The sequence below is a fragment of the Silene latifolia genome, chromosome 8 (assembly GCF_048544455.1).
Source record: "Silene latifolia isolate original U9 population chromosome 8, ASM4854445v1, whole genome shotgun sequence".
NCBI classification, from domain to species: Eukaryota; Viridiplantae; Streptophyta; class Magnoliopsida; order Caryophyllales; family Caryophyllaceae; genus Silene; species Silene latifolia.
In genome coordinates this window covers 60,457,416-60,529,504 of record NC_133533.1, presented here as the reverse complement: position 1 = coordinate 60,529,504, position 72,089 = coordinate 60,457,416, and the positions used below count along the sequence as shown (strand labels likewise).

At 37.1% G+C, this 72,089-nt stretch overlaps 3 protein-coding genes and 1 long non-coding RNA gene across 4 annotated transcripts; 3 read left to right on the top strand and 1 right to left on the bottom strand.

Moving 5' to 3' along the window:
• Positions 1–15,523: 15,523 nt before the first annotated feature.
• On the bottom strand, positions 15,524–17,340 carry LOC141594377 (uncharacterized). Its single transcript, XR_012522159.1, has 3 exons — positions 17,136–17,340; positions 16,585–16,689; positions 15,524–16,336 (listed from the first exon to the last, which is right to left on the bottom strand). It is a non-coding gene; the product is annotated as an uncharacterized LOC141594377 (long non-coding RNA).
• A 21,704-nt stretch (positions 17,341–39,044) lies between these two features.
• Positions 39,045–40,215, top strand: LOC141595259 (uncharacterized). The gene is made up of 2 exons (XM_074415223.1): positions 39,045–39,728; positions 39,847–40,215. The coding sequence occupies exons 1-2, from the start codon at positions 39,045–39,047 to the stop codon at positions 40,213–40,215; spliced, it is 1,053 nt and encodes a 350-aa protein (XP_074271324.1).
• A 33-nt stretch (positions 40,216–40,248) lies between these two features.
• On the top strand, positions 40,249–41,073 carry LOC141595258 (uncharacterized). Its single transcript, XM_074415222.1, has one exon. The coding sequence runs from the start codon at positions 40,249–40,251 to the stop codon at positions 41,071–41,073; it is 825 nt and encodes a 274-aa protein (XP_074271323.1).
• Positions 41,074–45,227: 4,154 nt separating this feature from the next.
• LOC141595256 (uncharacterized) lies at positions 45,228–46,064 on the top strand. The gene has a single exon (XM_074415221.1). The coding sequence runs from the start codon at positions 45,228–45,230 to the stop codon at positions 46,062–46,064; it is 837 nt and encodes a 278-aa protein (XP_074271322.1).
• Positions 46,065–72,089: the final 26,025 nt, after the last annotated feature.

Here is a 72,089-nt window from a genome sequence, read left to right as displayed (position 1 = left end):
GTAATCGAGCATTGACTATTCATGTGTGATAATCGCATTTGTCGTTCGAGTTTTATTTTAAAACTCTTTTATTATACTTTGTTACATCCAAACGGGTTGTAGAGACAATTGAACCCCGTTAAAGTGAACACGGATTAGCATAGTATTCGCCCATAGTCACTTGTATGAGGTGACGTCTCGAAGTGACTAGAGTGTGATGCGATTGATGGCAAGTTCAAGTGGCATACAGTCATGTGAGATGACTAGTCGATCATATAGGCAGATGTTAGGAACACCTTGTCGGGCCTTATGACCGCTTATAGAGTTCTGGCAAATTTATATAGCCTGGTCGTGGCGAGAGCTGCTATAGTATTCTAATGAGTCGATTCTTTTGACTAAAGACTATTCACCTAAGATGGCACAGTTTCAGATTAACTTTGATTTGTGTTACTACGACCTTCGTAAATGGGGTCAAATGGGCATATTTTGGGTTATGATGGCTGTGGCTAGTCGAAGGGAATGAGTGCGATAGGCATTGTCCATCCCCTTGTCAGGGTTAAAACAATATCTCAGGGCCAATCGAGGAGTAATGAACTGGAAATGCGTGGCCACGCTCGGAAGGAATCCAGAGTGGATAAATCCGGTCAAAACAGTTATTCTCCAGATCGAGGAAACCACTCTCGATATGATCACTAGCAAGTACGACCTGAAAGACACCTTGCATTGAGTGGGAGATAGTAATAGGACAAGAGAATTGGTGACGCACACTTGTCGAGGACAAGTGGGAGATTGTTGAGAAATGTGTCCTCAACAATAGTACGATCACATGATTTAAATATCATTATTAAATCTCATTTTAAGAATACATGTGAGATGTAATATTTTACAGTCAACTGGTCCACACATATCGGTAATGATTGGCTGACTAGAGTTTGACATTACTGTCGTGCGACGGTGGTGATCAGTTGATCCCCTTAGGTCATACCTATAGGGAAATACTCTTAATTGATTATTTAATTGATCGTATACCGATACGAGTTAATTAAATTACTTAAAATTGACGGATGATTTTGTGAGTATAATTTACGTATCTTATTGTAAATATGATTAAATGAGATACGGTCTAAGTAATCGAATTATTTTATTACTTAGATGAAATTATTGTTTAAAGAAACAATTGAAACGGAATGAATAAATTATTATAAATACAGAATGTTGTAGTTTATAATTTGGAAACATTTTTGGTACAAGTAATTACGAATTACTAGTCGATTTTGTAAATGACATATTTTATGAGTATGTTGATTTTTAATATGTTAAAAATACATTACATTGTGACATGTCATGTAACATGTTACATGTGACAAATTTGACAAATTACAAAATAAAATGGGTTCTCCATTTTATGCTTAAAAACCGAAAATGAGGAGGTAGTGTAAGATATATATTGTGTTTTTATCTTGAGTGGAAAACACAATCATGATATCTAAGTACTAGCCTTGCAAGCCTAAGCTTTTGAGAAGAGCAAAAATAAAAGGCATTGGGCATACTACCCAATGCTCTCTTTTTCGGCCTCCCACAAGAAAGAGAGGAGAGCTCTTCTCTTTAATTTTAATTATTCATTCTTCCCATTTTTTTCTAGTGTAATAAAATCCTCCAAAACTCTCTACAATTTATGATAATTCTAGAGAAATAAAATCTCACAAAAACATCACCTCTTGACCGAAATTTTCAAGAGCCAAAATACAATTTATTTTGTGTCATTTTTATGGTGAAACTAATATTATTACTAGATCTAAATAGTATTGGTTTATTAAGATGTATTCCTTGGGTATATGCTTTTGGGAGGGATTCTACCTTTGAGTCCTTGTTCTTCCATTTGGAGAGCTCAAGAACAAGTGAGTAGGTGAACTCACTTGTGCCCATAAATCCGAAAATCACATGGTGAGATATAGATTTTTCCATCTCTTTAATTAATGTTTGCATGTATAAGACCTTTATTAATTTTATGACAAATTAATTTATAAACATATATGAATATGTTAGTGTATATAGATCTACATTTCCTTCATTATTTACTTATCTTACATAAATAAGTATTAGTTTGATCATATAACAATTATATAATATAAATTAATAATTAATATACACTTAACTCTTAAGTGATAATTATGTCATTATAAGAAAATATAATGAGTCCTATAATGTCCAATTTAATTAATTTACAACCCTTGTAAAATATAATCAACAAATAACCTCTACCTCTAAAAATACAAAAACCTCGATTAATTTAATGATATAACACTTAATCATTAAATTAAATCTTATTTAATCACATTACAATAAGATATAAAATTTCATGAGTCAATCATCGCATAAATGAATAATAAACTTGCGTTGACTCGAGTTCTAAACTCGACCTCAACAAACTCACACAACTATATATATATATATATATATATATATATATATACATATATATATATATATATATCAAATATACATATATAAATAAAAGGGACTGATCAACCCGTATCAAATACATTTGATCAGAAATTATTTAGGTTCCATGCTATAGGTGTGACCTCAAGGAATCAACTGATCATCACCGTCGAACGACAGTAACGTCAAACTCTAGTCAGCCAATCGTTACCGATAAATGTTGATCAGTTGAATATATAATGTATCATCCCTTATGTATTCTTATCATGATATTTAATAACGTGATCGCACTATTGTTGAGGACACATACTCCAACAATCTCCCACTTGTCCCAGTCAAGTGTACGTCACCAATTCTCTTGTCCTATTACTATCTCCCACTCAATGCAAGGGGTCTCGCAGGTCGTACTTGCATGTGATCATATCTACAGTGGTTTCCTCGATCTGGAGAGTAACTATTTGACCGGAATTATCTGCCGTAGATACCTTCCGAGCGTGGCCACGCATTTCCAGTTCACTAATCCTCGAGTGGCCCTGAGATTTAGATAACCCTGATATGGGGTGGACAATTCCTATCGCACTATTCTCTTCGAATAGCCACAGCTCATCATGACCCAAAAGATGCCCATTTGCACGCCATATTCTGAAGTCGTGAAGCGAAAATCAATGTCAATCAGAAACTGTGCCACCTTCGGCGAACAATCTCCAGTTAAAGAATCGACTCAAAAAGAATACTATAGTAGCTCTCGCGACGACCAGGCTGTAAAAAAATTACCAGAACTATATAAGCGGTCATTGCCCGACAGAGTGTCCTATACAGTCTACCTATGTGATTGACTATTCATCTCTTATGACCATATGGCCCTTGAACTTGCCATCAATCGACTCACACTCTAGTCACTAGGAGACGTCACCTCATATAAGTGACTAGGGGCTAATACTATATTAATCCAGTTCACTTTAATTGGATTCAAAGTTGTTCTTACAACCTATTTGGATATAACAAAGTAATAAAAGAGTTTAAAATAAAACTTAAATGATAAATGCGATTATCACATATAAATAATCAATACAATATTGCTGCTTCATATCTCATAATCTTAGGAATATAAAATCCTTGTTACTTCATAGTGGTTTGATCAAACCTGTAATAAAAGCTTGGTTAGAGGATATACAATATAATCCACTCATCCCGACTTCATAAATTGCAATTTGCTTCCTTCAATGCAATCTTTTAATAACATGAATCTTCTAAGTACATTTTTAGACTTAAATCTAGGCTTGGGCTCCTTTGCTTGAAAGATACTCCCACTTTTATCAAATAACATGTGATGTGATCCATGGTTTAAAGGATTTATTTTAGCTCCTTTACAATCTATCTTATGATTGACTTTTCAAGGTTGTTCTCGCTATTCACACTTCTGACAATTGACAAGAAGATCAGCCTAAGAAACTTGAGCTTTTGTAACCCTATATACAAAACTCCATGTTCTTATCAATCATAAGAACGAATCCTTATTCCTTCTCAAGAATTCAAGGATGTATCTAGCGGCTATCCATGGACTCTCACATGGATTGACTTGTCTTGCTTAAAGCATATAATTTATCAGTGCTTACGCATATCTTAGGACATTAGGTCGATCCAATGGCGGAAACATTTGGAATCGATTTCATTCGTTCAACAATTTCAGGTTCAGTGGGCAACTGTTAATTGTTCAAAGTAATCCCACAACCCATTGGAATAGAATCCCTCTTGGATTTATCCATACTGAAATGACGAAGGATCTTGTCAACATAAGACGAAGAGTCTTATCAACACAAGACTTTTGACATAATGCCAATATCCCTTTTAGGACTATCTCCATAGATCCGGACATCAACTATGCGATGTGCCTCACATAAATCTTTCATATGGAAATGATTTCCCAACGTTACGGAGGTAAACATCGGTACATCATTCCCAATGAGTAATATGTGAAGACAGTTTTGTTCCCACTCAACTTCATGTATAAACATGGTTTTTCGACAAATCGAGTGAAACCATTCTCTATTATCACATGAACTAAAAATAAGCTCCCACTAAACTTCATGTATAATTATGGTTCTTTTAAAAAATTCAAATGCAACCATTTTCAATTATCACATGAACGGGAAGGATGATTTTTACAATCTCTTAATGCTCAGCTTAAAACCACATATGGATCCCTTAAGCTTACTTAGGATGTTAGAATTCACATACTTCAACCTAAGATCAGTGTCACGCATTCATCCTCTTCCAAATATCTATTCAGAAGACCGGTTTAATATCACTTGCCATGTTTTAAATGCGGTAATTACTAACATGATTTGATTCGATTAACATCACCATGTTCATCAATGTATTCTATACTTGAAGGCTTTACTTCAAAGAGACCAATATCTTAAATTAATCATGCTTAGCTTTGCGTATCGAATCTAACACGGATTATAAAGCCAAGACTTCTTTGCAACAAATTCCTATTTGGTTCACTAGCACCAATTCACTCAATGGATAATAGTTCATTACTTTCGAAAAGCAACTCTATTTATAACATGTGTATGACATTTAGAACATTTTCTTATGTCGTTATACTACAAAACAAGTTTGTAGCGAATTTTCTCCCACTCTATCTTTTTAGAAATACGCCTATTTTCCAAAAAGATGGCTTTAAGAGGTACAAACAATTTTGTTCTTTTTAATGCAAAAGAGCATTAGGCACATGTTATCCTTGAGGTATCTATTAAGATATGTTGCCATTTTAGAGACTAATCCCTTCCATATCTTGTATGGAGTCTCGTTTGTGATTCATATTGCGCGTTTTCACTTTAAACAATTACTAACATGGAGTAACATCCCAAATATGAGTTGAACAACTCATTTTAACTTTCAATCGATCTATCTTACATTTCATATGAAATGTCATGTTGCCATGAATATTTTAATTGGGAATCAAATTCACAACTTAGGTCTTTACCATATTGAACAAATCATCATCTTTCAATATTATCGATTGAGTTGAGTTGATTTATGTTATAGATATTAATAGAGAAAGAGGAAAGATGTCTTAGAACTTAAAATGCCATAAACCGAAATGACTTGGGTTGAAAGCCAAGTTATTTAAAACCAAATACAATACTTGTTCGGAGATGCAAAATAAAGAAATTTCCATGTCTAACATGGAAACAAAATAAAGTTCTTAGACAATGTCTAAACATAAGACTATAATGAAGATATATTCAAAATGAAACGCCAAGCCAAGTCCATAGGTCTCCATCTATATGGCGGCTACTCTAGCTCCCTTTGGAGATCCTACTCATGCTTGCTTAGCTTTTCCTTTCTTCTCATGCCTTAAATTCAATAAGAAGGGTGAGAAACACAACTAGTATCTTAATATAAAGTTGAGTTGGAAAATTAATATCAATATCATAAACTTTTGGAAGAAATATTACCTACTGGAGTCACACGTCGAGCTTTGATGTCTTCCAAATATTTGGGGCAATTGCGCTTCCAATGGCCTATGCCATTACAATAATGGCATTTGTCATAGGGTTTGACTCCCCTTTTGGGTTTGGAAGAGCTATTTTCAATAGCTTTCTCCTTACCTTTGTAGGAAGTGGGCTTCTTACCCTTGTTAGAACTTTTATTAAACTTTCCCTTACTCTTTGCATTGATGTTGAGCACATCCGTGCTAGTGCTTGCATCAAGCCCCATGTCCCTTTCGGCTTGCACAAGCATTTTGTGCAACTCATGGAGATCGGTTTTTAAGTATTGCATGTTGTAGTTTACTCTAAACTGAACATAGCCCTTGATTCAACTTAAGGAGTGAAGCACTCGGTCAATCACGAGTTGCTCGGGGATCTCAACCCCTTGAAACTTGAGGGTCTCAACATACTGAATCATTTTGAGCACATGAGGACTCACTTTTTGTCCTTCTTTGATATTGAGGTCAAAGAATTGGGAAGCCGCTTCATATTGAATAATCCTAGGAGCTCGTGAAAACATGGCACTCCATTGAAGATCGGGTTCCATGGAGAAAATCAAGACATTCTTGACCGTGGCAGATTTTTTTTGGTAGGTCTCAAAGGCCTCCCTAACCGCGGGTGTTGACCTAGTAATAAGAGTAGCGGGAGAAGCCTCGGTAAGGTATTTGAGCTTGTCATCACCTTCCGCGGCTAAGTGAAGTTGCGTATCCCAATCGGTGAAATTCGAACCATTCTTTTCGAGTTTGCAACAATCCATAAAGGACCGAAGCCTTGAAACGGTAGTGAGAGGTGGTGCGGACGAGCTAGTGAATGCCATTGTGATATTTCAATTCACTACAAAGTTTTAAGACTAAAACCAACAAATGAAGAGTAATATTCATGAATTCAATTTTGCTTCTCAAAGCAAAGACTCATTGAAATGAGTGGGAGCATTCTCTTAAACCGTTAAGATGGGATGAGGTTCAAAGAAGTAAAAATAGAATGGAATTGATACAAGGTAATGTTAAAAGTAAAGTTGTTGAGAATAGCGATACTAAACCTATCAATCCCGACCAATAAAGTTTCCACTGTCTTAAATGTTGGACACTAGAAAGGAAACTACCCCAAATTATTGAAGAATCAACAAGTTAGTTGTGGGACATCTAATGGGACCTTCTTCTTTAAATGTTTATTTGATTAAACATAATTTTTGCTAGTACTATTTCGTTAATATTAGAAACCAGTGGAGGTTTTCATCATTGTATTCGACACATAAGATGATTAGAATATGACGACTAGCAACAATAATGTCGAGAGATAGAGTAATTGTGTACTCAATCTAGTTTTTGGATTTAAAGTTGTACTTAATTGTGACTATTAAGTGCATAAACTCTAAATAAGAATATAAACTTGTTAAGATACAAAAGAGGTTTCACTTTTGTGACCCTATACACCATAATTTGATGTATGGCTAGCCCATTATCAAGGTGATTATATTCTAAACCAAACTAGAATGACACATCATGTAGATGATGTAAGACTCAAATTGGTAACCCAAGATTAAACCTTAAATTCTGGAATGTATGAACGCAAAGGGTTATCGAGTACTCTTGAAACCATTAGATTGTTAATGGTATATACGTATCTTGTATTCAAAGCAAGATGTCTCGTGCCTCTTGGTTGAGAAGGAGATCGAGGTTGTAAATCATTGATCCAAAATAGGTTGATCATTTTCTTTTACCAACGATTTAAGTTGACGCTAATGTGTTCACTTAATAAGGTAAATAGGGAAATCTTTGAAGAAGTTCAAAGAGTTCAAAGAATCATAATTTAATCATGATGTGATTATCAAAGTAAAGACTTTGATATAAGCCAAATGAAATGTGATATAATATCACAAGTGAATCTCTCTTGACACACATTATGGGATAATGTGTGGTTGGATAAGAAATCAAACGCTATTCGATATGGTTTGAACTTCAATCAAGTCACTTTGACTTACTTGATCCTTTTGGGGATTTTATCATTTTGTCTAAATTATTTTTCCACTAAAACTAAACGATTCATATGAGATATGTACCATGTTTGTAAGCTTACACAAGAAACAAATGCTCTTTTTCCCTTTTAATTATCACGTGTACGACGGGTTTGCGGCTCGTGAAGCTGTCTTTCTAAAATACAAGTTTATTTTAGGAGACAGAGTGGGAGAAATGATTCAAGAGCCACAAAGAATGCCACAAAGAATGTTACGTCGCAAGAAACTGGTCTTTCTTGGCTACATGAGACGTTTTGTGTAAGATTTTGTTCTTTAAAACCTAGGAGGTTAAACTCGTCACTTGTTGAAAATGATGAATTCATGCTACTTCTAAGAAAGTAAAGAGCTTATAACTTACAAAATAAATCGTTTGATTCAAGTTGATTACTTCTAGAAAGTAATGAACATATGACTTACATGAGAATGTTTAAGCCACAACTCAATACAAGGCTTAGAGCCATGAAAATCCGAAATAAAAGGCTTGATTAGTTGCAAAGGGTTTTGCACTAATAAAGAGAGATTTCAAAGTTTTATTGGTTGCATAGGGTTTTGCACTAGTTGAAATGCTTAAGTCTATTTGGATCTTCTTAGGGATTGTGTTTCATTATGATGATATACATATAGCGAGTAAATCAAAAACTCACTTCTTCAATTAGAAGGAATGTATTCAATACATGTCCTGAGTTTTGTAGATTCTTGCAATCCTAAGATAATGTGAAACTTAAGAGAGGTTCTTAAGTAGGACATCAGTGAGTTGGAATCAACATTTTGATCATGTGATAAAACATTTCTCGATAAGTCGAGAAGTTGTGTTTATACATGAAGTTTAGTGGGAGTTACGAAAATTTTAATTAGTCTTATATGTGGATGACATATTGATTATTGAGAATGATTTAAGACTTTTGGAGTATTATAATACAGCTTTAATATCCGAATTTATGAAGATAAATCCACATGATATTAGCGTCAATAAGAAGTCTTATGTTGATAAGATTCATGACTAGTTCAATTAAATTGAACATATTTGATTGATTACATTTGCTTCCGCTGCCGGATCAATTAAATGAGTAATGATGTATAACACTTCATATACTTTGAGTATGATGAATTGTTTCAAAATCGAATTCAAGTAATAATTACCAAGTAGCCATATAGATTACCCTTAAGTGCTTGCAGAAGCATTAAGGATGTAATGCAAAGTGTTTTTGATGCAATTTTGTGTAAGAGTGTTACACAAGTGACAATTGACAATTGAGATTGCGCATGGTTTCTGACAAAGCCATAATCAAAACACATTAGGATGGTTAAGATACCATTGTGGCTATGTTAATTAAGAAGTAGATTTTCTAGAATCGTTCTAGACAATAAAGAACAATAAGAATATTTACAACGGAAATTGAGTACACTTGCAATCATGGGATGTGCAAGAAGGATGAGTCCCGCACACTGTGAAAACAGTGGGAGCTATTCTAAGGCTAGAGGGCCTATGTCTTGATTGAATCTCGACACGTACTCAGAAAGTTTTGTAATGCAAATGTATACATTACAAAGGAAAATTAGTATGTAGTAAGGTTGAGTAAGGTACAAGAAGTTGATAAAACCTACTAACCAAAGCCTTCTCATAGGCTAAACATGATGAATCATGTCATTTTAATTGAATTGAAATGAACAACTACATACAAGATCAAATTAGATTATAGAACATGAAATAGTAATCAGGCATTGACTATTCATATGTGATAATCGCATTTGTCGTTCGAGTTTTTACTTTAAAAACTCCTTTGATAATTTGTTACATCCAAACGGATTGTGGAGACAACATTGAACCCCGTTAAAGTGAACACAGATTAGCATTGTATTCGCCCATAGTCACTTATATGAGGTGACGTCTCGAAGTGACTAGAGTGTGATGCGATTGATGGCAAGTTCAAGTGCCATAGACTCATGTGAGATGACTAGTCGATCACATAGGCAGACTGTTAGGAACACTTTGTCGGGCAGTGACCGCTTATAGAGTTCTGGCAAATTTATATAGCCTGGTCGTGGCGAGAGCTACTATAGTATTCTAATGAGTCGATTCTTTTGACTAAAGAATGTTCGCCTAAGATGGCACAGTTTCAGATTAACTTTGATTTGTGTTACTACGACCTTCGTAAATGGGGTCAAATGGGCATATTTTGGGTTATGATGGTTGTGGCTAGTCGAAGGGAATAAGTGCGATAGGAATTGTCCATCCCTTTGTCAGGGTTAAAACAATATCTCAGGGCCACTCGAGGAGTAATGAACTGGAAATGCATGGCCACACTCGGAAGGTATCTATGATAGATAAATCCGGTCAATCAGTTATTCTCCAGATCGAGGAAACCACTCTCGATATGATCACTTGCAAGTACGACCCGAAAGACACCATGCATTGAGTGGGAGATAGTAATAGGACAAGAGAATTGGTGACGCACACTTGTCGAGGACAAGTGGGAGATTGTTGGAGTAAGTGTCCTCCGACAATAATGCGATCACAATTGTTGATCATATTGATCACATATTTAAATCTCACTAGTTGGTTGCACCGCGCGCGCAAGCGCGCGGTCCCCCAAGACATTATGACTGTTGATGGTTCATGCGCATGCTAGCGTATTTCTTTTACATGTTAATTGTCGCTAAACTTAAACTATTGTTGTTGTACTTTATTGATGGCTAAGTATTTGACATGTTAAATATCCTCATCTCCCTCTTTTCTCTCCAACGCCATCACATCCTAGATCACTTCCTCCTCGTTAACCTCGTGGTCCTCCTTCTTCTCTTTCCAATTCCTCCTCCTTTATACCTACTATGTTCATTTATCCTCCTCTTATATATCCTCCATTTTCCCTCCTCCTCATGTTTCTCTCGTATTACTCCTCCACATCTTCCAATTTCTCCTCCCCCTTCCTGCCTCTTTCTCTTTCCTCTTATCGTTCGCATCCTTCGGTTTCCTTCTCTCTACCCTCTATTCTTTCCGCCTTACTCTCTTTATGGACATCCATCTCTTTCCCTTTCCACTCATCCGCGCATTATCCCCCTTCCTCTTCTCCTCCTACTATTTGTCCTCATACCCTTACCCCCTTCTTCCTTTTCTACCTTATTCCTCTCCATCTCCCCCTCATCCGCCTTTTACCCTCTCTCCTTTCTCTTTAACATTGCCGCCTCATCCTTCTCCACCTTTTTATCAGCCTCCTTATCCCTTTTCCTATTTATCCTCCCCCTTCTATTATTGTGGCTCCCTGCCTTCTCTTGTGTCTCCTCCGTCAATTTCCCTATACTTATTCCAAGAAAATGACATTTTGATTAAGATTGTCTCTATTAACTAATACATTAGTGAAAATGAAACTTGATAGGTTTAATACATTTTAATTTTTTTAGTTTTTCTATTGATTTTAATTCTTCATTTTAATCATTTCTCTTTCTATTACTACTCCCAATCCTCCTTCTCTTTCTCCTTACACTAGGGCTGAGCGAAAAATCCGATTATCTGAACCGATCCGAGATCCGATTCGTATCTGATCCGAAAAAACGGATATTTGATCCGAAAATACATTTGGATCGGATATCCAAACCGAAAATTTCGGATACGGATCAGATATCGGATAGTAGTTCAAAAAATTTCGGATATCCGTATCCGATCCGAAACTTGGTTTTTATTTTTTCCCCCCCTTTTTTCCCTTAAAAAGTAAAATCCTATATTTTAGTTGGGCCTTGAGAAGCAGTAAATTCGTTGTACACATTGGACCTTAATACTAAAAAGCCCATCTTATAAATTGACAACCTAATGCTTTACCCTATTATATCCTTTCATTTTATCATCCTTGCCGTCAACAATCAACATTCTTTTTCTTTGAGTATTCAACTCCTCAAAATCCCATTATCTCCTTTATCATCTTCTCCACACAAATTCCTTTAACCAAGACAACACATTTGCTATTAAGTCACCCTAATTAATGGCTATTACAACTTCACAAGTCCTGAAACTTTTTGGTAACAAGTTAATCTAAGCCATTTTATCCAAATATTAAATTTGAACATCGAGTTCGAATAATTTTAACAAGGTCATGAACTTATGATGTAAATCGAGTTGTTGTCGATTGTGTTGCATGTCATTGAAGGTGTTTGCGGTAACCTCTACTCGGAAATTTTCATGAATATCTTGTAAAACAAACTAGTTGTAATTGTTTGATGATTGTTCTTGATCTTTTGGTTACTGGAAATCATAAAGACAGAAGTAACAAGAAGATTATGTGAGACTTAGACAAGAGGAAGTATATTTCTGTTGCATATGATACAGATCTGGAAATTAACATGTATTAGTTCATCCTACTGATGAACTATTTTTTCAATTGTTGATATATACAATTTAGGGGTTGTTTCATTTATTTTAATGTAGTTTTGAACTGAGTGAAAAAGAAAATAATAATAAAAAAACATAATTAGAAATCCAATTTTTAGACTTTTCGGAAATCGGATACTAAAATCGGATACCGGATATTTGGATACCTGATCCGATATTTCCGGATAGTAAAAATCGGATATCCGATCATTTCGGATCAGATAATGGATAATGAAAATTTGGATTTTCGGATCGGATATCCGAACCGAAAGTCGGTTTCGGATCGGATATCTGATCCATACTCTCCCCTACCTTACACTACTCGCCCTTCCCTTCTTACCCCTTTCTACTCCTCCTCTTTCCCCAACGTTTTTTAGCCCTCAAGCACCTCATCTCCTCCTCACTTTTCTAGTCATACTATTCGGCATTTTCGCCTTACCCTTCATATTTCTCCTCCACCTCTTTCCCCGCGTTCATCTCCCTCGCAATCCCTCCCATCCTTCTATTTTTCTCTCCCTTTTTTTTCGACGTCATCGCATACTCGCATCTTAAAAGCTCCCTCTTTTCATCCTTGTGGTCCTTATCCGTAACTTTTTCCTTCCTTCTCCCATATACCTTCCATATCCCACCACCCTCTTATATATCCTCTTTTTCCCCTCTTCACCCACTTGTTCTCATATTGTTATCTCTCTCATTTTTCCTCGTGCATATATTCCTGTTTCTCCTCATTTCCTCTTTTTCTGTCCTTTTATTGTTCACATCCTTCTATTTTCCTCTCCCTACCTCCTATTTTCCCCCTTATTCTCTTTCTCGACCTGCATTCTTTTCCCCATCCGTATTCTCCTTCTTTCTCTTCTCCTTCTACTATTTGTCCTGCCCTTCCCATTTCTCTTTCCTCCATTCTCCACCCTATTCCCCTATATTTTCTCTTTAACGTTGTCACCTCCTAATCCTCATCCTTCTCCTTCTTCTCATCCTCCCTAACTAATGAAAACGAAATTCGATACGTTTGATAAATTTTATTTCTTAAGTGGAGTTATGTTATAATTTTTTAAATTTCTCATTATAATCACTTGTCTTTATATTACTACTACTCCACCTCCCTTTTCTCCTCTTGTTACTCGCCATTTTCCTCTTAACTCCTCCTACCCTTATTCCTCTTTCCCCTACCTCCTTCATCTCACACTCTCTCTTGTCCTCTTCTTTCTCTCTCCAATTTCTCTCTGACGTCCTCGCAATCTTAACCACCTCCTTCTCTCCCCTCTCCCTCCTTCACTTTCTCTCATAATACTCCTCCACTTTGTACTCGAACTACTCATGCTTATCTTTCCCTTCCACATCACTTTCTCTCTCCCTTTCCTCTTATAATTCACATCCGATAATTTGCTAAAAATAATGTATATCCATATAGGCTTCATTATAAGGGTTATGATACTTAAATCCTCTAATAGCATCAATTTTATATATTGTGTAACGTACACATCATCATCCAACGTTTGAAAGTATGAATATTGGATCATTTTTGGTTACAAATGGCATCATAAGGTCCTGATTAAAGGAAACAAACACAAAACATTTCATTCAGTAATTTAGCATAAAGCAAAAAATTGACTTTTCTCACCGGAATCATTAATTTGTTTGTTGTTTTTTTTTTAAAAAAAAATATAAGGTTGTGAAAAGCCAAAAACTTAAAGAAAAGGTAGTTTTACACAACACCCTAAATAAAAGGTAGTTTCTTACAAAAAAAAAGAAAACCTTGTTATAAGGCCAAATTTTTTTATTGTTATATGTGCTCACAAATCACATTCTTGGGCATATTCTTTGGCATATTTGTCTTAAACTTCCATAATACAAAATTTAATAAATACAGATATTATCAAAACACTAAACGACTTACAAAGATTACAAGTAGCCAAAACAGTAGGCACTTTTTTCAGAAACAATGTAATCAATTTGATATATTTCAAAAATAATATGAGACTCCAATCCATAGGAAGAGTTGAGGTCTAGGACATGAGGGCTTCTTCTAGAGGTGGCAGAGGTATTATTTCGAGCAATGCTCAATTTTCCCGTCTTCAAAAATCCGGAGCGCCACCTTTGGGAGAGCTTGGGATATTGGGTCAATTTCGGGTCATTGAAATCAATATAGTATGGCCAAAGGTATATTTGGTCCCTAACATCAACTCGTACATGTCTAAGAATGACCATACGAATTACTCTTGCGTATTTGACCTGTTCTTGCAAACAATTTTAGAACATGGTTTCAATCAAACTAATTTAAAATGCTTGCAGAAAAGTACTACTCGATAAAAGCAGCAGTTGAAAAAAAAAACATATTTTCATATAACGATCTAACATGGTATAATATAGATCAAAGTGTAGGAATTTCACCCTACTACATTAAGAACAGCTCCAATGTGACCTTGCAAATATTTCACACGCGATTGGTCGTTTAGTAATGTTGTAGTCTGTACAGTGATCACTAAATTGGTTCCATTCATAACAGTAGTTATTCAGTAATTGTCATTCAAACAGTATTACCCATTGTCTTAATGGCTCCTGCCAATTGCGGATAAGGGGTCGGATGCATGTATGCAACCTTACCCGTGCGTTAGCAACACAAAGAGGTTGTTTTCGACTGACCCAATATGAAAAGTAATCATTCAGTACTCAGTAGTTGCCAGTCAGTATTAGTCCTCACCTCACTAAATGGACCTTTGCCTTCTAAATCTGTGACAAGTTCAAATGTAAGCAGTCTAACACAAATCAATTATGAGTAATAAGTGCTCATGTCCGTCTCTTTATCATAAAATATCGAAAACAGTGTCTTAGTGCTATAACACGCAGAGGTAAGACTGCTTATATCAGACTACTGTATGGTCCGTATCCTGTCTCAGGCCGGTGTCATTAATGCATCATGGTAATGTTGTTGTCATTATCTCCGTAATAGTTAAAATAAGATTGGAAAAAAGCCTTATTAATGAAACAGAATGGAAAATAAGAGTTTAAAAGGTTGTAATAGTTAAAGTTAGTTTGATTAATATTTAAAATGAAGTGTAGATAAGAAAGCATGCGAAATGTTTAAAGCTTGAAAAGCATGCGAAATGCTTTAAACATTTCGCATGCTTTAAAGCTACCTAATTTTTTCCATTAATTTTTTCTACTTTTACAGTTAAACTAAATACAAGTTCAAATTTATTATTCTACTTATTCTATTAGACTCTTTCTTTCACTCAACTGTGCTACTTCAATACTTCACTTTGGTTGTGTGTTGATGACCTACTGAAACGACAAGACATTCGGGCACCTTCATTTTAATCCTCAAAAACAACACTTTTCACAACAGTCATGTCCAACACTAAACACTGTTGTGCCCGACATTTTCAGCTGAGTGGAATAAAAAAGTTACTCAATCATTCCTATTGTTAACATAACAAGCTACCCCTCATTACAACTCAAAATTGGTATTGTTATACAAAAGTTAGGGCAAGTTATCAATTTGGAACTTTAAAACTACAGCCAAAACCTTATATTATAGCCCCATCCTACCACAAATTAAGCAGAAGAGGCCAACTCTATGTTCAATACAACTAATATATTAGGGCTTAAACCTTATATTATTGCCCCATCCTACCATAAATAAAGTAAAAGACTCAAAATTTATGTTCAATACAACTAATATAGTAGGGACATTATCTCCTTCTACTTCAAATTACTGACTGGAGAGCATTACAGAGCTTCTTCAGTGCCCTTAACGAGATTCAAACGTTTCAACATCCTACGAAACTGTCAAATGAAGAAGAAATCTGCCATATTTCACTTCACAGTCGGAGTTCGCCATTATAATACACGACCAGATTACACTCCACAAACCAGTGCAAAGAAAATAAAGATCAATAAGTCTATCCATCTTAAAAGATATACTCTCACTATCTACCAACTACAGTTCAAATAATAATCAAAGAACCTAAAATAAAATACTTACTCTATGAATTGTAGACTGATAAGGTTCTGAACAAATATTAGTTATCTTAACCAACCCTGCAAATTAATTACTAATAACAATCAGATTACACAATCCTAGACTGAACTAAATCAAGAAACCCTAACTGAACAATTGCTCAAAATTACACAAAACTTTCCAAATTGGAGAATTTTATATTCAAAAGTGCTGATAAAAAAGCTCCATAATAATTAATCTACAATATTGGGAACTGAAAAGACAGCAAGCAAACAAACTCAACAAAATTTATACGATAATATTGAATAAAAAAACAACCAAAAAATACCAGCAATTGTAGCATTATCTCATCCTTGAAGAAAATTTCCAATTGTTACAGCAATTGCAACCCACCCTGCTCCACTCTCAATGCTTAATCACCTACTCAATCAAACTGTTAGAAACATCAATATCACATTAACAAAGAAAAACAGTATTAAATTTACGATAGATAAACAAATGATTGGGACGGAGGGACTCGTAAAAATCGAGATTGATTAATCAGAATTAGATAACAACTCGAGAACTAAAATCACATGTTCAACAAACACTCAAAAATACAGAAATATAGTGAAAATTTACATGATTTAGCAGAAATTTAATCAAAATTAAACACAACCCAGATGAGATAATTGAAATATAAGAAAACCCAGATGAGAAAGATGCAATCTTTCATCAAAATATAACAACTCATCTAAGATAAGCTAATCAAATGTAAAATCTACAAATAATATTATTAAATAATTCTAACTTCTAGAAATTAATGATGAGAAAAAGCGTACATCTAAGGGAGGTTGAGTAACCATATTCATTGATGACTGATGTGAGAAAGGAGTATACCTGAAGAAAATTTGAGGCATAGGTGATTGATAAAATAAAATGGATCGAAATAAATAAATTAATAAACAAAGGGGATCGATAAAGATGGATGAATTGATAGAGTTAAAGAGGATTATTGATAAAGGTGAAATGAGTGATGTAGAGGAAAAAAGGGAGAATGAGTGGGTGAGAAGGAGACGGAGAAAGCCAATTGTGAATGAAACAGGCTGAAGATTTTGATCAGTTTTGGTAATTAAGGCCTACACAAATCCTCAAGCCCAAAGTAACTGAATAAGCAAGGAATGATATGTAAACCGACTAAGAAAAGTCCAAATCACCCGCACAAAACAGCCAAACCCAATTTTGTGACACTATTCATTATAGAAGTTACTATTCATTTGTGAATAGTAACTTAGTGCTCACACTTTTTAGGTAAGGTGTAAGATACCAAGAATACGAAAGGGATGATACATTACATATATAGTCAACTGGTCCACACATATCGGTAATGATTGGCTGGCTAGAGTTTGACATTATTGTCGTGCGACGGTGGTGATCAGTTGATCCCTTGAGGTCACACCTAAAGGACGATTCCCTTAATTGAAAAGGTTAATTAATTGTATGCCGATACAGATTAATTAATTCCTTAAAATTGAACAAATTATTATCATAAGAAAGAAAATGACATCTTATTATAATGTGATTAAATGAGATTTTATTTAGTAATTTAAGAAGTTATATTACTAAAAGTAATCGGTGTTTGCGAAACACGCGAGATGAGAATGATAAGTTAGTTATAATTACAAGATGTTGTGAATTATACTAACTAGTAATTAAATGACCATTTTATGAGAAAGTAATTTTATATTACTAGTCAATTTGTTAAATATGATTTATTTAATTTGTAAATGATATTTAATTTGTTAAATATGCATTTTAAATTAAAACATGACATAAGACATGTCACATGTCACATGACATACAATTGTACAATTGACAAAAATAAAATGGACTCCATATCACACTATAGAAACCGAAATATTGGAGATAGTATGGGTGAGTGGGTGTTTTGTTTAATGGATAAATAAAACACTATGATTACCTACAATGTAGGGTAGTCTTACACCTACTTTACTTAATAAGAACAAAAGTAAAAAGGAAAGACCATGCATTGGTCTTACACACTCCTCCAACCGGTTTTGTGAGCATGCATAGAGAATTTTATTCTCTTAATTTTGATCATCATTCATTTTCTAATATCACATGCAAAAGGTTCATGTATTTTCTCTCTTCTCTCTCTTTAATCTTCATCAAAAAGATGAGATTTTAATTCAAATTGTTCATGAAAGATTACTAAAATTATTAATATAATATATGAGTATTAGTAATCGATTTTAAGGTAAACTACATTACAAACATCTAGTACATGTTAGTTTGTGGGATTAAGGGATAGTTTTCGGTGCTACTAATTGGAGGGCTTCTATTTTGAAGTCATGAATGTTCATCCAATATTGGAAAGCTCAAGAACTAACAAGAAGGAGATCTTGTTGGTGCCCATATGATGACCGAAATTATCATTGTAAGGAACATGATTTCTTCTCTTACCTTTTTAGTTTGCATGCATAAGATCTAGAATTTATTTTATGACTAAATAAATTTGAAACATATAAGAATATTGTTAAGTAATGAGATATAGATTTCCAACATTTACAAACCCGACCAACCTAGACCAACTCAAGAAATATTACCCTTGAACCGTAGAGACCAACAACTTCACCCTAGTTTTACAACTAGCGACCACCTTAACCTTTCAAGTCAAGTTCCTCAATGCGTTCTGATTTGAAATTCCATGTTTTATCGAGTCTAAGTTACGGCACCTTGCCCCTTTCGAATGCCCTTTGATCCCTCAAAGGCAACATCCATTTGCACTCAAACCAAAACACTTGAACTACGAGCACGGTTTGATTTCACCTTTTCAGGTGGATACGTAGGCAGTTCTTTCTTATACAAGAGGGATACAACCACAAAACCCAAATAAATAAACAAAAACATTTTGAACTACGATCATGGTTTGATTTTACCTTTTCAGGTGGATACGTAGGCAGTCCTTTCTTACGCAAGAAGGATACAACCATCCCCATAATAAAAAAAAAAACATCCCCATAATTAAAAAAAAAACATCCCCATAATAAAAAAACATCCCCTTAATCAAAAATCATCACCCATATCAACTTAAAAAAAAGAAAGGGAAAAACATTCCATTTCCCACAAAAATACAAAGAAAGAAGTCTTTCTTCCTTTCCACAAAATCCCATTTCCCAAGTGCGATGTTTAGGACAATTCAAGCCGAATTGCCTTTACAAAACGGATGGAAGAAACAAGCGTTAACGACTCTTTTAACACAAACAATGCTCTTATTTAATTAATAATGAGAAGGATTACAAATTCAACGACAAATAAAACTCAACAAGTCTACAACTTGCCAAAGCTAAGGTGTCGACTAAGACACCTCACATAGTAAAACTAGCACAAAACACACAAGACATAGCTAGTACAACATAATAAAAATCACAACACTAATACAACATAATAATAAAATGGGTAATGGAGATCTTCATTCTTCCATTCTACCTTTGCCTTTTCCCTCGGGGTACATCTTCCCCTTGTTCTTCTTGTTGGCTCGCCTAGCATGAACTTCCTCTTCGGAACGGATCCTCAACGGATCTACAACGGCGACGGCCTCCGGTCTCTTGCATGACCCCATACTCGGTCCAAGTCAAGCCCACACGCGGCCCACTACCTCTTTGGGACCCGAGCTTCTCCTCTTTGGTGGCCTCATCACATCCGGACTAACTCCATCAACAAAATCATCAAAGAAGGCAAGGTTTGAGCTCTTGACCACTTGATATAAGCGAGAGTCACCCATGTCGTGGCAACGGGGTTTGGTACATCCCAAAGCGGCCGAGTGGCCCACCATCTTTCGAAGACCTCCACGAGCTCGGAGTTTCGAAAAACACTCTCTTGGACGAGAGTATCTTGAGCGGGCACCTTTTGTTGACGCCCCATTTGCCTCATGAGCCTTTCGGGATAAATGAAGGAAGCAACCTTCAAACCCACCACCATCAAAGAGCAAGAACTAGCAACTGGAGCGGGCAACCCCATGAAGGACCTCAAGTGTCACCATGGCACCACCCACCGGATGTGAGGACCGCCCTCCTCCACAAATCTCGAGGTCCAATAGGCCTCGGTGGATGCAAAGCTATCCGAATATAATTTCTTCCACATAGTAAGGTGGCGGAAGGAATAAGGAGAAGAATCGGCCGGACGCTCTACATACCTTAGCCTCTCCAATAGCCATACTTGGAGGATCCTTGGAGATCCAAACGAGGGAGCTTCTCCACAAGAGCCCTTCTTGTCCAAAGCTTGGATGATCTCGCCAAGCACCAACCATGATGGATCTCTACCATGCTCCATTTGCTCGACCACATGCACAAGGGTCATCCTACCATGGCATTTTGGCCCCTCCTTCTTCAAGGCATCAACAAAGAGGTATGCATGTACTACGCAAAAGGCAAGAGCCCTTCTCCTAGCCACCTCCGAGACATTAACATCCAACCGGTTTGAGAAAATGTTGATAAGAGCCAACATATCCACACCATGAGGAGCAAGGAGAAAGTTGACTTGACTTGTCGACAAGCCTAACATTGAACGGAACTTCTCCTTATAACACAACCGTGTCGGGGAAAGCACCGGAACACAACCCGGCCACCCACCAATGGCATCTACTTCTTCGGCAAGAGGACAAATTTCGCCTTTCGGGAAAACGAAAACATGGTGTTTAGAATCCCATAACCGATAGCATGCGTTAAGATACGAGGATTGCACCTTGACTTGACGAAGCACCAACAATTGGCCAACTCCTATGACAACGAGTTGATATTTCTCGGGAGGTGGCAAATCCCGACACCAATGCCGCAACCTATTCTAGAAAGCATCCATGAATAATTTTATGGAAGTAGAAGAAAGGTTTTTGTAGAGATGTTTTTCTTGTTTCGGATGATGAAAAAATGAAGCACAAACGTCCCTATTTATACAAAACAATCAACGCTTTTTTTTTCTGAAAAAAGGGGAAGCTCTCATCTATCGCCGGTGGACTCGCGCCTCTTTGGGCTGCTCCTCAGGATTCCCACCTTGAATTGTCCCTTTCAAGTTGTGTTTCTTCCAGACACCTCTAACTTCCCGCCGCAGGACTCGCGCCTCTTCGGGCCTATCCAAGATGCTTTGTGTTTTCTCACACTCACATTTCCCTTGTTTTCGCGTTCTACGAAATCCGACACGGTTTCCATGACGCAACTTTAAACATACGGTTTTTCTCTTCTTTTTTAAGAGGGAAGGGATAGTCGCCCCGATCCGCGACGGATCGTTTCCATGTCTGTCGAAATTTCGAAAATTTTTCGCTTTTTCGCATTTTTTCAACAAAAATCGAAAATTGATAACACGACGTCAGTTTTCTTCAAAATTTCAAGCTCTCGCAAATCCGAGTCTTGATCTCACAAAAATCAAACCAAATACACTCACAAAAATATGTTTTTAAAATTCACCCCTGGCAGTTTGGGTTTAATTTTTTGAGTCACAAATCAATTCCGACAAACTTCGATGCAATTTAATTCAAAACACGAGTTAATTGCTAAAATTTCAAATCAATTTCTTTTTGAGAAATCCAAACGTGACGACTTGTCGCGGAATTTTCAAAATATCATTTCAAATTTCAATTTTAACTTCGAGTCATCGTGGTTAATTTTGTTTATATTTAACGCTTTTTACGTGTTTACGTTTATGCGTACGTGCTACATGTTGCCTATTTTCTACACTAACGATGCAGGAACTAGTGCGAAGCAAAGGCGAACTGACAGCCAACAGCGCTTCTCCGAAACACAACACAAAAAGCCAAAATCACAAATAAACCACAATCCAAAAACACATATATACAAACCACCTCACGCAAAATGTAAATATGTACAAACAAGAGTCCGAAACATGGACAAATAACTACAACTACTCAGCGACTCCCGTCGGACCCATCCCGGTCTCACGAGGAGTCGCGGGCAAGGCAGACACCACCTCCTGCTCGGGCCTCCTCTTCGGAGAACTCTCCACCGTCTCGTACCCCATCGCGCTGCGAAGCTCCTCCGCCGCAGCCAACTGAGCTCTGAGAGAAGCAATCTCCGCATCTCGGCTCCGCAACACGTCCTCGCGACACCTCAACTCCCGGTCTCGACTGGTGATCCCCAACCCCTAGGCCTCAATCGTCGACCTGGCTGTGTACAACTCAGCACGGACCCGGGCAAGCTCTGCCGGATCCGCAGCACCCTGCAAAATGCAATGCAGATCATTAAGACCTAAAAACAAGAAATGTAACACAAAAATACACAAAAACAACCTACAAAAAGTACCTGTGCGAGCCTAGACTCCCTCCTAGCCAGGTCACCAGCAAGCGCCCTCCACCGGTTAGCCATCCGCCACAAAGCCTGATGACTAGCGGTCGACACCTACAACCAGAAAGGTCCTTCAATACAACGCAAGGCAAAACACAAATGAGGAAGAGTATTCAGATTAGAAACTCACCCTCAAAACAGTCAACCTTTACTCCATGCCAGCATCGGTCACCTCAACGACCGCAGGCTCTGGCAGGTGCAGCTGTAGCTCCTCGCCCCTGGCCCCTGAAAGGTGGTCTCTGCCGGAAAAGCTGGAGGCTGGGTCCTCATCAACGTATCGACCTCCTACGATTCGGGTCCACATCGAAGGTAACGAACCCTTCTATCAAAAGAGGCAATGAAAACAAAGAATAGAGGAAAACATACCTCGATCGGTTACCAGGCAAGCCTCAACAACCGGAATGTGTCGTAGTCCGCCTCCCGTAACAACAGCTCCTCACCTCCCTGACCGTGAAAGTGCTCCTCAACCTCGTCGGGTGTCGACTCCTGGAACAACACCCTGTGGGGTAATATCCGTATAAGACCCTTTAAATTTAGGACTATAACGTAAATTTAACATGTGAAATATGGTCATAAACGAAATACAACAATAAAACGATAAAGATAAAGAATCAACCTCGGGTCCTTTTAAGTGCGGCGTAAAGAACAGAAATCAACAGAGATTTCCTCCTAATTGTTGCACCCAAGACCGTCAGAGACTATGCCCTTGTGCTAGAAATGCTTTCTAATTGACTTGCAATATTGAGAAAGCTATTGTGAGTTTTGTCGATGTGAGATCTAGGAGTTTCAGAGAAAAATGTTCCGAAACCCTAATTATTTTTACTAATCGCAATTAGGTTAAGCCAGAGGAGAAGCTCTCCTTTTGTTCTCCTAATCTCGGCAAAACCGAGAGGGGCCTTGGGAAGTGGGCTTCCACTTCCTTTTAGAATTAGCTCATGGTCCGGTTCGTAAATCGCTAAAATGTATATGACGCGGTTTTGTTATAAATCGTCATCGGTTATCGGTTATTAAAGCATCAACTAATAATACGGATTAGTTGAAACATTAATACATGTCCGACAAAGACGATATTGTATAATTATATTCAATATACATTTAATTAAATATAAAACACTTATATTCAATTTACGAATTAACTGCTTAATTCGCCTTAGCCATTATTATTTAATCCGTATTAAATAACATATCTCAACATCACATTTTGACTTATTATTAGTCAAATAACTCGGACTAATCGGTTAGTCAAAATTGGCATCAACATGATTGTATTTTCATCTTTGTCACATCTCTCAAACGTATCCTATAGGTGTGACTTTTAGGGACCAGTTGATCACCGCCATCTGTATGACAATAACGTCAAACTTATCTAGCAAGCCAACCGTTATTGATAAACGTGGATCAACTGATAATAATACCAAAAGTATGCCCTTTGATCCTTTTAGAGATTTATAAGTCCTTGCACTAACTGTTAAGGACACCAGCCCCAACAAGCTCCCACTTGTCCGTACAAGTGTATGTGCAATGACGTTATCCGCACTAACTGGAGGACACAAGCTCCAACAAACTCCCACTTGTCCGTACAAGTGTATGTGCGATAACCGATTCTCATATTCATTTAAAACTTTCTCCCACTCAATGTAAAACAATTTGCAGATCCGGATCCGCAAAGGTCGTATTTTACAATCGATCTGTATCAAGAGTGGTTTCCCCGACTAGAGAGTAACTTAACTGATAAAACGAATCCGTATCCGAGCATGGCCATGCATTTCGATTCTGACTCCTCGAGTGGCCCTGAGAAATATCGAGTACCTGATAAAGGCTGAATATTTCCTTCAACTCGAACTCCTTCCGATCTAAGCACAGCATGAAATGACCCAGAAAAAATCTACTTGGCCCCCTGTTACGGATGACCGTGAGAAAGAAACCAAAGTCACCCAAAATCTGCCTTAGTCTCAAGAGACAGTCGATAGTCAAAAGAATCGACTCTTAGGATCACCATGGAAGTCCTATCCACGACCGGGCACCGAATGTTATAAAACATTTAGGACTCCACGTCGATGTCACAATTGTGTCCTACGAAATATCCGTATAAATCGCCTCTGTGATTGGTCAGTCAACAGGTTGACTTATGGCTCGTTGAACCCACCATCAACCAACGTCACAAAATAATTACCTTGAGTTATCAGCTCACGTGGGTAATTAAGGACCAAAAATATAATGCTTGTTCAGTTCACTTTGTGGTGTTCAAAATTTGTCGTACAAGTCCACATGAAAAGCAAAATATATATAAAATATCAAAACGATGATGTCGTATAGAGTACAAAAGGGAATGAATCTAATCCATAAAAGAGTACTACAACTTAGGAACACGTTTAATTCCCATGGAATTAACATGCCCTTCATGCTTATCTTGTCGTAATGGTTTAGTGAGAGGATCTGCTATGTTATCATCTGTAGCAATCTTTTCTATCACTACTTCCTTTTGCTCCACGTAATCCCGGATTAGATGAGCTTTCCGTTGTACATGTCTAGACTTGTTGCTAGACTTTGGCTCCTTAGCTTGGAAGATGGCACCACTATTGTCACAATAGATGGTGATCGGGTCATTCGAACTAGGCACTACAGATAGTCCATGTAAGAATTGACGCATCCATATCGCTTCCTTTGTAGCTTCAGACGCGGCATAGTACTCGGACTCAGTCGTAGAATCTTTATGTGATTTGTTTCGAACTCTTCCGGTGACCGCAGCGCCATTAAGAGTAAAAACGAATCCAGACCGAGATTTCGAGTCATCTCGATCCGTTTGGAAGCTAGCGTCACAGAACCGGTTGTGCATAGCTTTTGAGGGCCTCCATAAGTCAATGCCCAATCTTTAGTCCTCCGGAGGTACTTAAGAATGTTCTTGACAGCTAACCAATGTGATTCACCTGGATGCTGTTGGAATCGACTTGTCATACTCAATGCATATGCCACGTCGGGACGTGTACATATCATGGCATACATGATTGATCCTATAGCCGAAGCATAGGGAATCCGTGTCATGCGCTCTTTCTCTTCCGGTGTCTCTGGTGACTGAGACTTGCTCAAATGCACCCCTGGAGCCATAGGAAGAAACCCCTTCTTGGAGTTAGTCATGCTGAATCTCTCTAGGACTTTGTCTATGTAAGACTCCTGACTGAGAGATAGCATCCGTCGTGATCTATCTCGATAGATACGGATGCCTAGAATTCTCTGTGCCTCTCCCAGATCTTTCATCTGGAAATGGTTTTTCAACCATACTTTCACCGAAGTTAAGAGAGGTATGTCATTCCCAATCAGGAGTATGTCATCGACATACAATATTAGGAAGACAATCTTGCTCCCACTCGACTTGATATAAAGACATGGTTCCTCGACCGATCGAGTAAATCCATTTTCTTTAATCACTTGGTCGAAGCGATGATTCCAACTCCGAGATGCTTGCTTAAGTCCATAAATGGAACGCTTAAGCTTGCATACTTTCTTAGGATATAAAGGATCGATGAAACCTTCGGGTTGTACCATGTACAACTCTTCCTCCAAAAAGCCGTTTAAGAAGGCGGTTTTCACATCCATTTGCCAAATTTCATAGTCATGAAAAGCGGCGATCACTAAGATAATCCGAATGGAACGCAGCATGACTACGGGTGCAAAAATTTCATCGTAGTGCAAACCTGGCACTTGGGTGAAACCTTTAGCAACTAGTCGTGCTTTATAGATATCTTGTTGACCTTCCACAGAATGCTTTATCTTGTAAAGCCATTTGCATTGAAGGGGACGAACCTTAGCAGGTAAGTCAACAAGATCCCACACGTTGTTCTCATACATAGAGTCCATCTCGGATTGCATGGCCTCAAGCCATAGCTTTGAGTTAGAACTAGTCATGGCACCTTTATAGGTTGCGGGCTCACTACTCGTTAAGAGTAGAACGTCATCTATGTCATGTTCCTCGACCATACCAATGTATCTGTCCGGAGGAATAGAGACTCTTCCCGACCTCCTAGGTTCCTCAGGAATGTTAACCGCAGCCGGGATTGAAGGAATAGGTTCCTCCAATAGTTGCTCGGTACTTGGTTCTGGAATCTCCGACAGTTCGAAGGTTCTATCACTCTTTGCATTCTCGAGAAATTCCTTCTCTAAGAATGTCGCACTAGCCGCAACAAAAACACGTTGTTCGGTTGGCGAATAAAAGTAATGACCAAGCGTTCCTTTAGGATAACCTATAAAGTACGTCTTGACCGATCGCGGGCCGAGCTTATCCTCGTGTCTCCACTTGACATAAGCCTCGCAGCCCCAAACCCGTATAAAGGACAAGTTAGGGACCGTTTCCTTCCATAGTTCATATGGAGTCTTGTCATGACTTTAGACGGACTTCGGTTAAGTATTAGAGCGGTGACATTGAAGAGCATAACCCCACAATGAGTCGGCAACACGGTGTGACTCATCATGGATCGAACCATATCAAGTAGTGTTCGATTTCTCCGTTCGGACACACCATTCAATTGAGGTGTTCAGGTGGAGTTAGCGTAGGGCAATCCCCGAGTCTTTTAGGTGTTGATCAAACTCGTGAGAAAGATACTCGCCACCACGATCTGAACGTAGTGTTTTAATCTTTCTACCCAATAGGTTCTGTACCCTATTTTGGTATTCCTTGAATTTCTCAAAGGATTCACTTTTATGTTTCATTAAGTAGACATAGCCATATCTACTTAAATCATCCGTGAAAGTGATGAAATACCTATAGCCTTCTCGTGCGGTGATTGACATAGGTCCACATAGATCCGTGTGTATGAGTCCTAATAGGTCAGCAGCGCGCATTCCAACACCTTTGAAGGAAATACGAGTCATCTTACCGATGAGACATGATTCACACGTGCCAAATGATTGAAAATCAAAGGCCGAGATAGCTCCATTTTTGATGAGTTGTTTTACGCGTTTCTCATTAATGTGTCCCATACGGCAGTGCCATAGATACGTTTGATCTTTGTCAACAACCTTTAACTTTTTATTCATTACGTGTAATATTTCGGTGGTCTGATCTAAAACATAAATTCCGTTCATGGAGACTGCCTTGCCATAAATCATATCGTGTAAAGAGAAAATGCAAGTATTATTCTCTATTACAAATGAAAATCCAAGTTTGTCAAGTGCAGCGAAATAAACTGAAATAATGTTTTTGGAAAGATGTCCCCTTTGAGATGGGTACATAATAGCTTTACGAGGGGTTCGAGTCATATAATGACAACTCAAATCCGTGGTTAATCTCAATCATATGAATAAAAGAAGAGAGAGAAGGCCTTTAAAGATAAACAGGACATGTACGCCTCCAATGCCCGGTCTTGTGGGATCACATATGTCCCCTTTGAGATGGCAGCCACTCTTGCTCCATTCCCAACACGCAAGTCCACCTCACCCTTTACGAGGGGTTCGATGTTTGAGTGAAGCATGCGGTCGATCCAATGTTCTCGCGATCTTACATGATTATTAGTCAAATAACTCGGACTAATTCTCGGTGCTTTCGAGAATTCCTTGGTTAGTCAAAATTGGCATCAACATGCTTCCATACAGAAATACAAACTTGGTGATTTTTTTCAGCCGTCTCGGGTTTTGTCACATCTCTCAAACGTATCCTATAGGTGTGCCTCCCGGTCGCGAAGTTTTTTAGGGACTGATTGATTCATGAAGTTGATCACTTGGCATTGGGTTATCGTATGACAATAGCGGTTTCAAACTTATTGAAAAGAAAGCAAGCCAACCGTTATTGATAAACGTGGATCAACTTGCATAATTGATCAAGAATGATAATATCCCAAAAATTTACCAAAATTATACCCTTTGATCCTTTTAGAGATTTATAAGTCCTTAGCACAGGATAATAGTGACCATAGTGTTGACATAAAATAGGTCAACACACCCTAGAAGGGGCGGATCGAAGAAGGGACTCATTGAGTTTGCACCACGAAGTTCTCAACTAAATTATAAAAATAACTAGCCTGCGTGAATGAATTAAACTTAAAAATCGCATGAGAATGTCAAACTATATGTCGGTTTTCAAAGGTGGGCGAATCGATGCATATTATCGTCTAAAGGTACGTAAAACACTATCCTAATAAAAAGAACATAACTTTGGAATCCACCGTTGGCGAAGCTTGTCTTGATGTTCCATCTTGATCCAAACATCCGGTCTCCATCTTTGGTCTTCTCAAAAATTACAATTTAAAATTACAAATATAAACCTATTTACATTCTAATTAAAACTGTAATTAGTGCTCAAGATCCAAAAGGCCACCAAGAACAATTACGGTAACACGTTCTACTAAGGCCACACTAAAAAGAGCTAAAAATTAACTAATGGGGCATTCAAAAGCATTCAAAGCTAAATAAATGCATCAACTAAAAGTCATCCTATTATGTTAAATTTATCAAACCACCTTTTAATGATTAAAAAAAGGGGTAAGAGACAACAACTTAAATACGCTTTAAAATAACTTAATGGTAAGTGTGTGGCGTTTCACAATCATAGCGAGTGCCGTATAAAGTCCTATTAAGGTCAAAAGAAAATTTAAAGCAAAAAGAATAAATTTTTCAAAACAAAATCCCGATCCCGGACATAAGTGCTCGATCCAGGCCCTCGCGCAAGTCGATCGAGAGGGTAGGCTCGAAGGAACGCTTTTATCATCACCGAGTACGAGGACTTCTAGTCCCCGGTTTTAAAAGTGGTCGCGCAGAGGGATGAAGAAAAAGCTCGATCGATTTAAAAACGATCGAGTACAAAGACAAACTGTGATCGTCGAAACAAAAAAACACAAAACAAAACACAAATCAAAACCTTGTAAAATTAAATTTTTCAAAAATTGCCAAAATCAAAATCAAACTCAACAAAAACTACAAAAATGCTCGTTTTAAAACCTACCTCTAAAAAAAAAGATGAGGCGGGACGCACCGATTTTTAGACAAAACAAAAATCGTTTCAAAGTCGTTTGATGGTAAAACTCGCTCTCGATACCACTGTGGGGTAAGTATAAGACCCTTTAAATTTAGGACTATAACGTAAATTTAACATGTGAAACCGAAATACAACGACCCAAAGTGTCGAGGTAGCAAGGAGAGGAGACTATGCCCTTGAAATGCTTTCTAATTGACAATATTGAGAAAGCGCTCACCCTTGTCACCTAAAAGTAACGTGGTACCCAAGAAGTACCACAACCACAACCGCGCCTTGGGAAGTGGGCTCCACTTCCTTTTAGAATTAGCTCATGGTCCGGTTCAGTAAATCGCCTGACGGTTTTGCGTCTCTCCATGTCGGACTCAAAGACGATATTGTATAATTATATTCAATATACATAAAACGCTTATATTCCGTAGCCCACCGCCTCTATTATTTAAGTGATCCCTCACATATGAGTTCGCGATCAAGTAAGGAGTGATGTCGGAGGGTTCGGGCAATGCACTGTCGATCAAACACGTAACCAGAGGGGAAGACACTCTCTCCGGTGTCTCCGAGAACTCAACGGGCGTCTCGCCACATGGGAGGCCCGATATCATTCCTCTAAGGTCACACCAACCTCCCAAACTCCATGTGGAACGACGACGTCGTGTCCTAGTAACGGTCCAACATGGTGCGGATAAGACACAGGTTCGACCTAATCGAAGTCCCCCCAGAGGGATGAATATCTCGCCAATTTTTCAAAAATTGCCAAAATCAAAACAACTCCCCAAAAAGCCGACCTCTCTATCAACACCCTCGTACCGACTCGGAGAATGTCGTAGAAACCTAGACAGGTGGAGAAGCCTGAGAAACTCCTCATGGTACCAATCTCCTAGAATAGGGAAACAAACAACGTCAGAACACCTATTGAGGTCTGAAATGTCAAAAACAACAAAAAAACTCGACAAAACGGTAAACCTTACCAGGCCCTCGTGTGCACGGTAGGAGAGGTGAGTGTCTAGCCAATCTCCTAGAAAGGAAACAAACAACGAACACCTATTGAGGTGCGAAATGTCAAAACCCTCGGCTCAAGCGGGCCTCGCCCGGTAGGAGAGGTGAGTGTTCAACCCGGTGTCAAAACCTCGTGGGGCCGTATCCCGTCAAGCCTCCCAACCCGTGACGTGAGCGTCGTCCTCAACCTTCTTCGCCCTCCGTCTCTTCTGCCCACGAAACTCCACACGACGGGGAGGAGGCCTCTCGATGATCCTAACGATGTTCTGTAACTCCCGTCTGGTCGGCCGAGGTGATGTGGGCATGTCGTTGTACACCCAATCAAAACACATTTATAATACTCAACAAACAACTAGTTAGTGGTAAGTCGAGGTCGATCCATGGGACGGTGTGCTTTGGGTTCTAAGTCTATCTATCTCAATTTATGCTAGTGTCACAATTTGTTTGGGTTTGTAGTTGTGTTCTAGACTAATGAAAGCAATAAAGTAAACAAACAATAAAGCAAATAAAGGTGTAAACAAGTATTAAAGAGGACTAGGATATCATGGGGTCATAGGGGATTCATGGTGTTGATCATACAAACATGTTTACAAAGTTGCAAGCAATTAATGTTATGGAGGAACCGAGTTGGTTTATGTCTTACGGTTCATAGGAAGAGTTGGGTCCCGGAGCCGAATCGATTAGATTTTACAACACCTACAAGTCGACTTACTTTCCTCCTATTCAACTTCTATGCATGGTTTAACAAGACTCGAGTTGGTTTATATCTTACAAGTCAAGTTGAGTAGATAAGAGATGGTTGTAAATGCAAGGATTCATAGGCTTAGCATTTCATCAAACATAACATGTGCATAGGTTGACATCACAACAAGCAAGCAATTTAATTATGAAAACATATTGGATTAAGCATGAATCATTCCCCATGTTTGTTTCCCCTAATTACCCATTAATCCTAGTTAAGAGACTCCTCACTTATTATCATGGTAAACATGTCATTAATGGTGTCAATCATCACAACAAGTGTAAACATGATAAGAGAATGAGGAAATAAACAATAAAGAGTAAAGGGTAAAAGAATTATACCAACTTGAGATGATTTCAAATAATAAAGCAAAGAATAAAAGAAGAGAATTTGATTGATTGATGAAGAGTTGTCAATTCTCCAATAATAACCCAATAATCTTCAATTACCCAATAATAAACTTGAATAATAAACTTGAATAATAAACTTGAATAATAAACAAGGAAAGATTAATGTGAGATTTGTGGAAAGATTAAAGAGTAATCTATTCTAATCTACTCATAATCTAATCTAAGGAAGGATTGATTTAACCTAATTAAAACTTGATGGTTTGATTATTACAAATGGGGTATATATAATAGAGCATCATTAGGTTAAGCAAAGCTAAAATAGTAATTTAACAATGCTAATTGTTGGGTAGGGAATCGCCGGTCTCAAGAGAGACTCCGGTCTCCTTTTCGCCGGTCTTTGAAAAATATGCGCGTCCTTCATAGAGCAAGAAGAGAACGTAAGAGCTGTAAGAGATCCGAGCGGATTGGTCTCGGGACGCTCGGATTCTGGGCTGTGTATTTATCTTTTCTTTCTATCTAACAATCCGAGCGTCTTGTGGGGAAGACGAGCGGATTGGGTCTCATGAATCCGAGCGTCTTGAGGGGAAGACGAGCGGATTGGGAGCAAGACGAGCGGATTGTCTCAGGGGACGAGCGGATTGGCGGACAGCTTCTTTGTTTGAGCTCGGGTTGTAAAACGGACGTCATTTTCTCATCCGGACTCTTATTGGAGTGATTCAAAAGCCTAGATCACTTGATTTTTCGATGTCGTTCCATCTAGCATACTTTCAGGGCCAAAGGAGCAACCCTTGGTTTGGTTCCGAGCAATTTCTTCTTGCATTGACTTCCTTCTCGTCATCCTTGCTTTTTAACCTTATGCTCCTTCTATATATTCTTTATTCCTACATCCTTGGTCACCATTCTTGCCTCCTCTTTATACTAGTCCATCTAATATCATCAATAAGCTTCCAAATATACACGAAAGACGGGAATTTCCGCCTTATTATCTCCTTTCCTATAAAACATACGAAATGCACTAGGAAAGCAAAATAGGAAGCATTTGACGGATAAAATGGCTATGGAATGTTATAATAGTATGCAAAATAGGCTCAATTAGGGGACTAAATGTGTGTAAATAATGTTCACATCACGAGGACCCCTCCTCCTAACAACCCTCCTCCCGGAGGTACCAATCTCAGACCTTGTCTGAGCTCTCCCAACACCAGCAGCCTCAACAACGGGCTCCTCCCGAGCCCCAGCGGCTCCCTCAGCCCCAACAACGGGCCCCTCACGAACCTCAACGGCTCCCTCAGCCCTGGTAGCCTCCTCGGCGGGCTCCTCCTCCTCGAAATCGTCCTCTACTACCACCTCAGGTGCGTTAGCTGGAGTACTAGCCGGCCCAGTCCCAAACAGGTCCTCCAAAGTCTCAGCAACGGACCTGGTAGGCCCCGAACACTCCTCTGCAATCAAAGGCAAGGCAAAAACGTCAGCCGAAATTTTGGTATTATGACGGCACAAAATGGACAAATCCAAAAAAACCTGCAAAACAAGACAAGGGCAATCCCACCCAAACCCAACCAAACAAAAAAAAACAACAAAAACCGCACAGAAAAACGACTCGCCCTTCTTTTCAAGTAAAAGACGAGTCAAAACAACAACAACAAAAACGGCACCTCGAGACCCACACAAGGTCCCCCAATAACCAAAATATTCCCGACACAAGGGAGTATTTTCCACAACTCGTAAAAGGCAATTTTGCCCCAATTCAAGCACGAACGGGTCAAAATTTCAAAATACGACCACAACAAAACAACATGATTTTACCACATCTCAAAGCGGCCTAAACTATCAATAAGGTCCTTTTGACAGACATAAGACCGCTTCAAAAGCAAAAATTCCAATTTTGCCCACAATACCCCAACAAAGGTTCAATATGGCAAACACGGTCTTCCCCGACTATAATACAACCTAGTGGGGCACACAAATCAAGCAAACAAACTTGACATTGTGAAATAAGATGGTTTTACCATCTCATTCGCGTTTTTCAAGCATAGGGAGCTGGAACGGGGACCAAAATGCAAACTAAAAGCAACCCTATACTTCTAAACAGGTTTCTAACCTAATGCAATCATCAATTTCACTCGAAAATGGCTTAATAAAAAACGCTCAATTCGATTTTTTTTAGGGTTTAGGGTTCCGCCCTAATTCAATCAACAAAAAGACAAACAAATTCAAATGGATTCAAGAGGATTTATATACCTTGAGATGACATGATGATAAGGGCACGAAAACAAGCAAGAAATGAGGTCGAAAATGGAGTCTTTCTTTTTCGGGTTTTTGTGTTTATGAGGAAGACGAAGTGAGAATGGAGAGCTTCCCATTCTCGCGTCTTTTCTACAAAAATAGGGAGGTTCCCTTCCTTCGCAGGTATGCTCACGCCTCAATGGGGTGTTCCCTTGCTTTGTTCAGCAAAATTTTGGGCTTTGGCCTAATTTTCCACAAAAACTTCAAATTTCAACGACGCCAATAAAAACCGTCATTTCAAAAAAAAAAAATAGTGAAATTAAAAATTCACTATTTCTTCAAATGTTCTCAAGGGGTGGGTATGAATAAGAAAGGCAAGAATTGGAGTCACATCCTAAATCACCACAAGATTCATAAGAAGATGTTAACTCGTGCACAACATTCATATTCAAGGGAGGTGGACTTTGACTTGGAAAAATGTTGGGTGCATAGTGATAAGGTGGTGTACAAGAGGGATCAAAGATATGCAAGTTATAAACATCACTTATCAAACAATCATTCATGGAGGCTTGGGGAGTATAAGAAGGGCACAAGTCAAAATTACTTTGAGAGAGTGATTCTTGAGTTGGAAAGGGAAAATGATGATAAAGATTGTGAGGAAGATGAAAGGGTAGAAATTTCCTTAGAAAATGAAAAGCTTGAGAGCTTTTGTGAGGAATTTGAAATTGTTGATGAGCCTTATGATGAAGAGTTTATAGGCTTGACTTACAACAATCTTGATATGGATTTAGATGATAACTTTGTGCTTGAGGAGATTGGAACACCAACCCTTCTTTGTGATGATGTTGATGTTGGAAACTTGATAAAATGGGAGGGTGTCTCCTTAAGTATGGAGTTTGTTAGGAGTAAAGATGGACTTGGGTTTGATATTGATGATGAAGCTATTGAAGAAGATCAAGTGAGAAATTTTGAGGTGCATCCACTTGATGAGCCTCTTCTTGAGAAATTCGAGGTTTGCTTTTGTATTGAGGATGATTCCTACACATCATCCACCGGTCATTTAGACCTCAATTCTCTTACCCCTTTACTTGAGTTTATGACTATTGAGTATGATTATGATGATCTCCTCAAAGAGGTTGATTTGTCCCGTGATGATTGCTTGTTGGAGACATTTGAAAATGGGGACAAAATCAACACTCTTGGAGGAGATGCAAATGAAGATTTTGATGATGTGCATGCCTTGAAGAGTCTACCTCTTGTATCTTTGGAACAAAATGATAAGGCTTGGGGTGAGTACGACACATTTGGTGTGCTCACTTTTTCTTACAAATTGCTTATGATTCATCTTGTCTCTTATATATGCTATTTGTCATGCTTATTGCTCTTCATTGCATATAACCATTTTGTTGAAAATTGGTCATCTTCTTTTGATAAGTTAATGAGATCTTTGATGGGATTTTTAAGTGACTCACTTGTTTGTTGTGTTTGATTGTAGGTTTGGCGGTTTTCTTAAAACCGCGCCTCTTGGGAGGCAACCCAAGCTTTTTATGCATTCTTTTTCTTTTTGATAAATTTTTCTAAAAACCAAAAAACATGTTCTTTTCTTTGAAAAAAAAATTGAAAAACCAAAAACATGCATTTAATTTCAATTTCCTCCACACATTTGTTTCTTTTTGAAACATAGTAAATAAATAAGTGTGGGGAGGAAATTTTATATTTCAAAAATCTTCAAAAACATGTATTTCATTTCCGAATTTCCTCCATACATTTATTTCCATTGGAAATTATGTAAATAAATAAGTGTGGGGAGGAAATTCTATTATTTAAAAATACAAAAACATGTATTTTATTTTTCCTATTTCTTCCCTACATCTCGTTCCATCGAGGACAATGTAAATTTTAAGTGTGGGGAGGAAAATATCTCCCTTGTGTATATTTGTATATATTTACTTGTTAATTTGAGAAAATTACAAAAATGCCTAAAAATTGAATATTTTCAAAAATTTCAAAAAATATTGCATTGTATATATATTTTTGTCTAACAAGTGGCGCAGGCACATACGGGACATTGGAGGCTTTAGGAGACTAGAAGACCGCTCGGTTTAATCTTTCTTATCTCTTTCTCCTTTTCCATTCCTTTTCTTTTACAATTGTTGTATATATGGAGGAGGATGGGTTATGTTGATGAGGATGTTTCATTTTGGAACTTGGTGTGTGTTGCTTACGTGCTGCTAGGTTTAGACAATTGTTGCATGTTTATTTATGTTGCTAGTACTTAGAAATGCATTTTCGTATCTTGTGAATATGTGTTTGTTGCTTTATTTATTGTTTGCATCAAGTTTGTACATAAATGTGGTCTAGGAAGGGAACATGATACCCTCAATGATGATATTGTCTTGGCCATGTCTTCCCCCTCCCATTGGATTGCACCTTGTTACCTCCTCGTTATATACAGGAAATGAGGCTTGAAAGAAAAGTGTTGACCGCCTTGTGATACCAAGAGGACCGTAGGCTAGGCCTAGACTTCGAACTAACTACATACATGTGAGGTTTAGAGCCTCATATGGGTCGGTACATTCATACCCGAACCTAGTTTAGGATTGTGAGTAGGTCTCCTCGCGAGGCGTGTCATGTTCGTACGCATAAACGTGTCATTCGGCCCTTAGACCATGAGGTCATTTTTGTGCACAATTTTGAAACAAACTCGTTGCATATACTTGTTTTAACCTCACATTGCCAAACTAAGTTTGTTTCTATCATCTAGATTAGGACAACCTTTTGTTTAACCCCCTTGAGCCTTGCCTTTTCATTTGGAACCTACTATATCAACTACATTCCAAAAACATCCTTCCCGGATCAAGAAGTTGTCATGGTTGTGGTTGCATGAGTTGGGAGTATTGAGTCCAAATTTGGTGAAATTGAGCTCACTTCACTTGTGTTGGAACATTTGTATTTATTTTTGGCAAGAAGTTGAATAAAGAGGTTTTGAAAAAGAAAAGAAAAGAAAAATAGAAAAGAAGAAAAATATGAAAAGAAAAGAAATTTACTTATTATGTATTTGAATTATGTTTGATGAGAAAAAGCCGAGCAACACTCCTTATGCATCATTAAAGGAGTAGAAAAAGGCGTTGCAAAATAAAGTGGAAAAGATGTTTTTCCAAATGAGTCGGATTTTCAATTTTTTGTGTGATTTAGGCAACTAATATCATGTTCTTTTTTTATACATTCATTTGTTGTAATAAGTTGGGAGGAAAGGGAATTTTGACGATTTCTTGGTATGTAACCTCTCATTATCCATGAAGGTGTTTGCACCAATCCCATTTCGACCCGTTCCCCAAGCCCCGTTACAACCTTTTGTTTCAACTTGTGTGCATTCTTCCTTTTTGCATCTCACATAGTCATAGGATAGAATTACACGTTAGATTGCGGGCACGTTTCACGAGTCGTAGTAGGTGAGTGTTTTTTGCTACTTTTTGTCACATGAAAACACCCGTTCTTCAATGAGTGACGAGTGAAAACCGCGAGGAAGTCAGTAGTCTAGGCTTCCTTAGCCATGGGTCATGCTAGGCCGAATCTTGAGTCGTGTCATGTCAATCCTGGACTTTTAGCCTTGCTTCCCTTTTCCCGCCTTTGAATTTGTTTCCTTGGCATTTGGTTGTTGTATTGGGTTGCTTGAGCCACTCTTAGGGGGTTGGCACCTCGTTAAGACTATGAGACGGTATCTCTCGACCTAGACCTTTGATGTTGAAAACAAAACGGCCGCTTAGATGAGGAAAGCGGCTTGACTTTTTGTGATGCATCATATGCTTGATTATGTGCTTAAATGTTGGATGTGTCTAATTTTCCACAAGCCCCCACTTGCCTTACAAGGGAGCACATACCTCATTGTGTTTCGTTGTGAGTTGAAGGGACGGAGAAGGCCCGTTAATTGCCTCTCATCAGATATTATTAGGATAGATTAGTTGTTGCTTTAATAAGGGTCTTTGTCTTAGTTTATGAGCTTACTCGAGGACGAGTAAAGTTTAAGTGTGGGGAGATTTGATAAGCATAATTTTGGTATCATTTTACTAATACTTTAAACGTTTATTTGTCTCGATTTTGTGTGCTTTAATCGATTAAATAGCTCATTTTACTATTTTATTTAGAAATTATTAGTTTTATCATGTTTATTACAAATAAATGTTACTTTCATATAATCGGAACTGCTTTTTGTTAATTTAATTTTATAGGTACGGAGAAGAATAAGACGAGGTTCGAGATAGAAATCGGGTCAAGGCGAATCAAGTAGCCCAAATACAATTTAAACCCATACATCCACCACAAACAACCGTTCTCCTCTGCATCTCCACGCAAGGCCGGCCCAAGGCACGTGCAAGCGGTGCGGCCGCACAGGGCCCTCAAATTGAAGGGGCCCAATCTCGCGTAACATGTTGTAGTAAGTTAATATCATTGAAACAACTAAAACAAAATATTAAAAAACCCTAGAGAAAGGATCATGAGCGACGACTGAACGAAAGCTACGTAACTCTGAGATTGACTCCCATGCTCATGGCAAGGAAGTCAAATATCCAACGACAAAGGGAGATGACTTTACGAGGACGGAGCATCCCTGCTAATCAGACTGATACGTCCTCAACTTTGCAAGAACAGGAGAAGGATTGTGAGAAGAACAATGTCGATGAGATGAATGTTTGCCAAAACCCTAAGGAAACGTGTCATGGACCAACTAATGATGTAGGTGAGGGAGGAAAGACCAAATCTATGACTGAAATAATTGGTATTCCTGAACTGGTGATTGAAACGGAAGATGAGGGAGAATCTGATGAAGAAGAAGAAGTGTTTAATGAAGATGAAGAAGATGTTGAGGATACTGTGGTCTCTGAGACGCAGGAAAATCTTGATGTTGTTCAGGCTGCAGAAACAGAGGAAAACCCTAATGGAGAACAGAGTCATGGACGACAGGAGACTGAAATGTTGTAGTTAGAAGATGAGGATGTAGAGGAAGAGGTAGAATACTGGAGTCAAGCTGTGGTGTGTTTCATACTTGGAGCTAACCCTCCATGAGAGATCATAGAGGGTTTTGTCAGACGCATTTGGACGAAGTTCAATATAGACAAGATATCCTTCACGCCAAATGGGATCTTTTTGGTTAGATTTAAAAGTATGGAGATGAAGGAAAAGGTTTTACAGTCAGGATATTATATGTTCGATAATAAGCCACTGATTGTTAAGGAAGGGGTAAAAGATATGGAGATGAAGAAGGATGATGTGAGTTCTGTGCCGGCTTGGATAAGGCTTCACAATCTTCCTTTGAAATTCTGGGGGAAGGGGTTGCCTAAGATAGCCAGTCTAGTAGGGAATTACGTCAAGAGTGATGTGGCGACAGAGGAGAGAACAAGGTTGGGATATGCCAGGGTTATGGTGCAAATGGAGGTGGATCAAAAGTTGCCTGGAAACATTGAATTTAAAGATGAGAAGGAGGTGGTGAATAAGGTGGTCGTGGAGTATGAGTGGAAACCAATTAGATGCACTAAATGCAAGGGCATGGGGCATGACAAGGAACAATGCAAAAGAGGAGAAGTGAAGAAACATGAGAATCAGGGTGTCAAAAAAGTGTGGAGGCCTGTGGTGAATAAGCCTGCAGTAGAGCCAGTTGCCAGGACTGTGGTTGTGCAACCTGTGCAGTCACCTGTAATCCCTGTTATCAGGGAGGAAGGGCGATTCATTACTCCTACCAAAAGGCTAGTTAAGATGCATAGGCAGGAGAGGAGTGGTGAAGGAAATAGTAATGAAAATTTTGGAGCTTATTCTTATAAAGAGATTGTTACATCTCCTTCAAAGAAGACTGTGTTAGCTCAAAGGCACTCTACATCTCCTATTTGTTCAAATGGATAGCATAGGCTTTTGGAATGTATGAGGTATGAATAGAGTAGGTAAACATAAACATATAAGTTACTTTTTACAGAATAAAGATGTAGGTTTATTTGGGTTATTGGAGACTAAAATAAAGAATAAAGTTTTTAATAAAGTTGTAAATAACTTTAATAATGGTTGGAGCATAACTACCAACAATGGCTATCATAGTGGTGGAAGAATTTGGGTCCTATGGAAGCCTGGGATGTTCAATGTGCATGTTATTGAGTATAATGCTCAATATATCCACATGAAGGTGCAGGCTTTGGTGACTAGGAATGTTTTCTACTTGACAATGGTCTATGCTTTCAATGGCATCAGTGAGAGGGCTCCTCTTTGGGAGCAATTGAGGAAGTTTGCTAATCAAATCTCTGGTCCATGGGCAATAGATGGGGATTTCAACTGTGTGCTAGCAGCTTAGGAAAGGTGTGGAGGAGCTACGACTATAGCTGAGATGGAACCCTTCAGGAAATGTGTAGATGAATGTGAGGTGATAGACATCACTGCTATAGGGTCAGTTTTTACTTGGAATAACAAACAGAGGCCTGGGGAGAGGATATACAGTCGGTTGGATAGGTTTCTGGTGAATAGAGCTTGGTGTGATAGTTTCCCTGATTTGTATGCTCAATTCTTGCCTGAGGGGATGATGGATCACACTCCATGTATTGTCAGGAGCAACAAGGTGGTGCAAGGGACTAGGAGTTTCAAATATTTCAATATGTGGGGCAAGTCTAAAGAGTTCTTACCCCTTCTGAGAGAGCATTGGAAGTTTGATATTGCTGGTACCCCTCTTTTTAAATTAGCAAAAACCCTTAAAAATCTTAAGCCAGGGTTAAAGAAACTGAATAGGGAGAGTTTTAGTGATGTTGAGAAGAGTACTGGCATTTTAGAGCAGCAAGTTGAGGAGATGCAGATTCAATTGGGAGTTGATCCCTCAGACTTGAGTCTTATAAACCAGGAATATGAAGCCAGATTGAAGCTTAAGGAGTTGCAATGTGCTAGGGATAGTTTCTTGCTCCAGAAAGCAAAGAGTGAGTGGATTAAGGAGGGTGATACAAACTCAGCATACTTCCATAGCTTCATTAAGAAGAGGAGAAACAGAAATAAGATTTTTGTGATTGAGAATATGAGTGGGAAAGTTTGTGACACTAGTGATCAGGTCCAGGATGCCTTTCTGGAATTTTATGAGCATCTGCTGGGAACAAACCAGACTACTAAACCTGTCCATAAACGTGTCATTGCTCAGGGGAAGAAGTGCACAAGGGAACATCAAGCTTAGCTTCTTAGGCCAGTTAAAGAGAGGAGATCAAAGAAGCAATGTTTAGCATCCCTGACATCAAGGCCCCTGGCCCTGATGGATACACAAGTGGTTTCTTTAGAGATGCTTGGGGAGAGATTGGCAAAGAGGTAGTAGTTGCAGTCAAAGACTTTTTCTTGAATGGGAGACTCTTGAAACAGTTTAATGCAACAACTTTGACACTCATTCCTAAATGTGAGAGACCTAAGGATGTAACTCAGTTTCATCCTATTGCATGCTGTAATGTAGTCTACAAGGTCATTTCAAAGTTGCTTTGTTCAAGACTAGCATCTATGCTGCCTGAAATAGTACACATGAATCAGGGCGCATTTATTCAAGACAGGAGCATTCAGGAAAACATTTTAATTTGCCAGGATCTCATTAGGCTCTATGAGAGGCCTTCTGTCTCTCCTAGATGTATGCTAAAAATTGATTTACAGAAGGCATACGATACTGTGGAGTGGAGCTTTGTTGAGCAGTTGATGGATCTACTAGACTTTCCTGCTGGTTTTAAAGAGAGAATTTTGCAATGTATCACTACTCCTACCTTCTCCTTGGCACTGAATGGAGAGTGTTTTGGGTACTTCCCAGCTAAGAGGGGTTTAAGGCAAGGAGACCCACTGTCCCCTTTGTTGTTTACCCTATGTATGGATTATTTGACTCGAATGCTGAAGTATGCTGCGTCTAAATACCAGTTCAAGTATCACCCCTTATGCAAAGAGTTGAAGATTACAAATCTTATGTTTGCAGATGATGTTTTGATGTTCAGTAATGGGGATGCTATGTCTATGATGCTCCTTCTGAAATCTTTCTCAACCTTCTCAAAAACTTCTGGACTTAAAGTGAGTGCTAGTAAGTCTAATGCTTACTTTAATGGAGTGAATGAAGAGCTCAAAAGTGATTTCCTGAGTGTGTCTGGGTTTAAAGAAGGCAAGCTACCATTCAGGTATCTAGGGATGCCTATCCAGACTACGAGATTAAAGAAGAAGGACTGTGAGTGCTTGGTGGATAAAATTTGCAACAGAATCCAAAGTTATGGTGCCAGGAAGTTCTCCTATGCAGGTAGGCTCACTTTGGTTCAGCATGTCTTGAATTCTTTACACTCCTATTGGGCTTCTTTGTTTGTTCTCCCTAAAGGAGTCATACAAAGAATAGAAGCTACATGCAGGAATTTTTTATGGGATGGCAGTGTTGAGTATAGACGAAGTCCTTTAGTAGCCTGGGATACTATATGTAGGCCAAAGCAGGAAGGGGGATTGGGGCTAAAGAATCAGGAATTGTGGAATATTGCTATGGTTGGTAGACTTGTGGATTGGATTGCAACTAAGAAGGAGTCGTTATGGGTCCAATGGGTGAATGCAAATTATTTAAAGGGGAGTTCCTGGCAGGAGTACACAGCTACTAGCAACTCTAGCTGGGTGTGGAGGAGGATTTGCAAGGTGAAGCAGGTGATTGCCAATGGCTACAATCAGGGGGTATGGCAGGTGCAGCATACTGGTTACACTCCTGCTGGTTGCTATGAATGGCTTAGAGGAGCAAGGACTAAGGTAAACTGGCATAATGCAATTTGGGACAGTTGGAATCTACCTAAACACAGGTTCATGGGATGGCTTATAGCTCACAAATCCCTGCATACTAATAGTAGACTGAAAGGATTTGGGATGAATGTGGATGGAATGTGTTTCTTATGTGGGCAGGCAGAAGAGACACAGGAACATTTATTTTTTGAATGTGCCTTTAGCAGACGGGTAATATAAGAACTGATGAAAATTTCTGGCTTAAAACTTCCTGATTCTGATGTCCTGCACTGGTCCATTCATAACACTAGCCTGAAAACGCAGAGGAAAGTAAAGAATGCTATGGTGTTGAGTGTTATGTATCATGTGTGGCAGCAGAGAAACAAGAGTCGTATAGAGCAGTTGGTCCTGAGGCCTAGTCGTACCGCATTGTTGATCAATGATGATATGAAGAGGAGGATAAAAGAACGGGATAAGAGGAAGTTAAACACACAAGAGTTAGATTGGCTAGGGCGCTTGAATTTTCTTTAATCCTTGGAAAGGTTTAGGCCTTATTTTGTATTTGAAACTCTTTTTTATATATATATAATACACTCACATTTTACCAAAAAAAAAAAGTTAATATCATTGAAGCGCCATTTATAAGTATGGTTAAGTGGTTAGAAGCATTTTAATTCGACTTGATAGTTCCGGGTTCGATTCTTACCACCCTGTTTTATTTTGATAAATTTATACATTTGCAGAAGTTCTTTTGAAATTAAATTATTAGCAAAATGCAGCTAGGGGAAATCGAACCTGCTCATTATTGCATAGTAGATTGATTAACCACCACCCACTATGCTACTACTTATTTGATATTGTAAAACATGAAAATAAATTTGTAATTGTATTTGGATTTCTTCTATAAATGCCTTTCAAATAAAAATTCTCCATAATTGCACCAAAAAAAATAAAAATTTTCTATAATAGTTAAGATGCATTTTACTCATTTTTCTTTTAATAATAAGGTAAGGGGCCTCTCTAAAAATTTTCGCACAGGGCCCCCAAAACTCCAGGGACGGCCCTGCCTCCACGACTCCGTTACATCCCCTTATCACCATTCGTACAACCTGCAACGTCCCAGAACCACCATGATATCAATTCGACATCCACGGATTTAATCAACAGCAGCAGCTCTCGGTCCTGAAACCCGAGTGAAATACGATCCCAACTCAGCCTTCTCTCACTCGTCCACCATTGCACTCCACCAGCAGCCCGCATCTCCGTCTTCTCTGCTCAACCATCTCCCTTCATCTCAACAACCAGCAACCACCATGGCTCGAGCATCACCGAGCCCGACTTCAATCAACCACCATTGCTGAACCACTATTGAAGCAGCAACAACATCGACAAACACCAACTCAGTCACCACCGAGCCCAATTGCTCCTTCTCGTGAACCGCCAGCAGCCCACTTCGATTCCAATGCTCCTCGGGCCTGCATATCAGTCGCCCTTCACCTAACATCCACCCTCGTCCATCTCAGCCGTCAATCGAACAACCTAGTTCGAACGTCGTGACCCACAGCAGCAGCACCAGGTGCGCACGATCACCACCAGTCGCATCTCATGGCCAACTTTGTTGAATAGTTTGATTCAAAATTAATTAAATGTATTATAATTATAATTATGTGGTTTAATATTTTGTTAATGGGTCAAATAGGAGTTATGGGCTATGGGCTGATTTGATCTGTTTTTGGGTATGTCGGTTTTTGGATAGTATATAAGAACCTCTATGTAAATTGGTGTTTACCATAAGTGGAAGTAATCTTTTTTTTTCACCTCTTACTTTTCCTCTGTCTCTACATTTATGGCATCAGAGCACAGGATTTGGTCCATACACAAAAAAGCCTTCCACTAGAAACAATTGCAACTTGCAGAAGAAAGCAAAAAAAAAGGTGTGAAAAACAAAAAGAAAAACCATCTTTCTACCGTAAGAAAGAAAAAACAACAAAAAAAAGAAAAATCCTATCAATTGAAAACAAATCAGAAAGCTTTGATTAGCAACATCAATGGCGTCAAATAATCCATCATCACAACCCTTAATTCCAATTTTTAAGGGGCAAAATTATCAATTTTGGAGCCTTAAAATGAAGACTTTATTCAAGTCTCAAGAGCTATGGGACTTGGTGGAAAACGGGTATGCAGAAGCCTAGGGAAATCAGGCCACGGAACCTGATGCACAGTTACGAGAGAATCATAAGAAGGATGCAAAGGCTCTATTTTTCATCTAACAAGCCCTTGATGATGATATTTTCCCTCGAATTGCAGCTGCTACTAAATCAAAGGAAGCATGCGACATCTTAAAGCAAGAGTTTATGGGAGATAAAAAGGTAATTCAAGTAAAACTTCAAACTCTTCGTCGTGATTTTGAATTAATGGTTATGCAGAAAGACGAGTCAGTTCAAAATTATTTGTCCCGAATGTCTGAATTAATTAACAGTATGAGATCTTATGGTGAAATTATTGATGATAAGGTGGTAGTAAGTAAAGTTTTAAGGACTTTAATTCAAAAGTTTGATCATATGGTGTCTGCTATTGAAGAGTCGAGAGACTTATCGACTTATACGTTTGATGAATTAAATGGCTCATTGTTGGCTCATGAGGATAGGCTTAATAGGTCCTGTGAAAAAAATAGATGAGAAAGCATTTCAGGTGAAAGGGGAGTCTTCTCATGATAAGGGGAAGACAGAAAATTCACATGGTCGAGGTTACAACAGAGGCGGTTTCAGAGGTGGTTTTAGAGGCCGAGGTCGCGGCCGAGGCAGAGGAAGAGGATACTTTGGTGAAGACCGTCAAAATAGGAGCTTGGTTCAATGTTATCACTGTAAGAAGTACGGGCACAAAGAAGCAAATTGCTGGTTCAAGACGAAGAATGATCAGTCCAAAGCCAATTTCATTGAGAAAGTGGAGGAGGAAAGCAACTTGTTCATGACACATTCAAGTGCACCTAATATGAGCAACGGCCTATGGTTTGTAGATAGCGGGTGTTCAAATCATATGACCGGAGCAAGATCTTTGTTTAAGGATCTTGATGAGACGAAAAAATGTGAAGTCCGTCTTGGAGATGACAAGAATTTGGTTGTCCAGGGGAAAGGCACAATTGTTGTAAAAACAATGCAAGGTGATGTTAAATTACTTAATGATGTACAATTTGTTCCGAGTCTTGCTCATAATTTGTTAAGTGTTGGACAGTTGGTGAGTAATGGGTATTCTGTAAAATTTGAAGATGATTCGTGTAATATTAGCGATAAAAGGTCAGGCCACACTATTGCTAATATACACAAGTCACCTAACAATATGTTTTCATTGGATGTGTCTAGTGAATTGGGTAGTGCTCTGGTTGTTAAAGAAAAAAATTCTGAAGCTAAGTTATGGCATTTGCGTTATGGTCATTTGAACGTAAATGGGTTAAAATAATTGAGTAAAACTGAGATGGTAGTAGGTTTGCCTAAAATTGGTGATCATGTATTGTGTGAAGGGTGCATTTACGGTAAACAATGTAGAGCACCATTTTCTAGTGGAAAGTCGTGGAGAGCCTCTAATTTTCTTGATCTTGTTCATTCCGACATATGTGGTCCAATGAGAACGGAGTCAATTGGTGGAAATCGTTATTTCTTATTATTTATTGATGATTATAGTCGGATGTGTTGGGTTTATTTCTTAAAGCTCAAGTCAGAGGCTTTTGATTATTTCAAAAAATTCAAAGCAATGGTTGAGAATCAGAGTGGCATGCATATTAAGACGCTACGAACGGATCGTGGTGGTGAATTCTTGTCCAAAGAATTCAATGTTTTTTGTGATGCTCATGGTATCCGTAGGGAGCTTACTGCGCCCTATACACCGCAGCAAAATGGCATTGCTGAACGCAAAAACAGGACGATTGTAGAGATGGCCAGAAGTATGGTTCAGGAAAAGGGGTTGCCAAATAAATTCTGGGGACAAGCAGTAGCAACAGCGGTGTATCTCTTAAATATTTCCCCAACAAGAGCCGTCTCAAATCAAACTCCGTTTGAAGCATGGAGAGATAAGAAACCTCAGGTAAGACACTTAAGAATATTTGGTTGTTTAGCTTATGCTTTGGTTCCTAGTAATTTACGTCACAAACTAGATAGCAAGTCAGTAAAATGTATATTTGTTGGCTATAGCATTGAATCTAAAGCGTACAAGTTATACAACCCCGTAAATGGCAAGGTTATTATAAGTAGAGATGTTAAGTTTGATGAAGCAGGAAAATGGGTGTGGAATTGTGACAGTATGGCAGCAGCTCCAGCTCCAGTTTGTGAATTTTTCGAGCCAGAAAAAATTGTGCAAGCTGACAGAGAGAAAGCAAGTGGGCGTGACACATTTACTCCACCCAACAGCCCTTCATCTCCTCAAACCAGCAGCCCACCTAGCGGTGCTCACTCGTCATCATCAAGCACCACTAGTAGCACACCTCTAAAAAAATTTCGATCAATTCAAGATATTTACAGGACATGTAATTTCGCATTATATGTCTCAGATCCTATTACCTATGACGAAGCAGCCATGAGTGAAGTGTGGCTAGATGCTATGAAGGAGGAGATGTCAGCTATAGAGAAAAATGAAACGTGGGAATTAGTTGATCCACCCGAAGGCAAAAATGAAATTGGGTTAAAATGGGTATTCCGAACTAAGTACAACTTTGATGGGAGTATTCAAAAACACAAAGCAAGGCTTGTAGCTAAAGGGTACTCACAACGGCAAGGAGTGGATTTTGACGAGACATTCTCACCTGTTGCTAGATTTGAAACGGTGAGAACATTTCTGGCCGTAACTGCACAGTTTCAGTTACCTGTGTACCACTTTGATGTGAAGTCGGCATTTTTAAATGGAGAGCTGAAGGAGGAGGTCTATGTTTCTCAACCAGAGGGCTTTGTTTTCAGTGGGCATGAAAATAAAGTGTATCGATTACGCAAAGCTCTTTATGGTTTGAAGCAAGCTCCGCGAGCATGGTATAGCAAAATTGATACTTTCTTCCTGTCTAGCGGCTTCAAAAGAAGTGAAAATGAGCCGACTTTTTATTTGAAGCGGGAAGGTAATGATTTTCTTGTAGTATGCTTATATGTTGATGACATGATTTATATCGGTTCATCTCAGCGCTTAGTTGATAAATTTAAGACTAGCATGATGAAAAAATTTGAGATGACGGATTTGGGTTTGCTTAAATATTTTTTGGGTCTTAAGGTAAAACAATGTGAAAATGGTATTTTTCTGTGTCAAGAGAAGCATGCTACAGATTTGCTTAAGAATTTTCACATGACAAATTGTGAACCCGCACCAACTCCTATGAATATAAATGAGAAATTAAAACGTCAAGATGGTACTGAACAAGCTGATGGGAGGATGTACAGAAGTCTTGTAGGGGGTCTAAATTACCTTACACATACTAGGCCCGACATTGCTTTTCCTGTGAGTGTGGTGTCTAGGTAAATGCATAATCCCACAAGACAACATTTTGGTGCAGCAAAACGGATACTCCGTTATGTGGCTGGAACGGTAAATTTTGGAATATGGTATACTAAGGTTTCAAATTTTAAGTTGGTTGGGTTTACTGATAGTGACTGGGCTGGATGTATAGATGATAGAAAAAGCACTTCCGGTAATATTTTTAGTCTTGGTTCTGGAGCAATCACTTGGAGCTCAAAGAAGCAAGAGACTATTGCTTTGTCGTCGTCTGAAGCCGAATATATAGCAGCCACGGCAGCAGCAAGACAAGCTTTATGGCTCCAAAAATTGTTAGCGGATTTTCATGTTGAACAAAAGGAAGCTACAATTATCTTTTGTGATAATATGTCAGCTATAGCTATGGCGAAAAATCCAGCATTCCATGGTAGAACTAAGCACATAGATGTGCAATATCATTTCATCCGAAAGCTAGTGGCCGAAGGAAAAATCATGCTGAAGTTTTGTGGCACAAATGAGCAGACGGCAGATAACTTCACAAAGTCACTTTCGCAGGCCAAGCATCAGTTTTTTGTGTCGCAGCTAGGAGTCGATAATTTTGAATTAAGGGGGAGTGTTGAATAGTTTGATTCAAAATTAATTAAATGTATTATAATTATAATTATGTGGTTTAATATTTTGTTAATGGGTCAAATAGGAGTTATGGGCTATGGGCTGATTTGATCTGTTTTTGGGTATGTCGGTTTTTGGATAGTATATAAGAACCTCTATGTAAATTGGTGTTTACCATAAGTGGAAGTAATCTTTTTTTTTTCACCTCTTACTTTTCCTCTGTCTTTACAAACTTCACCATCTCCATGCTTCGCCACCAGCAACAACCAAGGGTGGTCGCCTGGATCTTCTTCTTCGACCACAGCAGCCGCCAAGCTCCACCACCGTAATCTATGAAGATGCGTAATTGGACTCATTGAGTTTCTTAACTTGATGCAAGAGCTGCGTTTTTGTTATAATAGTTGGTGGTCCATCATTGACGATATTGCCCCTGCTGGTATAAGAAAGAAATCATTTAAGTTAGGGGTGTTGGGGTAATTTCATGTATTATTTCATTTGTTTTGAGAATTGAGAACAGGTGTGTGTGTGTGTGAGTGAGTTTTTGAACCCTGGACAGATTTTTAGAACGCAGCCTTTATAGAAATAATAGAAAAGAGTAGACAGTAAGACAGTAGAGGTAGTTTATAGGAAGAGAAAATCCATCTTATTTTTCCTCTCAATTTCTCCTTATTTGAATTTGTAATAGTTTAATTCTTCTCTAGTTTATCCAAATTTCTCTCCTCATATTAGTTTATAATTAGTTTTGGGTTGTAATTTTAGAAGACGAGAAGACATTCATCCTCTATTTTTCAATCCAAGTTTGCTCCTTTAATTTAAGCTGGTATATTTCTATCTCAATTTCACTCTATTTCAATTGTTTACATGTTTTTCATTTCATTTCATCTTATATTGTTTGTTTAATCTTGTTGCTAACCATGTTTGGCAAGCTTAGTATTGGTGTATTTGTATTGTTTGTGTTAACTATGTTTGAGTAGTGTATGCCTAGGGTTTAAGGGGGAGTTTGGGTTAATATGTGGGATGATAATGAGTTGTTTACATTTGAACATGGGTTAAAAATCGAGTCTTTACATACTTGCATTGAAGGTGTTCGATGAAATGGGTGAATGAAAGTTCATACCTTTCTTTGAATTTTGCTTAACATTTCTTTACATGAGAGTGAATAAGAGTGTTTGATAGCATATATGTGATGAGTTTGACATAATACGATAGTCTTATGGTGAGCTTAAGGTGACTAGGAAACTAGCCTCGATTCCTTGACCGAAACCGTGACCAAATTCTCGTAGACCTTTGCATCTCCCTCTCCCTACCTAAATGAACCCGAAACCCTAGCATCTCTACTCTCTTTGTCTTCGTGCTTGTTTGTTTGTTTAATTAATATTCTTAGATTATTTTGTTAGCATAGTATCCATTCACATGTTTTGCATCCGATTAAACTAAAACTAAACAATAGACTTGTAGCCTAACCCCACCATCCTTGTGATCGACCTCGAATTACCAAACTTTACTAGTTAGGTATCGAGCTTTATAAAATTGTTTTTGATAAGGGTGACGACTTTACTCGGTATCACTAGTACCCTGAAACTTAGTCAAACCTAATCTCTTAGCAAGAGATAAAGGTAAGACACTGACACTAGCACCTAAGTCACATAAAGCATTGTCGATTAAATAAGTTCCAATATGTAAGGAAATTGAGAAACTACCCGGGTCAGCTAGTTTCGGTGGAGTCCTATTCTGAAGAAGTGCAGAGCACTCCTCAGTCAAAGCCAGCGTTTTAACCTCATACACATTCCTCTTACATAAAAGTATTTTTCATAAACTTTGAGTAAGAGGGTACTTGGGTTAGTAACTCGGCAAACGGAATGTTAACTTTAAGACTTTTCAAAAGATCGACAAATCTGCCGAATTGTTGTTCCGCCTATGTCCTCCGTAGCCGCCCTGGAAATGGAACTTAGGGCTTATAGGCACTATCCTTATTTGCATATTTATCGTCCAAATCAGATTTAGACGACATATTAACACTCTCAGCATCAATAGTGCTCGATCGAGTAACATCACCATTCGATCGAGAGCTTTTCTCAACATTTTTGCTCGATCGAGCAATTTGGGATGCTTGATCGAGAGGCCTTTTTTTCTCAGTGCTCGATCGACCACTTGTATCTCCTCGATCGAGTTCTTCTTTAGTAAAATTACTCGATCGACCATCAGAAATCGGTCGATCGAGTACACCAGGTGAATCCGCTACTTTTTCGTCAAAAGACGCCTTCCCCTGAACAGTTGCTTCAACCTCCGAGTCTGAAAATTCAGGATTCTCAATAGGCAATGCAAGTCCTTCATAGGGAGGACCCCTCCTGGTATGAATAGCATATACCGTCTCAGGTTACCTAAAAGTTCGCTCGGCAATTACTTGAGCCATTTGAGTCCTAAGTCTCTTGATAACGGCATCTTTAGCTTGAATAATCTCTTGCGCTTGCAGAACAAGTGTCTTCACTATAGATGTCAATTCAGCAATCTCTTCATTCCTTTTAGCAGGGGAAGGGGGTTGTTGTTGCGACGGCCAAACAAATGGAGGCTTTTGATAGCCTCGTTGCTGAAACGGATGTGGCGGCACCAGTTGTTGCGAAGGTGGGGTAAAGTTTGGGTAAGCTCCACTGTGGTTGTCATAGGAATGACTACCATGTCTACGCTGCTTAAACGCATAGACTTCGTCGTTCTCCGCCAAACAAGTGGCAGCATTGTGCCCCGCAGCACCACATCTCTCACAGTAGACCACATATTGTGCCATAGTATGGAACTGAGGTAGACCACCCCAAGATTGTCTACTCTCCAGCTTGTCAGATCTTGCATTCTGAGCTTCAAATTGTGCTATAATTCTGGCGACGTTAGACATCTTGGTAGAAGAATCAAAGGTACTCAAGCCTTCTCTTTGACGCTTTTCTCCAAAAATCATGTCTAAGTAGTGTTGGAGTAAGTGTCCTCAACAATAGTGTGAGCACATGATTAAACATCATAATTAAATCTCATAATAAGAATACGTAAGGGATAATTCAATAATATAGTCAACTGATCAACATTAATCGGTAATGATTGGCTAACTAGAGTTTGACATTACTGTCGTTTGACCGTGGTGATCAGTTGATCCCTTTAGGTCACACCTATAGGACGATTCCCAAACTGAAAAGTTAATTAATCGTATATTGATACGGATTAATTAAATCCTTAAATTAAACAAATTTATTTATAAGTGAGAATTATATATCTTATTGTAATGTGATTAAATAAGATTCAATTTAGTAATTAATTTGTTATATTACTAAGATTGATTAATGTTTATGAAACATTAGAGATAAGAGTAATTAGTTTGTTATAATTACAAGATGTTGTAGATTATATTAACTAGTCTTAATGTGACCCATTTTATATACATGTAATTGTGAATTACTTGTTAATTTGTTAAATGTAATTTATTTAATTTCAAATGATATTTAATTAGTTAAATATGCATTTATATTACGAATGACATGTTATATGTCACATGTCACAACATAATACAAATGACAAATTACAAAAGTAAAATGGAGGTCCATTTTAGTGAGGTAGCCGGTTTTATCATGGGTGGTTTTAGGTTGTATTTAGTTGATTGTTTTAAATATGCAAAATACAATCATCACACCTAATACAAATCATCACACCTAAAGCAAAAAACAAATTTTCCCTTCCCCATGACCATGAAACCGGCACCCCCCCCCCCCCCCCCCCTCTCCTTTATTAGATTATGAGTTCTCTTTTTCATAATCTAATGTTATGCTTACCTCTCTAATTTTCTCTCTTCCCTCTCACATAAAAATTAGTTTTATGAAAGAAATTTGTTCAAAAATATAATTACAATTCAAGGTTACTAGTGTAGTAATAATATGAATATTAGAAATAGTATTTAAGGTTACTAATCCTATTATATAGTTTATAATAGTATTAGTGTTTGGGTAAGAGTCTTGGGTGCAACTAAGAGGAGTGTCTCTATGCTTGAGACTTGAAGATCTTGAGGATCATCCATAATGGTAATAGCTCAAGATCTAGTTTTTGGAAGGAGTCCAAAACTAGTGCCCTTAAATTCGTCCATATGATGTAAGAAAATCAATTTTCTCCTTGTTTTGTTATGCATGCAACTAGATCCACATAAATATAAATTATAAGTAATTTATAATATGATTAGATGAGTCTAATAAGGGGTATATGAACCTAACAAATAGGTCCTGTAGGACCTATCAGAACAAAACTAGAAGAAAAGATAAGAACCGCCTCAAGGAATAAATTCCTTGAGGCTAAAGACAAACAAAAATAAAGCAAGTAAATAAACTGGTTACCTCCCCGGCAACGGCACCAAAATTTGACACGGTTGTCGCAACCCTATCAAAAATAAACCAACCGGCTCTAACTAATATAGCAGAGGTAAGTCGGGTATCGTACTCCACAAGGAGGCGGTCACTATCTACTTGTTATCCAGTCTATCTACGGTCACAAAGTAGGGGGGTTTTGATTTGTTTGTTTAAACTAAACTAACGAACTGAAATGAAAGCAATAAATGGAACAACAATTAAAATAGCAAGGATGAAATAAGATTGAGATCAAATAGAGAGAAAAAGATGCCAGGATGTCGGTTCACCATGTTATTACACAAATCAGCTAAAGGTAAGGTCAGTCGGTATGACGTGAGAAGGGTAGTGGAAAGGTCTTTCCGGTCCGCTATCCGCCCTAGATTCTTCCTAAATAGTTTCCGCTCTGATTAGGGTAGTTTATTGTTCATAACAGGTCTGTTCATTCCAATCTTCCGATCTAGGTCTGAATTTAACCAGATTAATTAATTCAGTTGCATGCATTCAACCTAATAATTACTATTATATTGCTATAAAAAAATTCTCACAACAAAAACCTTCTAAACTAATTAAAGCATCATTTTTTTACTATCATGGCTACCCTAATCCTAGCAATAGGGAAATTAGCTACTCATAACGATAAATAAAACACTAACGATTGATAAAACGATAGCAAACATGGTATAAGGATGATAAACGTTAAATAACATAAATTAAATGAAAGCAATTAAGAAACAAGAGACAAGAAATTAATTGTTGCAAAAGAGAATTAAATTGAATAGGAAAGAGTAAAGAAATTACATAAAACGAGATCCGGAAAAATGAAAACAAAGTAACGTCAAGACTGAATGATTAAAAGATGATATTCGATCTGATACCTAAACCTAATTGAGTCTTTCCTTTATATAGGAAAGATATTTATTTCCTAAACACGTAACTTAATAAGATATTAAATAAATAAGTTCACGTAAGAAAAATCCCGCGTCAGATAGCAAACAGGTCGATCAAGTACTTTGAAACTTCTCGATTGACCATCTTCGAGCCAAAACCTCTCGATCGATTACAAAGACTACACGATCGAGGAACACCATTTATCCACCTCTCGATCGAACACAGCAGGGGTTCGATCGAGGACTTCTCCTCATCACAAAGCTCTCGATCGAGCAACTTAGCCAGAAAAACTACTCGATCGAGTCAACTGCCACTGAATCAACCATAAGACGTATGATTTATCTTCCAAGGTGACTTTACGCATCCCAAGACACTAGTATTCTAGCTCTAACTCTTCCATCTCCTAAATGCAAGTTAAAAGGACAGTAGAAGGCTCAATTCTGCTTCTTTCAGGTCCATTCCTGCAATTAAAGGCAAACGAACCAAAGTAGACTATTCGGGGTATTTCGTAGCCTAAAACTATGGGAATCGCATAGAAATGCGTGCAAATAAGGCTAAAAAAGACTATAAAATGCACGCATCAGAGTCCTCAGCCATATCCATAACAATAAAGTCAACTGGAATGAAACACTTCCCTACTCTAACTAGCACATCCTCTAAGACACCTAAAGGCTTCTTTAAAGATCTATCGACCATTTGGAAGGTCATATTAGTGATACGGAGTTGATCTATATTTAACTTTTTGCAAATTGAATACGGCATGACACTAACACTAGCCCCTAAATCACAAAGGGCTGTATCAATAGCTATACTGCCAATATGACAAGGAATAGAAAAACTCCCTGGATCCTTAAGCTTAGGTGGTGAGTTAGCTTGCAATGCGGCCGCACACTCTTGAGTGAATGCTATTGTCTCAACCTCATCAAAAGGCCGCTTTTTGGACAAATCTCCTTCAAAAATTTAGCATACGCCGGCACTTGAGTTACCAATTCAGTAAATGGTACTATCACTTGAAGATTCTTTACTACCTCCATGAACCTCCCAAATTGTTTTTCAAGTTTATATTTTCGCAATCTTTAAGGAAAAGGTAGTTGAATTTTGATTGGCTCGGCTTCTTTAGCTTTAGAAGTACGTTTGGAAGCATCATCGTCAGTTACAGGGATGCCTCGATCGAGCCCAGTAGTCACTCGATCAAGGAACCTGTTTTTTTCCAATGCCGTAGCTGAAACACGCGAAAAATCACTGTCAGGGGAGGTGCCTCAATCAAGCCCATATGGTACTCGATCGAGCACGCTAGTTCCTCGATCAATCCTCTACTGGCTCGATCGAGTACTCACGCCAGTCCCCTTTTTTCCGTCTTTTTGTTTATCCCGTGTTTGATCCTTGCAAGTTTCTTTCTCGTCTTCGCTCAACTAGAGATTTCCCAATCCCTTAGGATGCATATAGGGAACTTCTTATTCATTAATGGGCATGTCCGGACTTTGATAAGAAGTACCGCTCCTTAAATAAATAGCATTAACTTGCTCATGTGCTTGTTTACCTTGAGGAGGAAGACCGGACTGTTTTGAAGGAGTTTGAGCCACCATTTGAGCAACTTGAGTATCCAACATATTGTTTTGAGCCATGAGTTCGGAAATCTGAGCCGTTTGCTTTTGTTGCATTGACAAATTTTGTTGTAAAAGAGCTCTCAACTCTGCCATCTCATTATTCGGTCCTTGGGGAGGAGATTGAATTTGTTGAAAACCTCCTTGATTTTGCCGAATAAAGCTTCCTTGTGGTTGATTACCACGATTTGGAAGAATTATATAAGTATTTTGCGGCGGGGCTTGAGCATAAGCATTCTGACTCCTTTCAGGGAAGAAGTTAGAATATGGAGTACCTTGCTTGAAAGATTGAAAGGCATGAACTTGCTCAATGGTACTCATACACTTGGCCGTAGTGTGGCCATCTATCCCAAATCTCTCGCAGGACACTTCTTGTTGAACCATGTGGACTGTTTCCTGCTTACCCAAAGACTGAGTAGTCTTCAACTCGGCTATTTGAGTATGTATGGTCTCCAACTGTGCCACGACAGCACTATCTGAACCACTTCCTCTCTTACTACCTCTGGGGTTACCATACTCAGCTGTGTGAGTAGCTATCTGATCAATCAATTTCCAAGCATTATCGTCATTAGTGTTATCTTGGAATCTCCCATTAGCAGCTGAAACAAGCAAGGGTCTATGATCATCATACAACCCGTTGTAAAATTGGTTGCAAAGGAACCAAATTTCGAAGCCATGGTGGGGGACGGGCCGAACTAGCCGTTTGAAATAAATCCAAGCTTCATTAAAGTCTTCGGTAGGACCTTGCTTAAAACTTGTAATCTGACTTCTAAGAGCATTAGTTTTCTGTGGTGGAAAATACCTCTTGTAGAATGCAAGAGCTAATGAAGTCCAGTTAGTAATTGCGTCGGTCTCCATATCTAATTCACGAAGCCACTCAGCTGCATCATCTCTCAAAGAGAAAGGAAATATAGTCTGTTTGACTTGATCTTGAGTCGCCTCGGCTGTTAAAGGAATAGAACAGTGGTATGTAACAAATTTCTCCATATGCTAGGCGGGGTCCTCTCCAGGTTTTCCTCCAAACATATTTCTCTCTACTAAGCTTATATAGGAAGGCTTGATCTCAATGGTCCCTTTATCAGTGATAGGGAGCTTGAAGCCTTTAGGAATATAAGCAACTGTGGGTTCGGAGTGACTGGCTAATGTCGGAATCTTTGATGTTGTAGGAGTCACTGGTGCAGAAATAAGTGTGTCCTCTTCTAAGGATGAATCTTCTGCGAAAGTATACCGCTCGTAGTCAAGTGTACTTAAGTCTTCCACCTGACTTACTTCTCTTTGGAATTTTCGTCTGTACCAAAAAGTCTTTTCTAGCTCGGGATCAAAAGGTACAATCTCCGACCTGTGAGACCTGGACATACACGAAAACAACAAGAAAATATAAAACTATCTCAAGGAACTGATGCTCCCTGAGTGATCGGGTGCGATGTCATCGGGTCACATCCAATCAAACACATTTATAATACTCAACATACAACTAGTTAGCGGTAAGTCGAGGTCGATCCATGGGACGGTGTGCTTTGGGTTCTAAGTCTATCTATCTCAATTTATGCTAGTAATGCAAGCAATAAAGTAAAACAAGCAATAAGAGGAAAGATGTAAACAAATGGTTAAAAGTGCTAGGATATCATGGGGTCGTAGGGGATTCATGGTGTTGATCATACAAACATGTTTACAAAGTTGCAAGCAATTAATGTTGTAAAGGAACCGAGTTGGTTTATGTCTTACGGTTCATAGGAAGAGTTCGGTCCCGGAGCCGAATCGATTAGATTGTACAACACCTACAAGTCGACTTACTTTCCTCCTATTCAACTTCTATGCATGGTCTAACAAGACTCGAGTTGGTTTATATCTTACAAGTCAAGTTGAGTAGATAAGAGATGGTAAAAATGCAAGGATTCATAGGCTTAGCATTTCATCAAACATAACATGTGCATAAAGTTGACATCACAACAAGCAAGCAATTTAATCATGTGAACATATTAGATTAAGCATGAATCAATCCCATGTTGGTTTCCCTTAATTACCCACTAATCCTAGCTAAGAGACTACTTACTTATTATAAAGTTTAGCATGTTAACAAGGTTGTCAATCATATTAACAAGGTAAAACATGATGAACAAGTAAGAAAGATTAACAATAATTAAAACAAGGATTAAGAGAATTATACCTATGGAGATTCCAAAATAATAATAATGCAAAGAATAGTAGAAGAACTTGATGATTGATGGAAGGTTGTCAATCTCCCAATAAACCCAATAATCTTCAATTACCCAAAAGTAATAAACTTGAATTATAAACTTGAACAATAATTAAGGAGAGATTAATGTGTAATTTGTGGAAAGATTAAAGAGTAATCTATTCTAATCTACTCCTAATCTAATCTAAGAGAAGGATTGATTTAACCTAATGAAAACTTGATAAAAGGATCCCTCAAAACTTGATGGTTTGATTATTACAAATGGGGTATATATAGTGGGGATTCACTAGGTTAACTAAAGCTAAATTAGTAATTACACTTTTGAGATTTGAGCAGGGAGACGCCGGTATTTTTCGAAGGAAGGGCTTCTTTCTTTGACGCTTGAAGAAGACGAAATTGTGCTGCCTTGGAATCCGGGCTTCTTAGGCACGGGACGGGCGGATTCGGTGGTCTGGGCCCGGGCGTCTTTGAGAGAAGATGGGCGGATTTTGGAGATTCTGCCCGGGCGTCTTTGGGGGAAGACGGGCGTCTTCTGAGAAGACGGGCGGATTCCTGAGAAGACGGGCGGATTCTCTTCCAGTGAATTTTCTTGTTTTTTCCAGCCAGAAGACGGGCGTCTTGTGGGGAAGACGGGCGTCTTGGGGAAGACGGGCGTCTTGAGGGGAAGACGGGCGTCTTGGCGAACAGCTTCTTTGTTTGAGCTCGGATTGTAAAACGGACGTCAATTTCTCATCCGGACTCCTATTGGAGTGATTTAAAAGCCTAGATCACTTTTTTTTTCGACGCCGTTCCATCTAGCATATTTTTAGAGCCAAAGGAGCAACCCTTGGTTCGGTTTTCGAGCGATTTCTTCTTGTAATGCCTTCCTTCTCGTCATTCTTACTTTTAACCCTTTGATCCTTCTATATACACTTTATTCCTACGTCTTTGGTCATCATTCTTGCCTCCTCTTCATACTAGTCCATCTAATATCATCAATAAGCTTCCAAATATGCACGAAAGATGGGAATTTACGCCTTATTATCTCCTTTTCTACAAAACATATGAAATGCGATAGAAAAGCAAATAGAAAGGTTTTGACGGATAAAATGGCCATGAAATGCTATAATAGTATGCAAAATAGGCTCAATTAGGGGACTAAATGTGCGCAAATAATGGTCACATTACTGAGACAAAAGACAAAAATAAACAAAAACAAACAAGAAAAGTGTTGCCTCCCCGGCAACGACGCCAAATTTGATAAGGCTAAAATCGTATCACCTTAATCAAAGTAAACCTAAAGTACTACTAACTAATAGCTAGCGGTAAGAAGGGTCGAATCCACAGAGAGGCGAGGTAATTATTCTAGTTTGTTAATACTTAAGTCTGTCTTAAAGTAACCAATTTTATGGGGGTTTTGTTTGTTTGATTGCTAACAACTAATTGCAAATAGAGTAAAGGTTGTAAACAATAATATTAAGAAGTCTAGGGTTTAGGTTCGCTAGGTAGTTATTTGGGGGTGAGTCTTAACTTATTGATAGAGCTAATTATGTTATTTAAAGTTATATGATCGGTCGATTCAATATTCCTTTAGATCTAATTTAACATGCAATCGCTATCATTAATTTAGTTTTATTCAGTTGTCGTAACCTTTACTAGTCTTAACCCGATCGGTGAAAATCCTAATTTATGCAATACTAATTAATTAACCTTGCATAAGCTAACCAACTAGATTCAAACCAACAAACTGAACAACAACAAAGAGCAATTTAAATATCAATTCATCAATATAATCCCCTTCTAACAACCTAGATCCACATTCACCCTAGATAAGAGAATTAGCTACTCATATTAAAGGGAAGAACAACAATAATAATAATAAGAAACATGATGAACAATAATAAAAGATGAATAAAGATTGAATAATAAGTATTGAAGAAAGATTAGAACAATACCGTAAAATATCTTAGATCCGGAAGTAAGAACAATAAAATAAACTAAACTAAGTATTTGAGAGTTTTCTAGGGTAAATTCTACTGTAGCTACGGAAAATAAAGTGTAAATAAACTAGGGTACGATTTTAGTTATTTATAATAAAACGTAACCGACTTAAGGAATTTGTGGAAAACATGGAAATTGGAGGTTCCTCGATCGAGCCCCTTCGTACTCGATCGAGTACATGCTTCCTCGATCGAGCCCAACTCCAGTTGATCGAGGCACCATTCATCTTTAGCTCCTTTCTTCGTGTTGTCTTCTTAACTTCTCTTCCTTTATTCTTATGGATTCCCGTGCCATGCTTCGTGTATTCCTTCATGCCTACTCCGTGGTGCCCATTTCTTTCTTTTGCTTCTCAAATGCATCATTTCCTGCATTAAACATCAAATAGCGGAAGTATCGACATTCTAACATAAAAGGCATGTAAATGATATAAACTAGCACAAAAACCGTATCAAAAGCAACTAAGGCGAGGCATAAATATGTATATAATTATGACTCATCAATAAACTTTGACGCGAAAAAGTACACGTTTAAAGGGACTTGAATTTCAAAAATATTTTGCTAACGAAAGCGTTGAGAACGAGCAAGAGTGCAGCGGATATGTTTTGCAAAATTAGATTTAATCAAATGAAAAGTCTTGCCTTCATTATGAAATGTGTAGAAGTATATATAGACAACCACAATTAGGGCACACACTCTAGAACTCACGATCTAGGGATTACACGGCTAAAGATGTCTTGTTACACACTCCACAATTAGGCTTTCATAAGGAATATAAGCTTTTCATAATATTTTGACCAAAAATAAGATTGAAAAGATAAAGATAGTTTAATATTTTATGAATGAGATAATAACCGAAAAATATATAGAAGTATTTCAAATCTTTCGGTTATAAATAAGATAAGGAAAAAGAAATGTTTTCCAAGTTTTGTAAAGATAAGAATATCTTAGAAGATAAGGAATTATAAATAAGAATTGAAAGTAATTCTTCCATCTCTTAATAAAAAATTATTTCATATCTTATAAAACAAGATAGTATAAGAAAATCGTTTCTCAAAAGATGTATAAGTTAGATTCTCAAACTTAGTTAAAATTCAAATTTGTTAAACACGATACTATATTTTTAAGAGAAGATTTTCATTTAGATACATAAATAAGAAGATTTTAGAAAACTTAAAATAGTTTCGAAACTCAGCAGAGTTGAAGTGACATGCACCTCCACTGAGGTGACATTTAACTCGGCTGCTGTTTTGGTTTTGTGCATAGTTCTAAAATCTCCTTTTACAAATAAAGTCCTAATCTTAGTACTTGTGTAATACCCCGTATTTTGATAATAATTTATGAGGATAATTTATGTAATTTGATAATTAATTAAAGGCATTTCTAATAATAATTACAAGTAAGACGTTAATTAAATAATAATTAAGTATCCAAGTCGAGAATTGGGATTAGCTAATAATTGAGCTTTGGGCCGTGTGCCATAGTTTTGTGGACCAAAATTTATTAATCTAGTATGAGTGTGATCGGGATTTGCATCGGGATTTACTAATAATAATAATATGGAAATAAAATAAGTAAAGGTAATAGTAATTATAATATTAATAATCCTAGTAATATTAGTAATAAATTAGTAAAGGGAGTATATGGTAATCCTACTTATGGAAAACTAATATAATATGTAATAGTAATAATAGTTGTAGTAGTTGTAATAATAATAATAATAATAATAATAATAATAATAATAATAATAATAATAATAATAATAATAATAATAATAATAATAATAATAATAATAATAATAATAATAATAATAATAATAATAATAATAATAATAATAATAATAATAATAATAATAATAATAATAATAATAATAATAATAATAATAATAATAATAATAATAATAATAATAATAATAATAATAATAATAATAATAATAATAATAATAATAATAATAATAATAATAATAATAATAATAATAATAATAATAATAATAATAATAATAATAATAATAATAATAATAATAATAATAATAATAATAATAATAATAATAATAAATAATAATAATAATAATAATAATAATAATAATAATAATAATAATAATAATAATAATAATAATAATAATAATAATAATAATAATAATAATAATAATAATAATAAAGAGCGAAACTTTCCTAAAATAATACTACCCTACTACTATATATATCATGCTAGCCTATTCATAAATCACTTATTCACTTTTACAACATCACATAAAAGTTAGGGAGGGAGAGGGAGAATAAGAAGGAAGAAAAAAAGGGAAAAGGGATATTGGGAATCAATTTGAGGATTTTGCATCTACTTTTATTGGATTCAATCTTTTATTTCGTAAGTTCATCTTTAATCTTTTAAAGTTTTAATCTTTAACTAGTTTTGTTGCCCGTGAAATTCACGGTATGTTTTGTTTTGAATGTGATGTTTCTAGTGTTTTTATAGTTGAAATTTTATAAAATATCAAAACATATAGTAAGCTCACCTTATGAATAATTCATCATTGATTGCGTACTAAGATTACGGGCATTTATATGTTAACATAAAGATCAAAGTCGATAAATTAGATACGATAACAATCCACTTTCCATTTTCATAGCACAACGATCCTCAGGCCTAACCATAATGGGGAGCATATTTGACAGGTACTTAAGATTAGTTGACTTGGGAGCTTATGGGAATGCGTGAGGACTTGGCCAGTCTACCTAGAACTCTTGACCATATTGATTATTTACACTTTATTTATTTCCGCTGCGAGTTGTAATTATTTTATATTAAGTTTTAGTTGGTTAAGTTGTAATAACATGTAATCGCTAAGTTTTAATTTAAAGTATTTTGGTGAGTTGGACTTTGTTATTCACTGTCTCAGGAAACCGAGATGATAACAGTCCTATTTATTTGGAAATGTCTAGTTAAAGGCTCCTGAATAAATGGGGGTGTTACAACTTGGGCTTCGTGACGACTTCTTAAGTCGTTATTTGACTTTGATAATCATCTTTGTGCTTCCTTGATTCTGAGTTTTGATACTTAAACAATATGTAATGCAACACATATTAAGCTCATAAAAGCATAAATAAAACTTAAACAATAACTTAGAAATAAAATGTTCTTGATAATCTTCAAAATATATAAGGACCTAGAGTCAACACTCATAACAAATAAGGGCCAAGAAGCAGGAACTAGCTTATGTAGGGCCAGACTGGGAGATCATCATTATTACGATAGCCTAGGGGAAGCGGAGCACGGTAGAAAAACTGAGAACAGGAGTAGGAAGAGGCACACTAGCGAGAGGAAGAACCATCATTAGTTCTAGCTCGAGGGTAGGTTTTGCCCTCCCCTTAGGAATTGATTTGAAGAACCTAGCACCAAGCTTCCTCTTTATCTTCTCCATTAGGTATTCTCCAGTAATTTGTGGTTTGTTTAAATTCCACCATGAGAAACAATGTTACTTGGAATTCAAAATTACGTCAACGAAATCAAAATCCCAAGGCAACATTCAGGATTTACTAGATGGCATCTTCTTCATCTTATTCTTCTTCTTCTTCTTCTTCTTCTTCTTCTTCTTCTTCGGGCAGCCGGAGGTGGAGTCGGTGGCGGAGAAATCGAAAGATCGGGGAAGGATCTTTGGAGCCGAGGAGTTTTCGCAAAGACGTCCCGTCTCTAGTAGGCCAAGGTTGAATCAGAGCTCCAAACAAAGAAGTCAAGTGAGTATAGTAAGTCAAAAGGGGTGGTTCATAACAAAAGTAAGGGGAATGCCTTATAAGAAGTTTCACTTGTAAAGCAAGTAGCTTGGAAAAAGGGGTTATAGAGTTAATTTTTACAAAAACAAAACGCTTTAACCAACCATTGTCTTTCACTTTAGGATAATAACAACCGTCTTTGGTCACAAGAACGTAAGGTAGCTAGCAGATAGCCAATTTACCTAGCCTTAGGTTCAACCCATAATCATTATTATGGACACACGGAAATACCTAAATCCGCCATGCATATGGCGGTAACTAGGAGATAACCAAGCTATTCTTCGAGGAACTGTTATTCTCCAAGGAACTATTGGATCAGAGAGACAAAGGGGAACTCTAGGCCCGAAAGGTACTCGTACAAGCACGTCCACCTTGAGGGAAAGTAGTGGCTCTTTGCCTAGTTGAGGAATGTGCACCTTCACATCCTTCCTTATTACAAACTTCTCCCTTATTTGGGAACATTTAGCATAGGTAAAAACAAGAATCACAAGGGTATAAGGCGTAAAGAATTCCGGTTAAAAGAAACTCTTTAGAATTAGCAGGTTTGGGGTAGAGGGTGAGGGAAGGATTGACGAGTAGTTTTTCGAACCATGATTGACAAAAGAAAAGAACGAGATTAGAAAAGAAAAGTAGGTGGTTACTTGAGGGAGAAGGTGAGAAAGGAAAGACGAAGTGTGCGAAGAAAAGCAGAGAAGGAAAAAATAAATGTATATAGGGATATTTAATGAAGGAATTACAGAGGAGTTGAGAGAAAAAGTCAGGAGTTATCAGGAAAAATTGACGAAAGTATGTAGAGATGTGTAACTAATGGAAGATCCATCAAATCAAGAAGGGCGACGTAATGAAAAATTACATCCAAAGCAGGCACGTAGGCAACAATTTTGGGGGTACCTATTTGGGTCAAAATCTAATTTACTAACAAAGACGCGGCAGCAAGCTACTGATTCATGACAAAGAAGGAGGATAGGTGACGTGGACAAGGAGGGATAACAGCAGGAAACCCACATCGCGAAAGCCTAAGTGAAAACAAGTCCCACAAAAATAGGAGCAGTTGAAAAGAGGTAGGAGAGCATCTACGGAAGACCTTGGAAGCGGGTTTACTAAAGATCGCCCCTAGGTTCACTCATATGGCCCCTAAAGATTACCTTTTTGCCCTTGAATAATATAAACCCACAAACTTGTTTGTATATTATTTATTCTCGAGTTTCGTATTTTATTAAAAACCACTTCAAAACCGCTTCAAAAATAAAAAAACCTTTTCAAAATCAAAAATAAAAAACATCACTCCCCTTTTTTTGACAACAACCCAACATCAGTAACAACAACCCAATATCACTCCTCTTTTTTTTTCAAATTCAAATTTTAAAAACCGTTTCAACATCAATAACAACGAAGACAAAACCGCTTCAAACTTCAAACGGAATTCTCCTTCATTCCTCCCAAACTAGAAGAAGTTATGTTTTTTAATTTGTTTTTGTAACCCAATTAAATTGGTTTGGTTAGTATAGATTTTTGTATAGGTTGATTTAGGTATAGATTTGTGATGAATAGAGCCAAATTAGGTTGTTTGTTCGTGATTTGTTGTGTTTGATTGAATGCGGAAAAAAAAAAAAAAAAAAAAAAAAAAAAAAGTGGGCGAACAGCGAAATCGGGGAAGATGGAGGTGGTCCATTCGTGTGAAATACACGAAAGCACCTGGGCCAATTCGTGTGAAATACACGAAACTGCCTGGGCCATTTCGTGTAAATCACACGAGACAGCCTGGGCTATTTCGTGTATTTCACCCGAATGGACCTGAGTAATTTCGTGTGATTTACACGAATAGACCTGGGCAGTTTCGTGTATTTCACACGAATGGACCTGGGCATTTTCGTGTATTTCACACGAATGGACCTTTCTTTTTCTTTTCATTTTTTTAAATTATGCGTTTAATTTTTTTTTTTTTTACTTCGTATATTACCTTTTTGAATTTTAATTTTACGTTTGAATTAGTTTTATATTTGTAATATTACATTTGAATTAGTTTTATATTTGTAATATTACATTTGAATTAGTTTTATATTTTTAATATTACGTTTAAATTAGTATTATATTTGTAATTTTACGTAATTAAATTGTTCGTTAATGCAGATGGCCGATGGTGATGAACGTCGAAACAAACTTCATGCTTCTGCTCGCCGGAAAACAATTACTTTCAAGATGGGTATTACTAGTTTTGGGTCGAAAGAAGTGTTGAAATATGTGTCCTCCGACAATAATGCGATCACAACTGTCGATCATGATGATCACATGTTTAAGTCTCATTTTAAGAATAACTGGTCCACACATATCGGTAATGATTGGCTGACTAGAGTTTGACATTACTGTCGTGCGACGGTGGTGATCAGTTGATCCCCTTAGGTCATACCTAAAGGGTAACACTCTTAATTGAATATTTAATTGATCGTATGACGATACGAGTTAATTAAATTACTTAAAATTGACGGACGATTTTGGAAGTAATATTTACGTGTCTTATTGTAATTTGATTATAATAAGATACGGTCTAAGTAATTAAATTGTTTTATTACTTAGATGAAATTATTGTTTACGGAAACAATTGAAACGGAATGAATAATTTATTATAAATACAAGATGTTGTGATTTATAATTGGTAAACCATTTTGGTACAAGTAATTGTGAATTACCATGTTAATTTTATAAGTGACATATTTTATTAATATGTTGATTTTTAATTATTAAAAATACATTTTATATAAGATGTCATGTAATGTGTCACATGTGACATATTGACAAAATCACAAATAAAATGGACTCATCCATTTTATGTGTGTGTACCGAAATGGAGGGAGTATTAGGATAAAATTATGTTGATTATTTATAAGTGGAAAACACAATTATAAAACCTACTCATAGCCTTGCATACATAACTTTCTCTTGGGAAGAAAAGGAGAGCATGCATTGGGCTCTCTCCCCTTCCCATTTTCGGTTTTCCCACATGAAAAAAAAGCAAATTTTTTGCTTATTTTTCTACTCTTACACTACATGCAATAGTTAGTGTATTATTCATTCATTCACACAATAACCTAAAAGAAGTTTAGAAAGAGAAACAAAATACTCCAAAATTCCTCTCCTCTTGGCCGAAAATTCAAGAGGACAAAAACCTTTTAGGTCAATTTTTAGTAAGATTATTATTATTCTAGATCTAATAATATTAATCTATTAAGGGGTTATCTTGGGTATTCATCTTTGGGAGAGATTCTACCCTTGAATCTTTGTTCATCCATATTAGGAGAGCTCAAGAACAAGTGAGTAGGAGAACTCACTTGTGCCCAATAATCCAAAATTTCCAATGTAAGAATGACGATTTCTTCTTCATCTTTATATATGTTTGCATGCATAAGATCTAAATTAATTTTATGACTAAATTAAATTGTAACATATATGAATATATAATGTAATGAGGTTAATAATTTCCTAACAAGCGGTATCAAGAGCCTTAGGTTGTTTGCATGCAAATCGGTTATAGTTTTTCCGAGTTATACGATTAACATATAAAACTTGTAAATTTGTGTTTATTATGATATATCACGAAATCTATTATGCATGTTAAAGTTTCTGATCCTAAAATGTATTTAGGATATTTTGGTTAATTTATGGATTTTTTATTGTTCATTTTATATAATAATGGCATTAAAATGTGATTTTATGATAAAAATGTCATTTTCGGACTAAAATTAGCTAAACTTCGTTTTTTCCAGTAGGTTTTGGATATGTTTTCACATATATTATATTCTGATGACCTGTTAAGTTTCATAATTTTATGAGTTTATATGCTCAAAATATGGATTTTTCATGATAAAATCGAATTTAAATGATAAAATAGGTTAATAGGAGAAATATTTCGAATCTGGTCATAAAAATTTAGTATGTTGTCACATGAAATTTCACAAGATGTGTGTAAAATAATTGGCTATAATGAAGTCTTTATGCATGATTTAAGAATTTTTGATGAAAAATCACATAAATAGTGACTTTAATTAGTATAAATTGCTAAAACATACTTCATGACTAAGGAAAAACGTCACATGTTGCATTTTATCACCTATTTCAGATATAAAATTGAAAAGTAAATAAAAATAATTTTTCTCATATTTTTATGATTATAATTGATAAATCCGATAAACCGCAACATTGTTTTTCTCGTTAATTTTTCGAAATTTTAACCTAAGTTTTTTTTTTAACATTATGAGTGTCATGGTATTTTTCCAGAATGTTCATGAGTTTAAAATTTCAAATTTTGAATTTATTTGAAATTTTTATGATTTATTTGAAGTTTATGGCATTATATTGTAATTTTAAGTCCTTTTATGAACAATTTTAAGAAATATAAGTTAATTATTGTCAATATGTTAGTGGAGACTAATTTTGAGTCCTAAGTTGGTTAGGGTAATTAACTTGTGCATAAATATGATTTTATGTAATTTATTGTGATTTTAAAAGGTTGAATCACGCAAATCCGTAAAAACCATTTAATATACGATATTGGCTCCTTAAAGGCGATTTAGCATAATATTGGGCATGTTCATACATATTATAATGCTGCATTTTATTTATGATTGTCATAATTTTATTTTATGTATTTTTTTAAATTATGTAATTTTACTTAGTATGGCCTTAGTTTTTAATTGGTATTACCCGAAATGTATGGGAATATCGATTCGGTTGTAATTTATTGTGATCTCGTATCACCGTTTTGTAATTTAATAGATTTATTTTATTTTAATTACAAATGTATAATAGGAAATTATGTAATTTGTTATGTAATTTATTTATTCCGGAGATCCTTGAAGACGGTGTCACTCGAGAAGGCGATCCATTAAAGACGGTGTTACCTTGAGATGCATGCCAAAACCGAAGTTCAAGGGACCAATGGAGTTGTTTTCTGAATTTGTAATAGTTTATTAGATTTACTATTTTTAGGAAGGTCATACTAGGATTTAATTTATGCTTTGCATTTTATTTATATGTCGCATGCATCGCTAAATCGCCATAACTAAAACATGCATCCTCTTTTAATCGAGTTTATCGACCGTGTCAATTACAATTATCGTAGTTCACCGCTTTAGTTCACTTAAAACGTGATAGATAATAAATTGACATGAGCTCTCGCTAAAATAAACAATTGAGACATAGCCTTACCAAAAAGTAGAAACCATGAAAACCTATTTCTCGAGGGAGTGCACTCGGCCACCCCGGGGTACAAACCTTGTTACGTAGGGGAAGTGGGTGATAAATGTCTATCCACCGAATTCATGTTGATGAGGGTTTCATCGGCTACCCCGTGCCCAAGTTAATGTGAATTTGGATCATGGACACATTTATTCGAAATTTGGATTGAGCTCAACGGAAGTATTCGTGACCGTAGTCGCATGTGTTCCGGGCTATAGATAAATATTAGAGTAATTTTATCGACCAAGAATTCTAAAAGTAGAATCGATTAAAGAGTTAATCCACCGAGTTATACTGATAAGGGTTTCATCGGCTACCCCGTGCCCAAGTTAATATGAATTTGGGTCTTGGAATCATTTATCATAGTTGGGTAGAGGTCACTATGTAAATGCTTTACTTGTTATTTACAAGTATTAATAAAACGATAAATGTTAAGTTTTCCACTATTCCGTTATCATATTGTTCTATTTCTTTACCATAATTCATATACGATATCATTTCGATTTTTTAGTTCAAATCTCCATTAAACATCGCAACTAAAGATAAATATGAATTTTCTTCTAAAACCTCGAATTATCCATTGTAAGGATCTCTTGTGAATAGTATAGATGGAAGTTATTTGTGATCAAAAGGGTTTTTGATTCTTGACTAACATATCTACTTACAATTGTTTCTCACATGCTTAATTGAATTAAGTACTTTGAAACGTTAAATCATTTTGGTAACTAGATTTGTTGGAAATCAAAATTGACCAAAATACCGCAACCACTTCAATGAAAGTTTTAAGACTAAACGAACAAATGAAGAGTAGTCTTCATGAAATTAAATTTTGCTTCTCTAAGCAAAAACTCATTGAAATGAGTGGGAGCATTCTCTTAAACTGTTAAGAAAAGGATAAGGTTCTAAGAAGTAAAATTAGAATGGAATTGATACAAGGTAATGTTAAAAGTAAAGTTATTGAGAATAACGATACTAAATCTATCAATCCCGACCAATAAAGTTTCCATTGTCTTAATTGTTGGACATTAGAAAGGAGACTACCCCAAATTATTGAAGAATCAACAAGTTAGTTGTGGGACATCTAATGGGACCTTCTTCTTTAAATGTTTATTTGATTAACATCAATTTTGCTAGTACTACTTCGTCAATATTAGAAACCAGTGGAGGTTTTCATCATTGTATTCGATACATAATATGATTAGAATATGACGACTAGCAACAATGATGTTGAGAGGTAGAGTCATTGTGTACTCAATCTAGTTTTGGGTTTATATTTATACTTTAATTATGACTATTAAGTGAATAAACTTTAAATAAGAATATAATTTTGTTAAGATACAAAAGAGGTTTCACTTTTGTGACCCTATACACCATGATTTGACGTATGGCTAGCCCATTATCAAAGGTGATTATATTCTAAACCAAACTAGAATGATATATCATGTAGATAATGCAAGACTCAAATTGGTAACCCAAGATTAAACCTTAGATTCTGGAATGATGAACGCAAAGAGTTATCAAGTACTCTTGAAACCATTAGATCTTATGGTATATGCGTATCTTGTATTCAAAGCAAGATATCTCGTGCCTTTTGGTTGAAAAGGAGATCAAGGTTGTAAATCATTGATCCAAAATAGGTTGATCATTTTCTTTTACCAACGATTTAAGTTGACGCTAATATGTTCACTTAATAAGGTAAATAGAGAAATCTTTGAAGAAGTTCAAAGAGTTCAAGGAATCACGATTTAGTAGTGATGGGATTATCAAAGTGAAGACTTTGATATAAGCCAAATGAAATGTGATATAGTATCACAAGTTAATCTCTCTTAACACAGATTATGGGATAATGTGTGGTTGGATAAGAATTCAAACGCTATTCGATATGGTTTGGACTTCAATCAAGTTACTTTGAGTTACTTGATCCTTTTGGGGATTTTATAATTTTATCTAAATTATTTTTCCACTAAATCTAAAATGAATCATATGAGATATGAAATGGTAGGGTACCATGTTTGTAAGCTTACACAAGAAACAAATGCTCATTTTTCCCTTTCAATTATCACGAGTACAACGGGTTTGTGGCTCGTGAAGCTGCCTTCCTAAAATACAAGTTTATTTCTAGAAGACGGAGTGGGAGAAAATATTCAAGAGCCACAAATTGTATTATGCCAAAGAATGTTATGTCGCAAGAAACTGGTCTTTCTTGGCTACATGAGACGTTTTGTGTAAAACGTTGTTTCTTCAAAACCTAGGAGGTTAAAGTCATCACTTGTTGAAGATGATGAATTAGTGTTACTTTTAGAAAGTAAATAGCTTGTAACTTACAAAGAAATCGTTTGATTCAAGTTGATTACTTCTAGAAAGTAATGAACATATGACTTACATGAGAATGTTTAAGTCACAACTCAATACAAGGCTTAGAGCCATCAAAATCCAAAATAAAAGGCTTGATTAGTGACAAAGGGTTTTGCGCTAATAAAGAGAGATTTAAAAACTTGATTGGTACCAAAGGGTTTTGCACTGGTTGAGAAGCTTAAGTCTAAGGATTGTATTTCATTATGATGAGATATATAGCAAGTGAATCCAAAAACTCACTTCTTCAATTAGAAGGAATGTATTCAATACATGTCTTGAGTTTTGTAGATTCTTGATAATGTGAAACTTAAGAGAGGGTCTTAAGTAGGACATCAATGAGTTGGAATCAATGATTTTATCATGTTATAAAACTTTTCTCGATAAGTCGAGAAGTTGTGTTTATACATGGAGTTTAGTGGGAGTTACGGTAATTTTAAGTAGTCTTATATGTGAATGACACATTGATCATTGCGAATGATTTTAGACTGTTGGAGAAATATAGTACATCTTTAATATACGAATTTATGGAGATAAATCTACATGATATTAATGTCAAATAAGAAGTCTTATGTTGACAAGATTCATGACTAGTTCAATCAAGTTGAACACATTTGATTGATTCCATTTGCTTCCGCTGCCGAATCAATTAAATAGGAAATGATGTATAACACTTCATATACTTTGAGTATGATGAATTGTTTCAAATCGAATTTAAGTAATAGTTACCAAGTAAGCCATAACGATTACTGATATGTGCTTGCAGAAGCATTAAGGAAGTAAAGCAAAGTGTTTTTTATGCAATTTTGTGTAAGAGTGTTACACAAATGACAATTGACAATTGAGATTGCGCATGGTTTCTGACAAAGCCATAATCGAAACACATTAGGATGGTTAAGATACCATTGTGGCTATGTTATTTGAGAAATAGATTTTCTAGAATCGTTCTAGGCAATAAAGAACAATGAGAAATGTTTACAACGGAAATTGAGTACACTTGCAATCATGGGATGTGC

What these genes read in the sequence shown, in the direction of transcription:
- LOC141595259 (XM_074415223.1), top strand. Translation starts at nt 39,045, where the DNA reads ATGGAGATGAAGGAAAAGGTTTTACAGTCAGGATATTATATGTTCGAT. An exon ending in CATCTCCTTCAAAGAAGACT is followed by an intron (nt 39,729 to 39,846) that starts GTGTTAGCTCAA and finishes TACTTTTTACAG; the next exon opens with AATAAAGATGTAGGTTTATT.
- LOC141595258 (XM_074415222.1), top strand. Translation starts at nt 40,249, where the DNA reads ATGGAACCCTTCAGGAAATGTGTAGATGAATGTGAGGTGATAGACATC.
- LOC141595256 (XM_074415221.1), top strand. Translation starts at nt 45,228, where the DNA reads ATGGCTCATTGTTGGCTCATGAGGATAGGCTTAATAGGTCCTGTGAAA.